Genomic DNA, 70,693 nt, shown 5'->3' on the forward strand with positions numbered 1-70,693 from the left:
CACACCCAATGGCCAGCTGTGTATAGACACAGAAGCACTTTTCCCTGACACAAGGACTAGAGCCGGACCTATTCATTTTCTCATTCTAGAGACTTTAAATGTGAATGAAGTGGAAAGGCTCTTCTGCTGTCAGCTACCAGGCCACAACCTCCGCTCCATCCAAAACTCTGCCTTTAAAAATACGCTTCAGAAGCAAGCACAGAAATCACTCCTCTGCTCCCAGCCACTCACCCCCAGTCCACTGCAGGGAGTTTTCCTAACTCCACCTAACACTGTGCTCTCCACCTACAGACGGACTCAAAACCAGAAATGGCCATCCCTGAAACCTCCACACCTCACACCAGAATGCATCCTGTCCCGAGAGACCTGGAGAAACCAGGCTCCCCCACTCCTGGGAAAAGATTAGAGGCAGCATTCCAAGCCAAACTGTATCCAGCTTTATTAAAGATACTTTTCATAAACAATCATGGTATTTCAGGCAGGACATGGGCAGACAATCGTTAACAGTATACAACAACTTTCAAACTCCCTTCTTCAATGGACTACCAAAATCAGAAAGCCACTATAAAACCCAATGAAATCTTCATTTGATGCTCTGAACAGGGAAAGTTTAGAGTGAGGGTTGACATTTCACATTTAGCATGTTGTTTAACAACTTTTCACAAGCCGACCCTGACTTTCAGGAAATGAAATGAAAATGGCAGAATTATCAATCTGAAGCTCCACAAGCTAAAAAAGGAACTCTTTTGAGGGATGCCATCTCCATGGTGACACTGTAAAGTCCAGATTGCCTGACATACTGGGAACCATTTCTTGGGGTCAGGTTCCAACAGGTCTCTGGGTTTAAGGGAGTCAAGTCTATGTTGAAGGCAGAGGGAGAAAAGGACATAAAAAATGAATTTTAGATTTTCCACCCTACAAGGCGTTTGTGCCAAGGTGGCTAATGTGTGTCAACATCAAGGAATTGCTCCTCCTGGGAACCAAGAGGAAGGTTCTCAGAACTAGAAGGGAATGGTGTTTTTCCCCTTGAATCAATCTAGCTTCGGAGATATTCTATTAGTGACATATGCCCTTCCCCCAAAACAACAATGAAGTGTTCTGTGTGCTAACAACATAGCTTAAAAAAAAAGTAAAACAAAATTCTGCATTTTTATAAAACTTGATAAAAAATAGTATTTCAAACTGTACAGTCACCAGAAGTACACAGTTATCAAAAATGCACACACTTCACTTGGCGTCTCCGGCACCTTCAGCTTTCTGTGCCTGGAAGAAAAAGATTAATACAACATTACCACCTGTAGATTGCAAAACTAGTTGCGTTCACATTCCATCCCTAGCATCACTTTGCTCCCAGGCCCAAGTTTGGGGTCTAGATCCTTGGTTACCTTGGTAGGTAACTTTCCTTCTGGACCTTACTGCAAAATTGGGAAAGGGGGCACATTAGAGGACTGGAGTTTATTCCCAGCTTGAAAACTCTACTGTGTAGCAGGAGCTTAGGACAAGGATGTCACACTACAGTGCCCTTTATTGGACCGCAAAGGTTTTAAGAATCCAGAATTTAAGTTAAGAGAAAAACCACAAGCGAACTCTGGACTGAAAAGCATACTTCAAGTGAGAGACACAGAAGAAAGGCAATAAGAGCTTTTGGGATCACTAATGGATTCAGAGCAGACTTAACAAAAAGTGAAACGGCAGTCGTACCTGGTCTGTTTTGGCATCTCCATTCTCTGCTGGGTTATTCCCATCCTTGCCAGCATCAGCTTTCCCCTTTTTCCCTTTGGGTACCTTCTCTCCCTTCTAAAAAGGGGAGGGAGAAAAAAAAAAAAAAGCAGTTTCTTCTAACTTCATATTAGCAGGGTATTGTCTGTAAAGTTCTGTTAAGAAGTAGGATTATTTATCAAAAGATAAAACACACACACACCCCCCCTATAAACCCCTCCGCACTGGGAAGGCCAAATTATCTATCACTTATTGTGGTCTTTAAGTATATGTGTCTTTATGTGGATGTAAAAGATAACTAAGCAAAAAAAAATGCTTGGGTTTCAAATGTACAATTTCCTCTATATGGAGGACATTCTCTCTGACTCTTGTTGTTTACGTATTTTTATTCTGATAAGAGTTCTTGATTAGAAAACATTACAAATGTCAGGAATAAGGCAAGCTAACCAAACGATTTAGAAGATCCATTAATGGGGTGTCACCATGATGCTGAATTAAGACACTGAAGGACAGACCTCACTTGGTGAAAATGATCAATTCCAACGTTTTTTATTAAAAAAAAATATTTTGAGAGTGGAAGAGATCACGAGAAGGGGAGAGTGGGGGGAGAGAGACAGACAGACAGAATCCCAAGCAGGCTCCACACTATCAGCGCAGAGCCTGACGCAGGGCTCCATCTCCTGACTGTGAGATAGTGACCTGAGCCGAAATCAAGAGTCAGGCGCTGAACCGACTGAGCCACCGAGACCGCCCCCCAACATAATTTTAATGCCCAGTCCAAATTAACTTTCTCACAGCTCAGGTTTGTGCCAAAGGGGACGCTGTTCTACAGCAGTACTCCTGTCAGCAACATGGGAAACTGCACAGCGTTCTGCAACACCTAGAAGCGTCTGGTGTCTCTGCTCCACTCACCTTTGCAGGGGCCTTTTTAGGTTTGGGCTCTGGCTTTGGAGGAGCAGGTTTCTTTTATTTAGGAAAAAGAAGACGACACTATTAGTATGGTGGACCAAAGAGACAACCCATCCCCAAACCACGGTACCACTGGCACAGAAGTTTCTCTTATTTCGTAAAGTTTTTCAGGCTGGCTTTCAGTTGGAATATCCGGTCTTCAGAAACCCACTTAACTAACACACGCAAGTGTCCCGCTCTGGCTACAGCCATCAGCATTTCAGAACCAGCAAATGTATCAAATGGGGGAGCGTCCACAATAGAGCGGATCATTCACAACCAGCCACTGACCCAAACCCATGGGACACAAAAGGAGATTGTTCTTAGTGCTTTTTTAGTTTCAGGGATAAACACGATAATTTAACGGCAGACACTTACAGCAGATAACCTTGCAGATCTTCTCTGTGGCTATTAAGATAACGAAAATAAAAAAAATTAGAAATAGGGCAGTTGAACCACTCAAGAAAAATTATTAAAATTAAAAAATCCGTTTGTTCTAGATGACAGAAACGGAGGGAGCTTAGGGTAATTCAGCACTACGGGTATGGTTAAGCAAAGGAGCCCAAGGCTTTGTTAAGACTCTAGAAGAGAGACGAAGAAAGACTTACCTCATCCTTCACCTTGGCTTTATCTCCTTTAGCATCCCCTTCAGCCTATAAAAAACAAACAAGACCTAAGAAAGTTGTAGCTTCTGAGGCCATTCTTAAAGGACTCACTAAGCTTAATTATCCCAAGGGAAAGAACTGAAGGGAAAGCCTTGCGCACAACTTCTCTAGGACACGCAAATCTTCCGGTTTTAGCATCCCCAGCTCCCATGACGATGCCCGAAGTGCTCGGAGAGCGGACTGCTCTTCTGTGTAAGCGTCGCGCCCGAAGTGGCCCAGAGAGCACAGGGACAGCGGGTCCCCGGGCCCCAGCCTGCCCAGAGTCTCCGTCGAGCCGCCCCGGGCGGCGAGCGCTAAACTGGAGCGAGAAGCGCGGACCAGCGCGGCCCGCGCCGCCGCGCCAGGGAGAAGCAACAGCTGCAGATGGTGCAAACAAACCCCTCCGGAGGCGGGGCCCGGGCGCCGTTACCATAGCAGCCGTCGAGGGCGGGAGACTGGAGGCGCGCGCAGCCGGGGGAACTCGTGGGCGGCAGCGGCGCGCACCGGCGCGAGTCTAGTGCGCCGGGGCCGTGGGCGGAGGCGGGGCCACACTGCGAAGCCCCGCCCCAAGGGACATGGGCCCCGCCCCCTCACGGCGGCGGTTTTTTGGCGGCAGCGCGCTCCCCCGCCCGCCAAACCCGAGCGCCGCCTTCCCGCCCTTTCGGGTTTGAATTGCCCGCCCGAGGGGAGGGGAGGGGGCATGGCGATGGGGGAGGGGGCGCGGGGCGGGCACGTCGAGCCCGAGGGGAGTGGGATAAACAGCCGCCAACATGGCTCCTCCCGCCGCGGCCGCCGCTCCTCCAATATGGCCTCTGGCGCCCGCGGGCAGCCGAGCCGCGCAGGGTTAGCCCGGGGCAGCCTGACACCGTCTCGAGCTCCTGTGTAGGGCGCCTGAGCCTGTCCCGGCCCGGTGCCGATCCTCGCGCCCCAAAGCCGGGGAAGCGGCAGCGGCGGCAGCAGCGGTGGTGGCGGCGGCAGTGGCGGCCCAGCGCCTGAGGGCCCTCGCGCCACGTACCTTTCTCTTGGGCATGGTGGCGACGGCGGCGGGACGTAGGCGCTGGACGCGGGGATGCAGCGGCGCGCGGGCTTTGGCCGGTCCGGGGGTCGTTCTCGCCTCCTCTTCTTCACACTGCTCGGGCTCCGGGGGGTTTATAAAGTTTTTATAGCGCTGGGAGCCCCGGACCGGTTAGAACCGGATTTCACCTCCCGCCGCCGCTCATTGGCCCAGCTGGGGTCACGTGGGCGGGGTTTAAACTCACCTCCTCTGGAGGGAGTGAGGAGGGGGGTACGGGGGGGGGAGGGCGCGCGAGACGGCGGCGCGCCTAGGGGGTGGGGGCGCAGTGGGGGAGGCGCGCGTCGAAGGCAATAAACGAGGAGGGGGGGAGTGTGTGCGAGTCGGCGGGTTCTGCGTTTCGGCTCCCGCCAAGAGCTGGCTCTTGCAAACTACCAAGTTCCTTCCACCTTATGCAACCAAGCTACCCACTTCTCCAAGCCATGCGACACTTAGGGCGCATCTCGGCCGCTTTCCTTCCTGTTCCCGCGGGGGGCCCCAGAAGAAGGGTTTTCGAGGCCTGGCCGCACCACCCTTCGCCGCCGGAGGCGGGAGGAAGCGCGCGGCTTGGAGGCACAGGCTGCAATTCCCAGGGCCAAGGCTGACGCTGAAGTGGGGAAAGAGCGGGGAAGCCAGCTTGGCGCAGCCGGACGTGCATCCTTCCAAGCTGCCACTCCAAGGAATCCCTTCGTGCTCCTCACCTGGAAGGCGGTCCACTCGAGGTGGGGTGGGGGTCCGAGGGGGAGACTTGACACGCCGAGGTCCCTTTCGGGCGCAGTGGGGCAGGTAGGAGCTGTCCTTTCAGCACCCGTTTCTCAGCCGCCTCCCCAAATGCCAAGGAAGCCCCCCCACCCCAAAGCCTGTCGGGTGGCTCCCTTAGGTCCCTGTGTTCGCGGACCTCAAGACCCCGCCACAGAATGACGGAAAGCAGCCGCCTAGGCCTACCAGCACTCCCCTCCCCCTATGCTCCACCCGCTCCGGAGACATCAAGCTCAGCTGCCCCCACCCGACGCGGCCACCAAGCCTGGGCGCTGCAAACGCAGCTGGCGAAATCCCTCCTTCCACACTGGCAGGCTGGCTTCCTCTCACTTGCGCGAGGACAAGGAGGGTGGAGGAGAGAGTCCGGGGATTAGGAAACAAGTAGAGGAACAGGTGTTGCGATGGCAAAGGGCTCTTCCACTGGCTCCCCCACCCCACGCGCCCCCAAAGCTGAGGATTCTGGAGGTCGCCAAGCGCACCTGCGAGAGGGCAGGCCATTGCAGCCACAAAACAAGGTGTTCCCTCTGCTGTACTATTTGTAAACAAGTTATACATCTAAGAATTTTTAAAATTCTATTTGAAACCCAGGAGAACACGAGAACACAATAAATATCCTCAAGTGGGGGATTGGCTCACAGGTGAGACATTTAAATAGGTCCCACTTAGTTTCTTGAGGCAAAGGATGAGCCGGTTTGTACAAATCCTACCGGTAGAAAACAATCACAATGAGTTCGTATCAACTGTTTGCAGCCCCTGCTCCTTGGCAGTGGTGATCCCTCCACCCCTACCCATCCCACTCTGTGTATCTTTCTCAGAATACAGGACCTAAGGCCAAAGAGATACCAGCTCCGTTAATCATCTGTACCCCATTCATATTGGGGCAAGTCAGACACAGAACGGAGACAGGACTCAATAGCCATGCTCACTGGGCAGATTCCGTTTGTTGCCTCCAGCCCCTCATTCCCGCCTTAATTGTAGGGCTCTGCATTATAGCCGCATAATTCATGCCTCCCTAATTAAGGCTGTCAACAGCCCCATTGTAAAGCTGGAAAATGTACAGCACCTGCTCTCTGGGAACCCTGTGCCAGGGATTGGTTGTGGGGAATGCCAGGTGTGTGTGGGGGGCTTGCCAAAGGGTGCATTGATTGGCTTCTCAATCGCAGTGTCTGGCATTTGTTTGATTCTGGGAGCAGGGATGATGGCCAAGGGGTCTCTTGTGCCAGGTATACTGGCACAGGAAGGGGAAGAGGAGACTGGAATACAGGGCAGTGGGGGGTTAAAGACTATGCTCTGAGCACTGCTTGCAAGACCCCGCCTCTCCCCTAGAGGGAGGTGCTGGGGAAACAGTTCGCAGAAAGTGAAATGGGAAGGCTAAACGGAGTGGTGTTTGGTCGGTGTTAAAGGCTGGTGCTTGCTGCTCCAGGCACCTGAAGCAGAGTTGCTCAGGCAGACAGCTCTTCAAAGGCACTAATCCTCTCAGCAGCTCCGAAGCAAGGCCTGGCAGGGAGAGGACACAGCCCTTGACTTGGCCTTCTCCCTGCTGGGCAGCCCTGGCCCTAACAAGCTGAGACTCTGCCACGCGGAGAATAAATCGTCTCGGGGGGACTTAAGGGGCCAGGTCCAAAACAGAGAAGCCTCAAAGGCTGAGGCGGTGGGAAGCAGAGTCTGGGATGGTGAGGACAGGCGTCAGTCAGTTGGGAGAAGTGCTTGTTCCTTTGCTCCGGGTCCTGTGAGGTGTTCCGGGGAAGGAGGCCTGTGGTGGATTAGATTCACCAGGGCCTAGAGGCCCTCCTGTTACCCTGTGGCCATGAAGGGGGCTGGTCACACAGGGGCGTGGAGCCTGGCCCCGTGCCCTGCAAGAGGAGGAGAAAAGCTTGTGTGGGCTGAGTCGACAATAGGTAATTGGATTGTAATCACCCGCCTGGCTTCTGCGCGCCATTGGGGGCGCTGAGCCTTTCAGTGAGCAATCAGCACTGTGTGGTGGGAGGGGGTAGAGATTCAATAGCAAATCCCAGGTGGAGAGCCCAGGGGGAGGAGCAGCAGATGGGCAAATTTTCTTTCTGTCTCTCCCTCCCCTCCCTTGCCCAAATAACGCTGGCTGCCTATTAGCTATTTACCAGCAGATCCAAGGTGGGGCCAAATCTTTTGTGAAAGTCGGGTGGAAGGCTAAGATGGATGGGTAAAGGGCCAGGGTTTTGGGGAGACCTCCTCCCTGAAATTCTGTTATGTTGAAGGATGTGCTGGTGGAAAAGTGAAATGCATCTAGAACACAGGTAGAGGCGGTAGAGGTGGCAGAGGCGGAAGGAGAGGGCAGCGAAGAACTGGGGCTCCCTGCTCTCCAAAGCTACAGGTGACCAGAGCTGGGTTTAGTGTGCTTGTGGGAGGCCATCCCCTCAGTCCTCCCCAGGGGCCACTGTCCCGGGCGGCCCAAAAGGGGTATCTCTGGCCAGCAGACCTGGCCTCTGGGGCTCCCTTGCAAAGTAAAGGAAACACAGTTCATCCTTAGGAAGGAGGTGCCTTTCACCAAGAAAAGAAAGGGGAGTGGGGCCCTGGAGGCAGAGGGCAGGGCAAAGTGGCAGGAGGCCAGCCCCACTCAGGCTGATGCAGTGCCCAGACGTGCCAGCCAGTCAGCCCGCTTGAGTTCCAAGGCCTGCAGGAAGCCTTGGACCCGCTCTTCCCGTCTGGCTGAGAGTTTGTGCAAGCGTGTCCGTCGGAGCTGGGCGTCCCCACTGGCCTGGAGCCCCTCTTGCAGCAGCTGCTCTGTCACTGCGGCCTGGTCCCTCTCCAGCTGCTGCCTCTTCCGCTCCTCTGCATACATGTCTCGGGCCTTCTGCTAGAGGAAAAGCAGGGATTGGGAGATCATTTTTTAGGTGTGAGTGAACTGGGATGGAGGAGGTAGGGGGTGGGGCACCAGGCGGGCCAAGCTAAGTGGAACAATGGGGAGTTTGTACCAGATTTGGAAAAGCTTGGGAGTAGGTGTGCAGAGGTGGTGCCCATGATGTATAAACACGGCAGTGGGGCTTCTGGGTCCATCTTGGTTTGTTTTGGGTGGGAGCCTCTGTGTTTCCTGAAATTCTTCTCAGGTTCACACTTGGAAGGGAACCAGGCAAATATGAGTCTGACTTCTGGTTCCCCCACAAACTAGCTTTGTGGCTTTGGGCAAATCCTCTCCTAACCTCATTTCTTCATCTATAAAGTGGGGGATGTGCCTACCTTGAAGAGTTTTAAGGATTAGCGATAATATATGCAAAACCCTCTCTAGCATATTAGCAGGCTCTCAAACAGAAACAGCAATTTCACAAGTTATTGTCTATTCTCTGCTGCTGGGAAGGCTCTATTCCTGCCTGGGGCAGGTCCGCTGGGTCATTTCCTTTGGCTTCCCAGGTCACTCTAAAGGTGCCGTCCTCCCAGCTCCCTAAGCTGTTTTTCAGAGTTTGGCTCCAAACTTGCCTCCTGTATAGAGACTGGCCTGACTCTCACAGCAAATGATCCTCCTATGAACACTGTGAGAAACGGGTTCAGCTCTCTTAAGCCACTTGCTGTTTTCTGCCTAGTAGAATAGGTTTTGGTGTCCATAGTCCATTTTTTGTTAGAAACTCAGCACTTGAAGGCTCGGCAGAGCACCCTGGACTCCTGGAACCAGCTCTCACACAGGCGATCGTGCTCCCTGGCAGCACTTCTCATATGTTTCTGTATCTTCAGACAAACTCCTAAAAGGCAGAGACTGTGTGGCTTTTCCTCTCCGGCACTTGGGTGCCCTGTACTTGTGAAATACTTAATCGGCCGACCATATGATCCGAGGACAGCAGGGGAGATGCTCCTGGAGAGGGGAAAATCTCTTTGGAGCAGAACCAAGGCCTTGCTGTGCCTCACTGATGGGCTCTGCTCCTGCTGTCCTAACCGGCCGCAGAGCCTTTGCACCAGAGCTCCTTCTGCCAGACCTATTCCATGTGTGAGAAACTAGACTTTGCTGCCAACCTGGCATTTCATACCCTGATGACCCTTACCACAGTCTACCTTGTATTACAGTATTTGTGTACCTGTCTGTGTCCTGCTCAGCCTGTAAACCTGGATTGCTCTGTCTTCCCCCTTTAAAGAATATCTTACATGTGCACAAGCACTTGACCCTCACACGGGAGCTACTTTTTATCTGCTGGAGATGGACCTGGAAGTTCAGAGTGGGGAAGTGATTTGCTAGAGTCTCTCAGCAATAAAGATTTACTGCATGAATAAAGATGACAAGTGGAAATTCTGGAAAATCCCTCCCTAGGGTCCTGCATGAACCCAGGCATCCAAGGGTACTCTTCTGTTAGGGTGATGAGCTCACATGTGGAGCTAGAAAGACTAAAATGCGTTTGAGAAGTCGCTGTGAATGCCTCCCGTCTTGCTGGAAGGGCTTCTTCCTGGCCTTGGTCAGGAGGAAACCTGGGTCCTGCATACAGGACCTTACTAGTGTGTGACGTACAAGATACGGTCTCAGCAATCCACGTGCTTGTGGGCCGATGAGGACACAGATCTATATACAAAGTCCCATAATACTAGGTAGAATGTGTAAGGGTCATCAGAGAAGCAAGAAAAAGGGCGATGTAGCTCAAAGAGAGACACTGTGGCTGATGGAGGTCAAGGAACAGTGACGCCTCATGGACAGACAGAATCTGAGCTGGACATGAACCAACGCGGAGGATTTGGATAAAGGTGGGGTGCATGGGGCCGGGGCGCGGGGGCCGGGGGAGGGGGATTGGGCATCGGTCAGTGAGAATAGTGGCAAAGACACACGGAATGGATTGAAGAGCTTGACCAGGCCAGAGTGAGTCCTCTGCACAATGGGCAATCTGAGGAAGGATGAGGAAATGAACGCCTGACCCACGGCTGGCATTGATGGTTAGCTGCTCTTCCATTATCACTGCTCGCAGCCAGAGCTAAGTAGGTAAGTTCTGGCAGGCCAGAAAGGAGGGGAGTACCCGGCCACAGAGGGAGGAAAACATGCTGTGTGCAAAGTCACTGTGTGAGGCACAGGCTTCTTCTGAACGGCAAGCTCCAGACTGAGCGCTGGGAAGGAAGAGACTGCAGTCAAGGGACAGCCTGGCCCCTAACTGCCAGGAATCAGTGATTCACTGTTAAGATGACACAGCCAGGGGAGATCCTTAAGACATTCTGTCCCACCTCCCCACTGTACAGACAAGGACACTGAGGCCAAAGTGGGGAGGGACTTGGCCTAGGTTACACAGAGGGATAAAGTTCCCTCTATTGGTTTCTCCATTACGGGAGCTTCTTGAGAGGTCTATGGGAAACGTGTGTTGTGCCTCTGGATAAGCTGCACTTTCTAGGGGTGGAGTGGAGAACCAGCGGCCTGCATATGGATGCCTGTCTGTCCAGCCTCCAAATGCTCTGGATCTACCTGCACAATTCAGAGGTGTTCTAAGTCTTCTCAGGTACTCAGTGTCAGAAAATCCAGGATCAAGAAGTCCTAATAGTCAATTTCTCTCTCCCTGACCATACTGCCCACTGTCCCTGTATAATGGCCAGTCAGGGCATTAATAATTTCCTTAGAGACTTTTTGTACAGACCTTATGCGGTCTTGGTGCAAGAGCTCCATGGAGCTTGCTTTGAGAAATGTCATCTAAATCTCTCCTGGGCATTAAGCCTCTCTGCTCTTGTTTTCTCCTCAGCAGAGTGAGGGAACAAGATGTAATAGCCCCCCAGCACATAAATCCTTCAGTCCTCCACTACATTGCCTGAGCCTGGGCTGCAGGCATTTGGTTTCAAAACATTCGTTAGCCAATGACAAGTCCTCCCATAAGTCCTCACTTGCCGCAGTCAACATGCCCAGGTCAGTAGCACGGGGGATGCATTACTGAGGGCTGCCTGAGACAGCTACCCCTGCCAGAAATACAATGTACTGAAGCACCCCCAGGGGCTCCCTGCCTAGGGAACTGTACCAGGGACAGGATGAGCAGGGTGCCCTGAGTCTATGGCTTTTCTGGAGACAGGAGAACTCTGATGAAGAGCTCGGAGACACACGTGGGGAATGACGTTGGCCACCGTTCTCTGAAAAGGAACTCCTTTCCAGCTCTGCTCTCAGTACTTTAGGTGTATTAGCTTACTGAACCCTATCACAAACCAGTGAGGCAGGTATTATTATTAACATTACTCCTCTCGTGTTACAGAGGAGGAAAATGATACTCTGAAGGGTGACAGTCAGTCACAGAACTAGTAGGCAGCGCCATGATTCAAAGACAGGAATGCCTGAGACGATAGTTCAAGCTTTTAACTTTTCCTAAGAAGAAGATAGTGACTACCTGAGTAAATAAAATAAAATAAAATAAAATAAAATAAAATAAAATAAAATAAAATAAAATAAAAATAAAATAGTTGACTGATTCAGCCTTGTGTTTAATCTCTGACAAATGCACCAAAGGAAGTTCGGTGGAAGGGATGCCTGGGTGGCTCAGTCGGTTAAGCATCCAACTTTGGCTCAGGTCATGATCTTGTGGTTCGTGGGGTTGAGCCCCATTATCGGGCTCTGTGCTGACAGCTCAGAGCCTGGAGCCTGCTTCGGATTCTGTGCTTCCTTCTCCCTCTGCCCCTCCCCCCTTTCAAAAATGAATAAACTTAAAACAAAAAAAAAGGAAGTTTAGTGGGAACATGTATCTTCTGCAACACCATTCTTACAGACTAGGTGAAACAAAGACGTCAGTGACCCCTTTATGGACCTTCCAACCATGCAGCTTGTAACTGAGGATCAGAGGCTCTGCACTGCCAGCCCCCCCTCCTCTGCTGATGTTTTCCCTGTCCTACTGCATCTGAATCAAGATTTGCTCCTTCTGCCAGCCCCCATTCTCTAGGGCCGATGGGTGATCACCTGGAGACTGCCAAGGTCCCCTCAGATACCAAGGTCTGGCCCCAAACAACTTGTAGCTGAGTCCCTGCGTCCCTTAACACGCACCAGGTACGCTCATCCCAGTGAGCTGCTCTAGGTCTGGAAGCCACTTTCCTGCCCTCTGCCCTGGCTTCCTGCAGGAAGAAAGACACACCGTGCTGGGCTTAGAGCTACGGCGGCTCAGATTTTCACAGTGGGAATTTGGGAGATGGGACGGGAGCACAGACATGGAGGCGGAAAACTGAACAAGGAACCGGGAAGAAGAATCCAGTTTGGTCATACAATACAGGGTACACAGAAGGGAGACACTGGAAAGATCAGCAACCTGGTCTAAGGCCAGAGTGGCGAGGATGTTGTTAGTTTGGAATCTACCCTCAGCTTCTGCTGAGGTGCTGAGATTTCTAGGAACAGAGCTCTGAGGACTCCTGGGTAGAGAAAATCTGGCCAGGATCCCCAAAGGGGCTGCTCAAGAGTCAGGACAGTCAGTACCTCTGCTAGAACTTTGGTTTCCTCACTTTAAAAACTTCACCAGTAACGTTAGTATCTTACCTTCTTGTACTACATAGAATCTATGTCAAGGATGCCTGACGTGGTAAGAACTCAATAAATGTCTGCGGTTATGATTCACAGGTATAGGACAGAACTCTTAATAGTCGTCCTCGAACATGTCCCCCCTCACCCCAGAAAACAGCAGAACTGTCCCCCCCAGCTGCCCGGGCCAAAGCCTAAATGTCTTGGTTCCTGGTAACATTCATATTTGTACTCATTTGTTTCATCCTCCAGGATACGTAAGAGTTTCAGACTCACATCATCAACATGATCACTAACAAAAACCTCTTAAATAATGTTTAAATTTCCTTTTGGTTTGTACTATCCTTAGAATATATCCCCCTAAAGATGTACGGTAGAGAACTATGTTTGGGTAACTTGAATTATTTTCTCTATGGGTTCTATTATTGACTTAGAGTTACTTTCATTTGTTTCTGTTTTCACATTTCTTTTTCCCCATCTCGGTCCACTCAGCCCTCCCCCTCCCTACATCACTCCCCCCCCACCCCCACCCCCCGCCTCGAAGCACATTCTCTCACCTGGACTACTGTAGGAGCTTGGTCCTTGACTCCTGCCTCCCTGAAAATCCTGAGTGATTTTTGCAAAATGTAAATCAGATCCTGTCAGTCCTTTGATCAAAATTCTTCAGATGTGGTGCCATTGCCCACAGGCTCTATATAACCAGAGGCCTGACTCCCTCCCAGCCTGCCCCACACCCTTCTCTCTCACGCATGCTGGCCTGTCTGTTCTTCCACGACCCAAACTTGATAACCTCCGTATCCTCGCACTGCTGTTCCTTTTGCAGAGAATAATTCCTTACCCCCAGGTTTTCACACGTTTGGCTACTTCTCGTCTTTTATATCATGGCATAAAAACCACCTCCTCAGAAAGGACTTCCTTGGCTGCTCCATTCAGTATCTCTTGCTTTCTTCATTACTAGCACACCACTCTACTCTCTTTGTGGCTTTATCACAATCTGAAATAATCTTACATATTTGTTTACTAGGTTATTATCTTCCTCAAGTAAGATTATAAGCTCCACGAAGGTAGGGACTCTCTAGTACCTGACTTATACTAGGCACTAGAGAAGAATGCAATGAATGAAATTGAGTCCTCTGACAGCCATGTGGGAAAGCATCTCAGAAACCCGAAATTACTATAAAAGGCTTCGGAACAGCCAAACCAGAGATAAGAATACCCATACACAAAAGCTCATGCACCAAGAATTCTCTGGGCTTCAGAGACCGTTTACTCTTACTTCATAGACATATTTCTAACAAGCTTGACTGACTGGTTTCCTTGCCTATAGCTGATTTAAATCAGTAACTAGGAAGAGAAGGTGGGATGCTGCCAAAATTAGCCTGTTGACTGGTAAAAAAAAAAGGAGATGGAAGATGTACAAAAGCATACAAGAAATCCCAAAGCCAAGTATTTGGGGACCATCTAGCTTGGGCAAACAGTCCCCCCTTCAAGGGCATCGCTGTCCAAGGAAGTGCTTCAAGACGGCAGTTGCCATTATCATTATTAGCATTACTAGAATGTGATTATTCTAATCATCATCATCGTTAGCAAGGGCCTGGTATATAGGTGTCAAGGATTATGTACAAGACACATTTCAGGAAGTTTCCCATCAAAAAAGGATAGAACAAAACAAAAAGGATAGACAAAAGTTTTGGTTCTTAAAGGAGCTTTGGTCATGTAGAAAATTCTGATACTCCTTCCCCACTGAGGGTGGATAATTGAGACTTGTTTTTCCCTTTACTTCAACAGAACTTCCTCTTTCAATTCCTCATATTCTGAGAAAACTGACAAAGCATATGACCAAAGCTTCATGATTCGATGGACTTATTCCAGGAATTCTGGACTTGGGATTCACGGACAGGTTCTAGGGGTTATGTGAACTAAGTGTTTCAGTGATAGGTAGGATCCTACGCAAAATGCCACATGTTGGGTGTGATCTGTGCAACTTTTCTAGGGAGATGGTCTACGGTTTTCATCAGATTCTCCAAGAGGATTAAGAAGCCTTAACTTAACATCATTGTTTCCTCCTGGCCATTATCTCTCTAGACTCCAGCACCAGCACCAGCTAAGGGTTCCAAAATCTGTGGCCTGGAGACAGTTACTCTGCCCCTCTCTTTCCATACTTGGAAAATGAAGACACCAAACCTGTGGGATTGCTGGAAGGGTTCAATGAGAAAACTTCCGCGAAAACAAGGAAGTGCCTCAGGAGACCCTCAAAGTTAGCTGCCATCATCACACACACTCCCATTATGATTATTAAGAACGCTCATCAGATGCCGGCGACTCTGCCTCCGAACAAAACCTGTTTCAAGATCTGGTGATCAAAGCTGAACTTCAACTCTTGGCAGAACACAATTTTGTATAATAGAAAGAGAGTGCTATCTTGTCCTTAATCCCTTCTGGAAGAGGCTTGAATCTCGCATACTCCCACTTCTACAATCTTTGATTAGCTTAACACCGTCAGGGAATAACAGACAAGCTCACCGAGAAGGCTTTCCTGGGTTTCTGTGGCAAAGAGACTAAAGATGTGTAAGTTGAACCCCAGTTCCGTCTCTTATTGGTTATGTGTCCTTAACAAAATAATTTCGATGTATTCACTTGCACGAGTGGGGCTGATAATACCTACGTCATTGGGATCTTGGGGGCATTCAACGAGATGGTACCTATAAAATGTTCACAGTGCCTGACCACAGTAAGTTGTAGCTACTATCATCACTAACAAGCTTAGTAGCAAGTGCCTTGTGTAAGTAGTAGGTGGTCAATCAATGCTAACCTTTTCTTCTCTCACATCCAGTCAGACCAGCCCTGAGCTCTTACCTGGAGCATGCTATGGTTCATCTGGTACTGCAGGAGGGCCTCACAGAGGTTCCAAAATGTGTATTCCGGCCACAGAACGGGTTGGAACACCAAGCAGGAGTGGGAGGTCTGGTAAGCGGGGGAAGGAAGACGGTATAGTTTAGTAGCAGGTTGCTGGAACACCCTCTGGGTCAGGCTTCCAAAGGAGCGGGCTGAGCATGACCCAGGAGCCCGGAGATGAGCTGACACAGGCACCTTGAGCTGCTGCTGCCTCCGCTGCCAGCCCCAATTTACCTCACTCGTGGGGAGGGGTCATCTGAGGCACCTGCCCGCAGCGAGGCAGAACTAAAGCAAGACTAGATCAACATTCCCACCAGGATTTTTCTAAGAGCCAATTTTAGGACGATGAAATAACATCTGGATTATGTTATTGGCTCTTGGCCCTTAGAGGTCATCTGGGAGACATGTTGTCTGATAAAAGTCAGCAACGAACAAATGGTAGCTGCTGTTGTTATTTTTAAGTAGCAGAGCAGGGCACAGTGGTTAAGATCACGGGCTCTGGGGCCAGACTGCCCGGCTTTGGATCCTAGCTCCACCATTTACCATCCATTTGACCTGAGGCAAGTTACTTAACCTCTCTGGGCCTCAGTCTCCTTGACTGTAAGACTGGGTAATAAGAATACCTGGTTTTTACAGTACTGTGAAACTTAAACGAGATCATGTACGTAAAACAGACTACAGAGCTGGGTGAACTTTAATAATAATCACTGATATACGAATCCCTTTTGGAACATCTTGACAGCCACTGCTTGATTCCCTCAGTAGTGAGGAATTCAGTGCCTCAAGAGGGACAACTTGAGTTGTCAGACAGCTTGTTATGCAAAACCAATGTCACCTTCCTTGGAACTTCTACCAAGGTCTCCGGTCTTTTCTCTGGAACAAGTTTGTTTCTTCTTCAAAGCGACATTCTTTCAAATATTTGAAGGCTAGATTACAGCTGCCTGTTATTTGTCCTCAAGGTTGTAATGACTTGTTCAGTTTGCCTTTGCCAACTATAAATTTGAAGACAGCAGGGACTATTTCTGACGTGGCCACTGCCATATTCCCAGCACAAAGGAGGAACTCTATTTTTTTCCGAGGGAATAAACTGTCACCATGCCTCCCTTTTTCAGACCACTATCCTTCACTCATTCCTTATATATGACATGAGTTCCAGATTCCTTGCCATCCAGGTTGACAGGCTCTGTTAAGTCCTCCAGTTTACCAATGCAGTCTTTTAAAACTCAGTGCCCAGAAGTAAACTTTCCAGACATGATCTGACCAGCAGAGTAGACCACAGAAACGTAAGCTGCACATGCTTTCTTTCAATATAGCCAAAGGCTGGAAGTATCTTCAGTAGCTAAATCATTTAAGACTATAGTCCGTTAAAATTTCTGGAACTTGCTTCTAAGTGGAGTCCCTCCAACCTCTCCTTGAACAAGGACTTCCTACAGTCATGTGCCACTTAGGGGCCAAGTTAACAGATGATGGGGATTTTCTAGCAAACGCAAACTGATTTGGCTGTGAGCTTTAGGGGGACCACTTACACTGGGGTAATGGAGCTGAGAGGCAACAGCAGGCCCCTAAGAAAGAGTCTGCATAGAGTTTATATTCCTTGTGGACTCTGCTTACATAGACGCGGACATTAGTCTGAAGGAGACAGATGAGTAACTGCTCGAACCCAACGCAAGGTTCCAGCTCAGAGGCGCTGAAGTAACTGCTAGATTGCCAGGGCAGCAGCTTATGCTCAGGGACAGGGCAGAAGTCCAGTGCTTTGAACAGAGGCACAAGTGAGGTCTGCACCACAGCTGGATAGCCTTGATTTTCCTCTAGGCTCTTTAGACAGCAAGAACCACCCAGGCTGGCAAAGCCAGGGACAGATGAGGAAGCGACAGCAAATGTTCCCAGGCACAGTCTGGATACACTTCTCCAGATTCCCCCAACCCCACAACCCCGGTTCTCTGGTATTAGCACAGCTTGGGGTGGGGATGAGCCCCACTTAATCCACCCTGTGGGCACAGTCATGGCTTTCAGGCTGACATAAACACAAAGGTGGTTGCAAACGACTTACCTGCCAGAGCAAGAAGTCGCTGAGCCTCACTTCCCCAGAAGTCCGGATCAAGATGTCAGGGTGAGGGGAGTGGTTGGTATAGAGGCACTTATCAAGCAGAGACTCAGAAATATCACTAAGGTGAGTGAGGAAGAGACAAAGATAAGCACACATCTCTTTCTGGATTACTCTCGTGGTGAACTCATACTAAAGGCTTCCCAGTTTATAGAACACCATTAGCCAATACAAGCAGAAGGACCCTAACATCCAAATGAATGCATGATTTGAATCCTCGCAACTACACAAAGTATTTCTATCTTCATTTTATAGATAGGGAAACTGAGGCTAAGAAAAAATAAATAACTTGCTCAAGGTTATTTCACTACAGGCCTAAAATCGGATGCACCTATGAGACTACGTCCTTCACTTAAAACGTCTTGTTTTTTAAAATGCACATATCTGACCCTGCAATTTGATGCAATACTAACACAACTATTTTTAATAAGTATGAATCTAAATGCACTGACTGGGAAAGATGTCTCAGATCTAACGTTGAAAAAAGCAAGCCTCAGAAAATACACAATGCAGAAAACATATGCACACACTCAAATACTCACATATATGAATCTATGTATCTACAAAGAAAAAGTTTAGAAAGACACACACCATATTAATAGTGATCACTTCTGGAAGGTTGCATAAGAAGGAAAGACTATCTTTATGTACTTTTGTTATTGTTGGAATTTATTATAAAGAACATCTTTTAAAACTTTTAAGTCATATGGGCCCTGAAACACCGCAAAAAATCCACACTACTTAGGGTTTAAAAGAATAGCAATACGCCCACCCCTCCTGTGTTTGTTAAGAGCTACTTTCTCAAGCAGACAGATATTTAGAAAGGTGACGGAATGGAGACAGAATGGGGACCGCCACTATGGAAAGAGGGTATTTGCAAGGCTGGTGTCTGCTGGGTCCAAGAACACTGTTTACTGGTCCTTGCCAAGCACCAAGAGGCAGAATTTGGAATCTCTAAGTGGTAAGACTTGTATCTTGGGCAGGGTCTAGCAAGTAAAAATTTTTAGTGGGAAGAGTCTTCCAGGAGCAGGGTGAAAAAGAGAGATCTGGGAGGAGTATGTAAAACAAAACTCTACACCTACCAGCAGTGTGCCTTTGGGTAAGTCATTTCATCTCTCAGAGAGAGTGCTGCAAATCAGAGGGAGCTTTTTTTTTTTTTTGGTAACATCATATGGGAAACGATACTCACTTATGACTTGCAAAACGAAGGGCTCTAATTCAGATTTCCCTGATAATCTGATAGTCCTGTCTTAGCAGCATGGTCTTAATCCTCTAATTAAGAAATTTGAGACGCTGTATAATCCATGTAATTTCTCGACTCCCTTATCTTTGAAATGGGCAAATCTGTCCTACCTACTTATAGGTTGTTTTAAGGGTCAAATGAAATGAAATACATTTGTTTAAAAAGTGATCTCTAGACTCAATGTGGGGCTCAAGCCCACGACCCCGAGTCACATGCTCAACTGACTGAGCTAGCCAGGTTCCCCGAGAAGTCATCTCTATTAAACAAAGTAAAATACCAACTTTCACCTATAAAATTAGAGCCGTTCACATTAAAAAAAAAAAAAAAAAAAAAAGCTTGACAAGAATAAGGCGAAATGGACACATCCAGACCCAAATCTGGAAGAAGCCATCTAAAATGCTGACAAGAGTTAAGTTTATAGATTTCGTTGGAGCCTTATTTGTAATAAGGAGAAATTAAAACCATCCTACATAACCAACAACTAGAATTATTAAGTAAATTAAAGCAAGATATATTCTGTGGCTGGGGCGCCTGGGTGGCGCAGTCGGTTAAGCTTCCGACTTCAGCTAGGTCACGATCTCGCGGTCCGTGAGTTCAAGCCCCGCGTCAGGCTCTGGGCTGATGGCTCGGAGCCTGGAGCCTGTTTCCGATTCTGTGTCTCCCTCTCTCTCTGCCCCTCCCCCATTCATGCTCTGTCTCTCTCTGTCCCAAAAAAAATAAACAAACATTGAAAAAAAAAAAAAAAAAAAAAAGATATATTCTGTGGCCATTAAAAACAACTTGAAAAATTATTGAAAACATGAGGCACGTGGGGCGCCTGGGTGGCTTAGTCAGTTAAGTGACCAGCTTAGGCTCAGGTCATGATCTCACGGCTTGTAGGTTCAAGCCCTGCGTCGAGTTCTGTGCTGACAGCTCAGGGCCTGGAGCCTCTTGGGATTCTGTGTCTCCCTCTCTCTCTGCCCCTCCCCCGCTCATGCTCTATCCCTCTCTCTCAAAAATAAACATTAAAAAAACAAACAGGCATGGAAAAGGGCTCATATTACAACATCAAGTGAACAAAGCATGATTCGGGTTGCAAAGTGTTCAGTGTGATTTCTTTGGTTATAAATACTTATGTCATTACTAGATTTGTGTTTTAAAAAGATGACTCTGGCTTAACCTCCAACCATAGCTGATCACTACTTTTGTGCATCCATTACTGTGGTACACAGCACCGTGGATTACTCATTTGTATACACGAACCACACTGTGGAGCTGCTTGAGGGCAAGCCCCTTGACACACTCATCTCTGTATTCTTGCTCTTCATGCATAGGACCCTCTTGGGACAGAGACTCCATACGTGTTTGAATAAATGAATGAATGAATCACTGAAAACAGATCTCAGAAATAAATACATGTTGGTTTTCGGAACGTGAGGAGCTTATAGGCTAAAAAAGTTTTTGAGGGGCGCCTGGGTGGCTCTGTCAGTTAAGCCTCTGACTTCAGCTCAGGTCATGATCTCACAGCTGGGGAGTTCGAGCCCCGTGTCGGGCCCTGTGCTGACAGCTCAGAGCCTGGAGCCTGCTTTGGATTCTGGGTCTTCCTCTCTCTCTGCCCCTCCTCAGCTTGTGCGCTTCCTCTCTCTCTCAATAATAAGTAAATAAACTTAAATCAAACAAATTTTTAAAAGTAAAGACTAAAAGTAACTTTTTTTTTTTTTTACGACGTACCTGCAAACACCCCAGAACCCCTCACAAGTAGTAGACATTGTCACAGTTTGATGGGAAAAATCAACTCCGTTGATTAAACTCACACACAAATACTTAAGCATACAGGAAGAGCTAGAAAGACATATTTAAAATCAAAGTATTGGGGCGCCTGGGTGGCGCAGTCGGTTAAGCGTCCAACTTCAGCCAGGTCACGATCTCGCGGTCCGTGAGTTCGAGCCACGCATCAGGCTCTGGCCTGATGGCTCGGAGCCTGGAGCCTGTTTCCGATTCTGTGTCTCCCTCTCTCTGCCCCTCCCCAGTTCATGCTCTGTCTCTCTCTGTCCCAAAAATAAATAAACGCTGAAAAAAAAAAATTTAAAAAAAATAAAATCAAATCAAAGTATTGCCAGGAACATTGGGGTGGGATCCTGGAAGATCTAAATTTTCACCTTTATATATCCAGTAGTTTGCAAATCTCTGAACATGTATGGCCTTTATAAAAGTATGTGTGTACCGGGGCTCTGATCGGCCCAGTGTGAGTAGAACACCAAGCTTTCTAAGGTTGTAGCCTCCTTACCCTGGTGACCCTGCCCAGCCCATGCCATGTCTGCTTGACTAATCCCATGTAGGTAAGCTACTACGCCATGCAGGGCAAAGAAAACAAATACGGGAAAACTTACGGAGCAAGAAGAAGAAGATAAAGGTCAGCGATTATAGCAATGTGTTCTGAGTATCAATACACTGAACTAGGAGGCAAGATCAGGCTCTAGTTCGGGGCGTGAACACATACAAATCTACTTGCTAAATAGCATTCTTTCTTGGCAGCGTAAACGTTTGTCTCTATTTATTTTTTAAGTTTATTTATTTTGAGAGAGAGAGAGAGAGAGAGAGAGAGACTATGCAAGCGAGCAGGGGAGGGGAGGAGAGAGAAAGAGAGAGAAAATCCCAAGCAGGCTCTGCGCTGTCAGCACAAAGTCCAAAGTGGGGTTTGAACTCACGAACTGCGAGATCATGACCTGAGCCAAAACCAAGAGTCGGATGCTTAACTGACTGAGTCACCCAGGTGCCCCAACATTTGTCTCTTTAAATGAAACATTCACTATAAAACACAATAATACTGTGAACAACTATGAAATCACCCCACAAGTCAAGAATTAGAAAATTACAATGCACGTGCATCTACTCACACATCCTTCTTCTCCTTACAGATCTCATCTTCCTGCCTGCCCTCTGCCAACTTAACCAGCATTTTCATTTTTCCCCCCAACAGTTCATTTTCAATCCACGACCTAATTGACCTCTCTACAGGATTCCACCCTGTTGCTCCCACCAATGCTCCCACCCTCCCAACCTGCACCAACCAATTCCCTCTTCTCTTGGCTTCTGTAATACTGACTGCCTGGTTTTCTTCCTGCCTTTCTGGCGGCCCATCTTCTTTTCTCCTCAAGGCTCATTCTCCTCTACCCAGACAGCAGAGCTTAGAGTTTCTCGAAACGGCACTCTCAGCCCTCTCTCCTTCTCACTCTAGACTCTCCTCAATGTACTCATGGCCTCTTTGCTTCGGTTCCCAACTGCTCACAGATGACCTCCACACTGATATGTCCAGTCCCCATCCCTCGTCACAACTGTCGATCTGAGAGCTATGTTCTACATCTACCATATATCCCAAGTCACACTGCTGACCTTCCTCCTCATACTGGATCTGCCCTCAGGGGTCTGTGGCACAGGAAGGGCACCACTCTGCATTGTTCCAGAAGTCAAAAACCCTGCAGTCACTCATAACACATCCTTTCCCCAGACCCGGTCCATTAAGGCCTCTCGATTTTATCTATAACACTTCATGCAGTCGATTCGACCTCTTCCTCCTCCTCCTCTTCCTCCTCCACACCCCCCCCCCCCCAGCCTTTCTGCAACTGACAAACTCCTCACATTACCTCTTCTGTCCCCAGTTACTGCTTTTCCTTCCTTCTTTCGCGACTTATTTCCTTGGCAAAGCCTTTCCTACCAGGTCTATTCCTCTTGCTATAAATTCTTTTTGTACTATACGCCAATGCTCATAGCATTTATCACATTATAATTGCATATGAATGTGCAAAATACATTATTGTCTGTTTCCTTTACCAGAGCTCCTTGAGAACAGGAAATATGTATTTTTATTCTTACCACTGTACTCCCTCTGTACAACAATGTGCTCGGCCTTTATGTGGCACTTTTAAAATGTTTGTTGAGTGAATAAATGACTGATTGAACTACGTGGCACAGAAAGACCACCCAGCTGTTGGAAAGGAAAAGGATTTATAAAATAATGTTAAAATCTGTCTCCTTATGGGGCACCTGGGTGGCTCAGTTTATTAAGTGTCTGACTTGATTTTTGCTCAAGTCATGATCTCATGGGTTCATGAGATCAAGCCCTGAGTCGGGCTCTGTGCTGACAGTGCAGATCCTGCTTGGGATTCTCTCTCTCCCTCTCTCTCTGCCCCTTTCCTGCTCTCTTGCACACATTCATTCTCTCTCTCTCTCTTGCTCAAAACAAACAAACAAACATTAAAAAAAAAAAACAAGAAACAGAAAAACACCAAAAGGCCCCCACAAAAACCCTATCTCCTTTTCTTCTAATTCTATTCTCCCTGAGCAACTTTTTGATTTTTAATTAAGTTTCCCAGGTAAATCAAATTATTCCCAAGAAGGGAATCCAGAAAATTCCTGGGTCCCAAGATCCCAGATGCTAGAGGTAAAGGACAAGAACTCTTGAATCAGACAGCATTAGAAAGGAGTCACCTCTGGCGCTGACCGGCAGACTAGCCTGGGGGAAGGTCACTCTAATGCTCGGCTCAGTTTTCTCATCTATAAAATGGAGTCAAACACTCAAAGCTCTCACACAGGGGATTAATGACTGAATGAAATACAGCACATTACACACTGCCTGGGTTCTTTCTGCTGTTATTTTATTCTTGCTCTTATCAGTTTATCAATATTATTACCAAAGGTTACACTAATAACATGAGAGGGACCAAGTGGCTAGATGACTTCCAGCTCTAGAAATTAAGATCTCACATGCTATTTATGAGGAACAATTTCCTTCGAAAAATACCTGAGTCTTGCGTGAAACTGTAATATGAAGAGACCTAAGGACTATACCCCCCAACAAGCTGTGTTCCTGAAAAATCATTCTAGGAAAAACACTGCCAAAGGGCCAGGAGGACGTCTTTTTCTTCTTCTTTTTTTTTTCTTTTTTTCTAAAGATTTTATTTTTAAGTAATATCTACACCCATGTGGGGCTTGAACTCACGACCCTGAGATCAAGAGTCTCATGCTCTACGAAGTCAGCCAGCCAGGCGCCCCATGGAGGCCTATTTTTTTTTTTTTTTTTTTTTTTTAATTCCAGTATAGTTAACACAGTGTTATATTAGCTTCAGGTGTAAGAACATCATTTTTTAGTGAATGCCTCGGACGTGCTATCCGTTATACCATTTTTCTGGGGCTTCTTAGTGTTTGGTGAACACAGGAATTCTGAAGTGGGCTATAACAAGCCAATCCTAAACTCTATGGGGGGGGGGGGCGGGGGGGCAGGGGAATCATGCCCCAAATCTGTCCACATGTATCCCCGATTTGACTCCTGGCCCAAGTACATGGCGCGGGAAGTACACGCCTGGTTTCCCTACCAGTTACCACGCTAAACAACTAAGGGTACCTGGGTTCCAGCAGGCCTTGCTCCACTCCCCAGGCCATCTCTCTCACAGCATTACTGATCTCATGACGGGACGTGTATGCAAAGCAGACATTGAGGAAACACCTGAGAAAGGAAGACGAGAATAATTTAGCAGAGGACAGGGACTAAGGACTGGAGTCACTGCTTGCAGGGCACCGCTTCCCCACAAGAGCAAAAAATACCAAATGGCAATCATGGCTATCACTGAAAGGTGAGATGATGAATTGTGTTTTCCAAGTTTTCTTAGAATGACCATGTCATTAGTTTTGTAACAAGGTGAACACTAAATGACACATACGAGCCTCCCTCCGACTGCCAACCAGCTTTCAGAGGATGTAATCTACTGTGATATTAGCACAAGCAAAGTAGAATACGAGGCAAATCTCATGCAAACTAATCCACTGCCAAACACATATTATAATCCAAAGGCACACATAATGAAGTCTGGATTATTGAACTCTCTTCGCCTCTGCACCTGCGTGAGCTCCCAATATCAACCTATTCACGGGTTAAAGGAGTGGAACAGGAAAAAAATTTCTTCAAGGATCTGTCTTCAGAGACAGAGATACAGTGTAGACAAAGGTGGGGTATCAGGTCCTGGCAAGTCCGGGCCGGTCCTCAAGAACCCTGATCCAGAGCTCAAGGCCATATCCACAGCTCATCCACCCTATAGCCCTCATTTCCGCCCTGTCCTCTGACAAGTAAAATAGTAATTATTATTATGTACATGTGCATATGTAAACATACACGTATATGTGTATCTTGCGGGGGGATAGACACATGAAGGAAGAGAATGAAAAACTGTAAGTATGTGCACATTTAACATGGTATTAAGGACCATCTCTGGGCTGTGCAGCAGATGCAGGAAGTCTCTAAGCATCTCAAACCCCTCTTTGCCTCTTGTACCAAATGCACACCCAGAAAGACCCAGCACGTCTCCTTAAAGCTAGCAGGGAGTCCAAGATTGATACAGGTCCCTCAGGGGAAATCTGAACACTTACTTGTTGTAGTTCTTGGTGGCCTGTACTGCCTGTGCAATCAGCTCCTGGAGATCCAAGGGCAACAAATGCAGATCGCCCAGGACCCGGATGCATACCCCATGCTTCTGCAGTTTCTCCCTGGTCAGGAAAAGGAGGCGGGGTTGGAACAGAGAGCCTGTGGAGCTGGAAAACTGACGACACTCACCTCCCGGTTTCTAAGTGCTTTCCTGTGTGTGTCAAGCACTGTTCTATGCAGTATTCTGTGCAGTATTTTACTGCATCCCCTCCATGACTCTGACAGGAGTTCAGCACATTCCCCATTCTCCAGCAGGAAACTGAGGCTCAGGCACGATAGTCAGAGACTGCCCAAGGTCAAACGGCCATCAAGCGCGGTATCAGAAAGAACTGAGTCCGTCTGGGGTGCCCAGGTGGCTCAGTTGGTTAAGCGTCTGACTCCATTTCGGCTCAGGTCATAATCTCCCACTTTGCGAATCTGAGCCCCGCGTCGGGCTCTGCGCTGACAGTGCGGAGCCTGCTTGGGAGTCTCTCTCTCCCCCCAGCCCCTCTCTCTCAAAACAAATATAAATAAACTTAAAAAAATAATTGGAAAAGAAACCCAGGTCTGTCTGATTTGGGAACCCGAACCCAAATTCTTTACCACACATTACACTGCTTCATGTGTCCTTGTGGGCAAGTTGCATTTTATGTACTTAGTCCCATTTTGACAGGAGAATAAACTCAAGGGGAGGAGCTATATTATTCATTACTTCTGTACCTTCTGGTGAAATACGTTAATAATAGCAACATCTAACATTAAGTTTATGTTTACTAAGTGCCAGATGTTGGTCTAAGTGCTTCACCCGCATCAACACATCCCACCCTTACACCAACCTTTGAGGCAGAGACCACTATCATTCCCCTTTTATTGACGAGGAAACTGAGGCACAGGGAGGTTAGGTTATTTGCTCAACCCCAGACAGCTGGTGGGTGGAAAGCCGAATTTGAACCTAGGGAGTCTGGTTCCAGGGCCTGTCCTCTTCATCATGGCATTTCACTGCCTCCATACCGTAATTCCCAACCTCTGCACAGTGAGCATGAATTCAGTTACCCAACCAGCTTCCCTCACCTGGGGATGCTATGGAGAAACTCAATGACTAGCGTTTGGAAAATGGGAACTTAACAGCAAGAAGTTTACTATAAGGTGGGGTATCAGGCATGTCCTGGAGAACCCTGATCCAGAGTGCAAGGCCACACCTTAACAGCTTATCCACTCTATAACCCTCATCACTTTTCTTTGAGGGTGAAGCAAGACCTAACCACCTATTTTTGAGAATCCACTGAAGCGGCCACAGTAGACAAATGTATACTCAGATCAAAGCAAAACCAGAATGAAAACAGATAGATTCAGGCCTAGAGCCAGCACTTACAAGCGGACCTTGTATAACCAATTAGCCTCTCTGAACCTCAGTTTCCCCTACCCCTTGAACTGGGGGGGCGGTGATAACCATCCCTGCCATACTCTCCACACTGGCTTGTGTTGAGTAAGATAAAGTATGTGAAAATGCTCGTTCTCAGACACAGACAGGTGACTTGAGTGACATCTATAGGGAAGGAGAGGCAAAAGCCCTGGCAAGGAGCCAGGAGATCTGGGTTCCCAACCGGGTTCTGCCATGAGCTTGCTGTGTGGCCATGGGCAAGTCTTTCACTTCTGTTCATTCTAGGGTTGTTTCCCAACTGATGAAACTGAATTAGGTCAGTGGTTTTCCCAACCTTCTTTTCACTAAGAGCTCTTTCTTCATAATAAGAATTACTCAGAAGCCCGATATATACGACAAGTAAAATGCCAACCGGCACCCTGTGCCCTATTCCCTCTGGCTTCTTTGTATACCCACTGCTCAGAACTCTGAGGTTCTGGGGCACATTGTTGGAAAGCCACTGTTAAAATTTCTTCTTGTTCTGTCCAGGACTTTAGAACCTAAGACTGTTTCCTCTACTGCTGAATGAAGACAGCGATCTCAGTAACTCCTCTACCTCCGTGTATTTTGATCTTTCAGGAACTGTAAGATTACTTCCTGTGTTTCGGACGTCAGTGTAGTAGACCACAGCTCAGCTCTGGAGTTGGAAAGATCTTGTCTGTCTTGGCTCCGCCTATCCAATAGCTGTGTGACCCAGCAGGCAAACCTGAGCTTCTCTGGGTTTTACTTTCCTCCTCGCTACAGTTGGGATGATAATATTTGTCTCATAGGATAATGTGAATATGAAATGAGAATACATGTTAGGCTCAGGACCTGGCACGTAGTATAAGCACTTTAAAAAGGTGAAATTAGGGACACCTAATTCCGTGTGGCTCAGTAGGTTACGCGTCCAACTTCGGCTCAGGTCATGATCTCACGATCCATGAGATCGAGCCCTACACCAGGCTCTGTACTGACAGCTCAGAGCCTGGAGTCTGCTTTGGATTCTGTGTCTCCCTCTCTCTCTGCCCCTCCCCTGCTCGCGCTCTGTTCTCTCCCCCCTCAAAAATGAATAAACTTAAAAAAAAATTTTTTAAAGGTGAAATTAGTGTGAATAACAGAAGAATCTGAACCACCCCCAGCCCCTTGGGTGGGAACTCTGAGCCACACGGGCTCTGCTGGGGACCAGGAAGCAATGTCTCTGGCTGAGTCTCATTATCCAATATGGACAGAGAAGCCTGGCCACCCTCCCACCACCAGACCCAGACAAGGACAGAGATGACAAAACTGTTCTAGGCCCAGCTCCACTGGTCCTCTAGGCTCTCTATTCTCTCTATTCTCTCCCTGGTCTTGGTATGGGAGGAGCTGGGCAGAAAAGGGCTGTTATGAAGACTCTGAGACAGTCCTGGCTGGAAAGGCTTCCACGCTTTCAAGCAGATAATCTCCATCAAACTTCTTCTCTGCCCCTGTCTGGCGTTGCTCCCTACGTAAGCTTAAACTTCATGACAGCTAAGAATCGTACTGACTCTTCCCCGTAAAGGCCTCTTAGACATCATCTGTCCCTTCCAAGAGAACATGCAGAGCAATATAGTAACTTTTCAGGGATGACTACGTGGCAGAAAAGGACTTTTTCAATGTTTCTCTCATGCTACTCCCTGATCACGGTTTATCGGTCATGGGGTAGAAATCTGATGCAAGTGGGCTATTAATTAAGGGCTTTAGTTCATTCTGGGCTGCTGTCTTGAAGCAGAGAAAGGTGGAATGCAGAGAGAAGGAAGAGGCGCTATCTAATGGATTTCAATTCCTGGTTTCAGTTTTGCCTGAGGCTGGCTATACTCATCCTTGCATTCTGTGAAACACCTCTATATCCTCAGATAATTAAATGCCCCCTTTAAAAAAGGGGGTGGTGGTGGTGGTGGAGAAAAACTAGCTTGCCGTCAAAGAGACCTGACTGGGGTGCCTGGGTGGCTCAGTCAGTTAAGCGTCTGACTCTTTGTTTCAGCTTAGGTCTTGATCTTGTAGTTTGTGAGATCGAGCCCCACCCACATCAGGCTCTGCACTGACAGCATGAAGATGTTTGAGATTCTCTCTCCCTCTCTCTCTCTCTCTGCCTCTCCTCTACACACTCTTTCTCTCTCAAAATAAAATAAATGAACATAAAAAAAAAAAAAAGAGAGAGAGAGAGACCTGACTAACATTAAAAGGGTTTAGAGGTCCCTAAATAAGCCTCAGGTAAGAGCGTTGAGGGTCAGTGTGGGGCTGGAGGTGGTGTAGGAACACACTCCCCCATCCCATGGCATCTTACTGTTCTTCCATCAAGCGGCTGAACTTCTGCCGGGCCAGATCCATTAGCCCGTCTACCTCACTCTTGGAGCGTTTGAAGTTCTCAATGCTGAACGCGTAGACCGTCACCTCTAGGATGCCCAGGTTCAAACACCAGCGCAGAGTCTGAGAGGGAGAAGGCAAGGAGCTAGGATACAAGGAAGGGAAATAAGAGATGCCTCCGCCCCGACTCAGTGTTGGAGGTTGAGAGGCAGACTCTTCTCCTCCCCAAACCAGGTAAAGCTAGGACAACACCAGTGTTTCTGTCAGAATAGCAAACCAAGTAAGCAGAAAGCCACCACTTGAGAATATGAAAAATGTGAACTTAGTGAGGGAGTGCTATGCTGGTATTGTTGGTTTACTGGAAAGAACTCTTCACTGAGAGAGTTCTAGGTTCTAGTCTCGGACTCCACCATGCGCTTGCTACGTGACTGTAGGCAAATCATTTAACCTCTGTGGGCCTCAGTCTCCTTATCTGTAAAACAGGAGCACAGTCCATCCCTTGCAAGGTGGCTGAAGACCGATATAAAACACAAGGTTTTATTATTCTCAGCACAACTTCATTATTCCATTAGACTGAGAGTTTGATGAGTTCTAAGAATATAGGCATCAAGTGCACAGCCGTGTAGCAGTGAAGCCTCTGCAAAGGGTTTTCGCATTCATTATTTCATTCGATTCTCCCAACAGCCCCTTGAGAATGTCATTACTGTTTTCATGCTTACTTTATAGATGAGAAAACCTGAGGCTCAGACAGTAGATGAAATGTGTCAGAAGGCCACAGCTCTACTATACGAGTCCGTTCTGTGAAGTTCTAGAACAGCAAGACCTCAACTCTAGTGACAGAAATCAGAACAGTGGTTGCCTGAAGAGGGGAAAAGGAAGTGGGACAGGGTTTGACTGGGAAGGGAGGGGCACAAGGGAACTTTCTGGAGAGGTGGAAATGTTCTGTCTTGACAGGGGTACAGATTAGACAGGTAAATGCAACTGTCAACCACACCCCCCGCCCCCCCATTCTGTGCATTTCACCGGATGAAATTATACTTCAGTGAAAAGAGAAGTGAAACTCCTATGTAAAGCCGGGCCCCTGGGGCTGCTCTAATCCAGAGCCACTAAGGGCAGAGAGCGGACTAGACAGTCCCCATGGCGGACTAGAGCCATGTTCTTGTGCTGGGAAGCTGAGGTCTGTCCAGACCATATTTCCATTCTTCTTAAAGTCAGCTTCACAACAACAGACAATATTCCATTCTTCTTGTTAAATTTAACGTTTTCCAATTTACAACAGGTATTAAAACTGTAAAACGGGGCACGTGCGTGGCTCAGTCAGTTGAGCGACCGACTTCCGTCCAGGTCATGATCTCACAGTTCATGAGTTCAAGCTCCACATCGGGCTCGCTGCTGTCAGCACAGAGCCCACTTAGGATCCTCTCTCCCTCTCTCTCTCCCCTTCCCCTGCTGTGCTTGCTCAAAAACAAAAAACAAAAAACAAACATAACTGTAAAATGCCCGTGACCTTTGCCTAGAGTGATGACTCGGGCTGTCTGGCACTTTTCCCAGTGTAAGCACTAAAAGGCCTCAGGCAAATCAGGATAGGTATAGTCACTCTACCTGTGTTCCAGAAATGTCACTTCAAAAAATTTATTCTAGGGGCGCCTGGGTGGCGCAGTTGGTTGAGTGTCCGACTTCAGCCAGGTCACGATCTCGCGGTCCGGGAGTTCGAGCCCCGCGTCGGGCTCTGGGCTGATGGCTCGGAGCCTGGAGCCTGTTTCCGATTCTGTGTCTCCCTCTCTCTCTGCCCCTCCCCCGCTCATGCTCTGTCTCTCTCTGTCCCAAAAATAAATAAAAACGTTGAAAAAAAAATTAAAAAAAAAAAAATTTATTCTAAAATTGAACTGTTTAAGGGGCTCCTGGGTGGCTCTGTCAGTTAAGCATCTGACTCTTGGTTTCGGCTCAGGTCATGATCTCACGGTTTGTGAGTTCGGGCCCCGCATCGGGCTCTGTGCTGACAGCGTGGAGCCTGTTTGGGATTCATTCTCTCTCCTTCTCTCTCTGTCAAAACAAGTAAGCTTAAAAAAAAATCATTAAAAAAAATGAACTGTTATAATGTCTGGTAATAGTGGAGCAGCTAAACAAGTTATGTCAGATCCTTATGATAAAATATTCCACAGGCATTAAAACATATAGGTAGAAAACCTATGTATATATACACCTAGAAAAGGACTTGCCAAAATCTCGTGTAAAACAAGGTTACTGAAGATACTGATGTCATTTTTATAAATGTTAAGTCATGTTTGAACATATTACAAGGACTGGGATGAGGCCCAGAAAACTATAAACTGTTGATACACTAAGGTGTAAGGCAAGTCAATTTTGTTCTTGTTTCTAATATTTTGTGATGATTCACTCTGTAATTTGATTTCTGTTAATGTTGATATGAGACCCATAACAAGCAAGCAAGTGATAAAGAGCTATAAAAAAAAAAAATACTCTCAAACCACAGCAAACTCAGCACCTGATTTTCTAGCTACAGTCCAGTTCTCCATAGACCGTTCCCTGCCACCCACACTCACCTCAGCCAGCTTGTTGAAGCCCTGTGAGTGGCCTTCCTGCCGCTCTACTTGGCACTTCTTGGCGTAGCGACGGTTTCCATCCATTATAAAGGCAACGTGTTTGGGCACTGGGCCTGCCTGGGAAGTGAGAAGACAAATGATCGGCACAGAGAGCCACGAAACCCCAAGCTGATAGGCTTGAGTTCTATGATAAAAGTCCCCTGAGGAAGGGAACTGGGTATTCTGTGCTTTGGTTCAATAAATGGGTATTAAGCACTTTTACTTATGTAGGTATTTATTTATATGGAGCACTTACTATACGCCAAGTACTATGCTAGGCTTTTTATACTTCATCTAAGTTTTTTTTTTTTTTTTCATATAAACCTATAAAGAAAATAGCAGTGTCTTCATTTCACAGGTGGGAAAAAAAAGTCTCAGAGAGGTCAAGTGACTTCCACAAGTCACACAGCTAAGAAAAGGCAAAGTGGGAATTCACCCTGAGGTCCGTATGCTTTTAGAACTCATTTTTAACCACATGCTCCTGACCACCACTTTGGTTTCGTGTCTCCACCTGGCAGGCACAGGAACGATATTGATGGCTGTGGTCCAGTGCAAGGGTATCCTCCACAGAAAAGAGGAATCCACTGGATCCAATCGCTGCCACACAGGAATGGGGGCCCGACGTCACTGATCTTCCAATTACATAAGAGAAGCCAAGCATCAGGACTTGTATCAAAATGTAAATGTCAAGAGCCATTTTAAAGCAAACAAAAAAGACATTTTGGGGGCCAACAAAACTTCTTATCTGGCGTATAGCAGCCTTTAGTTGTCTATCACAGCAAAAATTCACTCCTTAGCCTAATTTCACTGGCCTTAGGGCCTCTTCACTGACTGCTTCGTTTGCACCTCTCCAACAGTTTCGGCTTTTGTCCTCAAGTTGTAGAATTAAAAAAAAAAAAAAAAATTTCCAGTCAAATCATGTAGTTTGTTCTTCCCAACACGTGACTGCAGCAGTTCCCCAAAAAGATACTTTCTACTTGCTTGCCTGCTTGAGATCATTTGGCATATGTGTGTGAGTGTGTATGTGGGGGGGAGGGGAGCGGGGGGGGGGGGGGGGGGCGGGGAGGTTAGTATAAGGCTTTGCTGACTCCTAAATTCACTGCTACCCACTGCTTGACAGTCTGTGGTTGAAGGACAAAAATCAGGCTGGCTGGCTTAAATCTCAAACCTGTTATGTGGACAAAATATAACATTGTTGCGATTCCTAGAGAAGAAGCAGAGGCAAGATTTGGGGAAGTAAGGGGGTGTAGAAACTGGAATGATCATAGTCCTCAAATGGCTGAAAACAGCCTCAGTAATAGCAGTAATTAAGAACTGCTAGACAGGGGCGCCTGGGTGGCGCAGTCGGTTAAGCGTCCGACTTCAGCCAGGTCATGATCTCCCGGTCCGGTCCGTGGGTTCGAGCCCTGCATCAGGCTCTGGGCTGATGGCTCGGAGCCTGGAGCCTGTTTCCGATTCTGTGTCTCCCTCTCTCTCTGCCCCTCCCCCGTTCATGCTCTGTCTCTCTCTGTCCCAAAAATAAATAAACATTGAAAAAAAAAATTAAAAAAAAAAAAAAAAAGAACTACTAGACAGAGTGCTATTTTTGGTGTTATGTTTCCTCTCATCCAAAAACAACTATATAAAGTCACAGGGTTAATACATGATACACTGGGACTTTTGGTCTGTTTGTCTGTCTCTAGAGCCCAAACTCTTAACCATCATTCTCTACTGCCACATCAAGGAAAGATTATTCTATCTAAATCCAGAGAACAGTACAAGGAAAAATAGATCAAAGTTCCAAGTAACAAACTTCGAACTGTAAGGAAGACCTAACAGTCTATGATATTGGGAGGTCCCAGGGTTCTTGAAAGCATGAAAATTAGGACAATTACCTGCCAGAAACACAGACCTGGGAGTTACCTTGCAATTCAGACTCTTCGGTTCCATTGCTAAATTCCACTTAACATCATGGATTACTACTCCATGTTAATAACAGGTTTTGACACAAGATTACCCAACTAACCAGCAGGCCAACTGGTGCTCACCTTTATGATGTTGGCACAGAACCGCTCCCAAAGTGACAACTCTCCTTCCTTGATCCATGACATAGCTCCTGCCCTGGCAGAGGATGAGCCCAGAACAAGAAGACACCAGCCCGGTAACCTTGGATAAGCAAGAAAGAGAACAGATCACCAAAGCTTGCAAACAGCTTCAGATGACTGTGCAGAGTAGCCAGCATTAGGATCCAAAGACACTGGTCTAAGCCTATAACTCTTCACCACCCAGAGTTTATAGCGAATGAGACCTTTGGAGTAGAGGCCTTTCCCTAGTTCTGGCTTGGTAGACGTTGCTGCTATCCTCTTTTCCTTGGAAACTGCACCGACTTTTCTCGGACATCCAGGTCGCCTTCCTGCCACACCACAGTGCCTGCATCCTGATCCTTCCCCGCTTCTTCCTTCTCCATCCTCCCAGAGACCCTTTCTCATTCTGCGTTCCAACACACCAACCCCTTCAGGGGTTGCACCCGACACCTCCAACCTCAGAGGTCTCCCCATTATCATTCCCTCAATCATCTCCTCCACTAGTCCCTTTGTTTCTCCCACAGCCGCCCCCCCCCCCCCCCCATCCCGCCCAGTCACCTCTCTCCTCTCTCGCTCACCGCTTAAACCCAGCACCTGCTCCACTCCACCCGGAACCTTCCGACTGCTCCAGTGGCTCGACACTTCCTCACGACGTGGCGCTGGAAGAATATGTCATCGCCGGGCGCTGGAACACGCCCCCTCCCGCCACCCAATGGGCGGTGTCGGGCCCTGCGCCTGCGGGCTTGGAGGAGGGGCGGTGCTAACGTTCCGGCCAAAAGTCGCACTCCCGGAGGCGGGGCAGGGAAGAGCTGCGCTCACGTGACCGAGTGGGGCGGGCGGGTTCCGGGCCACGTGCTTGGGGACCCGGCCGGGAAAGGCGGGGCCGAAATCGCCTCGGAGAGCGGAGAGGTCTGTATCTCTCCGCAGATCGGGAGGCCTCGGGCGGGCTCTCTTAAAGAGCGAGAATTCGGGGATCCCCATGCCGAAGCGCAAGGGCGTTACAGCCGCTGGTGGCAGTTTAGGACTGCTGAGAAATGAGTTTGGGCGGTGTCCCGCACGCTGGAAGGCCTAGAGACCTGGCCCAAGTCTTTCAAATCCTGTATTTACTGTTTGCAGTTTTGTTTAGTGGATTTTAATCATTTGGTAAATTCCTAGCTCTAGTCAGTCTCACAGACCCACTTACTATCAATCCATTTTTGTGCTGATTTGTGCACTCATATTTTAAGATTTTCAGATTCTCAGGACCTACCCAGAGGAACTCAAAATGGGGTTGAGGCCAGAAAGCTCTGCTCTAAGAATGACTAATAAAATAACTGAGAGGCCATCGATTAACCTTGATAGAAAAATCATAGGCATTAAGCTCTGTACCAAACCTTTAAGGAAAACTGTTGCAGGAATTTGAGCACTCACAAAAGGAACTGAGTTCAATTTTCTGAAAATTAGAAAAGCAGGGGAAAAAAAACCCCAACTTTACAATTTACAAAGAACCTTGTAGTTTCTCACTTTGTAATCTCATCCGAGGAACAAGGTAAGGAAGAGTTGCTGCACTGGTAACTCCCAGTTCATCATGTGTCTGATGAAAGGGTTACTTTTAACACACATGATCAAAGAAAGAGATGAGTAACCCACCCATGAATAGTCTTAAGCTTTTCCATCCTTCCTGCTTTGCATCCTGGGAGCTAAGTTTCAGCCTAGCTGATTACTTCAGTTTTGCAGAAGACCGTTTACTGAAGCCCTGTAATAGTTTGCTACTTTTAGCAGCTTCCATGGTCAGCTTTGACTTTTGGGTGTGAAATCTCTGGAGTGGATATGTAATTTCTTGGCCTCGTTCTGCTGTTTCTGTGCACTTTGTGTAATAAATGGTATGCCTCCAAGCAAGTTTTTTTCTTCTTAAATCCTTCCCTTGGGGGTGGGGGAACTAGATGTTTTAAAATACAATGTTCATTAGAAGGCTAGCACACTTGCACTCCAATAAAATGTTAACGTTTTTGTGTAGCTAATCAGTGTTACTTCCTCTGGCCTCAATTTCCCTAGTTCCACATATTCCCCTCCCTGGGGTGCTACAGGGGGTTAATTAATTAAGATTTGTAAAAGGCTTTGAGGAGCAGGGGAGAAAGTATTAGGGTCTCATGCCCCAAGCCATGGCCCCATCCTTTCATCCCAGCCAGTGGCACAGGCAACCCCATTCTTATGCATGCCAAGCTCCTAATCCCCTCTTGAATGTGGCAGCTTCCAAGGAAAAGGACAAGAGGCCTTAACTAGAAACAAAAATCCACTGTAATGAGGTGCTAAGAGGACTGAATTTTCAGGATTCATTTCTAACAAAATGGCTGAACAGGAAACTTAATGGTTCTTCTGTGACTTCTGAGTCCCAATCCAAGAAGGTAGGAATTATGGAAGAAAAAACACCCTAAATATCCAACAAGAGGACAGTTTCAGTACCAATAACTTTTTATTTATTCATTGGATTTTCCCAGGGTAAAAAAAGAAGGGAAAAGGGTCAGCATGTGTATTACAAAACAATAGCAGGTGGGGAAAGGAAGTACCCGGCGCAGCAAAATCAACCACATAGACACCCCCCAGAGATGGAGTCACTAAAGCCCAAGGGGGCTCAGTCTCCTGCAGTTCAAGAAATGAGGGGAAGGGATCAGGGAAAGAACAGATAGGTACAAGCTTTCCTACCCCAACCCACCCCCATAAGTTCAAGATTTCACACAAAGCTTTGGTTTCTAGCAGTAAACATGGAGTTACATTCGTTCGTCTCCTATTAAACAATCTTGTGGCCACTTTGACATAAGTTTCTTGCACCTGCATAAAAATTCCTGAGTGACTTGGATTATACATTCATCTTCCCTTTCTTGGTCTCCAGACCCTATTTCTACATGGAAGGCCCCCCCCTCATTGCTTTTGCTTCTCCCTACCCTAAGATTAGAGATTAAAGTTGGGTTGATCCATTCAAATACAAGTGTATTGGTATGAATCACATCAAGGAATGGTCTTGACACAAGATACTAGGAACAAGGGATGGAGTGTTTATAGCTTTTTCAGGGTTTAAAGGTATATGTGGGAGGGGGGCTGTTTTGGGGAGGGGGATAGGGTAGGAGTCAAGTTTTAAGAATAGAAGATCTGGTCCAAAATAGGAAATAGGGGAAGGAAACACCAAAGAAAGGATGGTTCAAGACCACCACACTTTAAGAGGGGTCACCAAGCTATGTTCCAGATTCTCTTCCTGGTGCAGAACCTTTTGTCAAAGATGCTTTGGCTATTTTTCTCAATACAAAAAGAAGTTTGTAAACAATAAAACCCCAAAAGAACATGGAGAAGACCAACACTTTATATTTACACGAACCAGACCACCTAGCAATCACCCAATCAGCTATTCGTGAAGTCCTACAAAACCCAGACAAATATGATATAACTAGCGGGGGGGGGGGGGGGGGGGGAGGGGGGAGCAGCGATTGGAGGAGACAAGAACCCAGGATCAGACACACATCACCCAATGCGTTCTATTGCATTTGCCCCGTTTCAACACAGTGAGGTAGGTTTGTGGTGATCTCACAGCATGTAAACGAAACCTTTTCTCCTTTAGCTACCACGACATTAATCACTGCTACAGCAGGGCAGGACACTGGCTCTGGGCACCACAACGCCATGGCTTATGGTCTCTCTGGAAGCCAATAAGAAAAGCCCAGAATTTATAAAAGTTGAGAAATTTAGCCTTTGCTTCATACACCCATCCCTGGGCAGCTCAAGATGGGTACAGAGGTATTGTTCTTAAAGCTATTCTTACCAACTCTTTTTTTTTTTTTTTAACACACACACACACACACACACACACTCTCTCTCTCTCTCTCTCTCTCTCACACACACACACACACACACACACACCCTGTTGTGCATGGTAGGCCTAGCCCAATCCAGTGAAGGATGGATCTGGTATGTAAAGTGAGTCCCGTGCCCTGGGATTAGAAGTCTGGAACAGAAATCCTTTACGCTATACTTATAGACAGCCCTCTCCTAACCTTGGCTTTGGCTCTGCACCTTTTGGCTCGGAGCAGCCTCTTCAAACCTTCCTGTACCACCTTTTCCTGTTCGGACCAATTTCCAGTCTTCTGGTAGAAAGAGATCAAGTCATGGGGGCAACTGAGCCAAAACCTAGTCTCCCATGGAACATGGAAGGCGGAGGGGTTTTTAAGAGGACACTATGGCAGAAAAGCCAGTTCTATTTGGCAAAAATGAGGTAGTTCAATAGGCTATGCACTCCAAATAGTTGTTCTCCCTGATGATAAAACAAAACAGTATTCCTGCCGTGCAGACCTGAAGCTGCTGCCGACTTATCCCTGAGATCGCTCATGTACCTGAGAACACAGTGCAGGAACGAGGGCCTTAAGATTAAAATACACAAAGTACAAAACCAGAACATTTATATTACGAAAAAAAAAAAAAAGTTAAAATGCACAAGATACGTCATTCGCACACAGCTAGTGCAGTTGGCATCCTGGAGAAAGTGGGGCCCAAGGTGCGGTCATCCAAGGGAGCAAATAAATAAAATTCTATCGGCCCAGAATGGGGTGGGAGTAAGCTTAGGAACAGCAGGTCTGCAGCTGTTCCCCCAACAATCCCTTTGCCTGCGGTCACAACCCATTGCTCGGGAGAGTTCTCAGCATCTTATCCCAAGAGCGGGGTAGGGGACAAGTTGTGGAAAAAACCCTGCCTTACCCTTGAGAGATTCCCTCCCACAGAAAGTAGTGCTCCGTGGGTTGGGCCCATCAATCTGGTCTCATGCTTGATCTTTACATTCTGGCATGGGAAAAATTATTACTACGTATCCTTCTTTGAAAGGAAAACAACTTCCCTATCCAGACCACTTTCAGAAGCTGGAGATCTGGGGGGCGGAGACTCAGCTAAAGCACTCGGGGAGAGATTTTCCCCAGAACATGCTCACAAGCATTTGGATAGAGCATAGTTGGAGTTCATTTGCCTCACCCCTTCCCCCTACCCTGCCAAGAAGGAAGAGGGGGTGATGCTGTGGACCCCGGCCTGAGACACATGGCAGCGCCAGCTGCCCCCTACCCACCCTGTCCCCACTTTCTCCACTCTGCCGATTGATGCCTGCTCCTCAAAACTTCCTGATCACAAAAGCATAGCCCCCACCCACTGTAGCTCAATTCTGGGCCTCTGGGAGCAGGGCAGGGCTATGGATCTCTTCTTCTTCTTCCTCCCGAAAGTAGGCTGGCTTTCCCTGTGAGCTGGGGGCCTGCTGGGCTTTCAGTGGACACGAGGCCACCATGTGGCTGATGCTCTGGCAGAAGTGGCACTTCTTAGGCTGGGGTGGCAGCTTGCATTCCTTGGCATGGTGGTCTAGACCTCCACAGTTGTAGCACCTAGCACAAAGCAGGATGGTAAAGTTGAGAAAGGAGCGAGAGCAGAAGCCTTCCTCTGAGTGAGGACACCTGGGCTCTGATCAGTTACTATACTCACTCTCCTCCCTGGAAACCAATTTCCTCACTTACAAAAGGAAGACTTAGGACTAGGACTAGATACCTCTAAGTTCTTCCCAAATCTGTCATTGTCTAGATGGGATCTTCAGATTTATGTCCACTTGAAAATTCTGAAATAATCAAGGACGGGAAGTCATGGACCCCAACTGGGAACCGCAGTTCACGAGATAGGGAAGACACTACCATACACTTAAGCAACTGTACCGGTCATTCACTAAAAAGAGAGAAAATTAAAGGAGTCAGGCAACTATATGACCTGCTCCAGCACAGAGCAAAGACAAAAGAAACTAGCCACTTGGAGACCTAGTGAAGAAGCAACAGGTGTATCCACCATCTTGTCCCCATCACTTAGACTTTCCCATTTGTGATCTTCTTTGCTTCTGAAATAATTAAGTGCCCTTTTCTCACCTACAGCCCTTTCCTCATCTCCCATACCCTAAGGCAGAAACGCCAAACACCCACACGTTGCCAGGGACTGCAGGCTTCATTGTGTCTTTGGCATCCTGGCCCAAGAAAGGGGCTAGATTGGGAGAACTCTCCCTAGTCCAGCCACCTTCTCGTCCATACCTGTCTCCCTTTGATCTGCGCTTCTGCATGTTCTTCCCTTTGGGCCGCCTCTCGCTCCCAATACAGAACACCCCACCGGGGCCCGTGACCCGGATAGATTCCAGGCCCTTAGCAGACTTCTTAAAGGTGAACTCCACGGCCTCACCCTCCTTCAGGCTCCGGAAGCCCTCCATGTGCAGCTTGCTCTGGGGAAGGGAAACATGGTAGATTTTAATGTTAGTCTCCATTCTTCCACCAAAAAACTGCATACACGCGTTCTTTAAGGTACAAGTGTGATACTATTTCCATGTTATCAGTAAGAAATTATCCACTCAAAGAGCTACCACAATTAAGAACAAGCGATCCATGTTACATTAACAAAGAATAATCATTACATAAACAGATGCCATAACTTTTTTGTAGCTCTTCTCATTTAGACAAAAGTAGAACAGATGGAAAATTCTTAAACGTAACATTTATGAGAAATCAACAAATAGTGGCGCCTGGCTGGCTGGGTCAGCAAAGGATGAAACTCTTATCTCAGAGTTGTGAGTTCAAGCCCCATGCTGGGTGTAGAGTTTAAAAAAAAAAAAAAAAAAAAGATAGGTGGCTCAGAAGGCTGAGTGGCTGACTTTGGCTCAGGTCATGATCTCGCAGTTCGTGGATTCGAGCCCCGCGTCGGGGTCTGTGCTGACAGCGCAGAGCCTGGAGCCTGCTTCGTATTCTGTGTCTCCTTCTCTCTCTGTTCCTCCCCTGCTCACGCCCTGTCTCCCTCTCTCTCTCTCTCTTTTTTTAATTTTTGTTTTTGTTTTGAGAGAGAGAGAGAGAAAGAGAGCTCGCATGAGTGGGGAGGGGCAGAGAGAGAGGGAAACAGAATCCAAAGCAGGCTCCAGGCTCTGAGCTGTCAGCACAGAGCCAGCGCGGGGCTGGAATGCACGAACCGTGAGATCATGACGTGAGCCGAAGCCGGACGCTCAACCGACTGAGCCACCCAGGTGCCCCCCCAGATTTTGATCTTTGCACTGAGATTGTGAAAGACAATGACCTGAGTTTTAAAAACACACACTGAAATATTTAGTGATAATGGTGCTTGATACCTGTAACCTATGATTAAGACATGACGTTACTGGCAAGTTAAAGGGAAAAGACAGTATGACCAAAGCTGATGAATCAGTAAGTTTATAAGGGAAAGCCCACTAGGAGGTTCAAGTATATATAGAGAAATCAACAGGGAAGGGCAACAGTTCAATACCGTCAAGAAAATTACCTATCTGTTTTAGCTACCAAGCCAGAATTCTACACTTTTATAGCACTTGTATGCAAACTACATTCCAGAGAAATTAAATATCAAAATGTTAAAGTATGGAACAACCTGTACAAGTCAAGACAGATAGACTGATAAAACTATAAAAAGCTACTATAAATCAGCAAGAAAAAAAGAATCACAGAATATAATGCCTAATACATTTTTGGATGAATTAATGAACCAAGAGGTAAATCTGAATTGCCTGACTTGGAAAGACGACCGGGTCATACCGATGAAGGAAAAAAGATCTAGCATGTTTGGAACAACCCCATTAATAGACTACATGTTTGTATCAAAATTTAAAAATATCGACACTTGCAGAGAGCCTGGCAGCCTTCCCCAAAATAGGGAGTTATCACATAGCTAGTTGAGAGGCAATAAACGGGTCAGAAGAACCCAGGGTCCCGATTCAAAGCTCACAGTCCATTCTACCTTGCCACTTAATGCATCAACAGCAACACATTAGTGGAAGTGATAGCCTCTCCCCAGAACAGACTTCATTATAGCTTACTCCATTAGAGTAAAATATCCAAAGAGTGTGTCAAATGTCAACAAGGTGTAGTCGTAGAAAATAGGGATCAGAGAAGCAAAAGGGATCACTGTGCACCTAGTCTTGACGTGAGGGAACATGAATAAATAGCACTCTTATATTACGCAGGTGGTGGCTGGTAGGAGGAATATTTCAAACTGGGACTTAGGTGAGACATGCTCTTTAGCCAGCCTGGATCCCCACTTTCTCAATCGTGGACATTGTTGTTTTAATTTAGATGGCATTGCTTAAGACAAAGATTCCATGGAGGTAATTGGATAAAAGAGCATAGGGCTGAGTGCCAGACACACCGTAGAGTTCACGAAACGCTGGTTGTACCAATTTTTGGCTGCATGACCTTAGTCAATCATGCAGGTCCGGACCTCAGATCCTTCAGAGAATTGGGGTAACAGTAAGTTACCCATCTAGGCCTCTAATGAAGATTATGTGGGCATGGAAACATCGGGAATGTGCTCAGCAAATATTTCATGTATTATCTGTAGCTTTTGTCCACCAGTTCCACCATAGGAATATCCTTTCCCTTCCTTTTTATTCCCCCAGGAACAGCCAGGGGACGTGATGACCTCTCCCCTCCCCCAACGCTGATGTGAGGCAAGGGGCAGAGCATTGAGGCAGGAACTAAAAACACGGCAGAAAGGTGAAGGGCCCTTTCTCCTTTCCTGTTGCACAGAATCGACCTTGATTTGAAGGCAGATATGGCTGGTCTCTTATTCAGCTGGGATAAACCAGTTGTCAGGAGGTACAATCCCAGGTCCTCCCATTTGCCTAGTGGACTCGGAGGCCGGGACACTCCTAGTTCCAGCTGTGATTCAGCAGATAAGTGATTAAGAACAAGGGTTTGGAGTCTGAGGCCTGTTTCCTCCTTTCTGTGCTAACCTATAAAATGGAGCAAGTATTAATTTTATGGTGGCCCTATGAGGTTTTATGCATGAAGAGCAGTTAACACATAGCCTATCACACATAAATCCTCAGTGAGTGGCAATTATCATCAACCTCTTCAGACTGGATCAGGGCAGGGTAACAGTGAGAACGGAGTGTCAAGAGGCTCAAAATTTTAACTCGGGTTTTTAGTGCTAACTGTGGAAACTCAGATGGGTTTTTATACCCATCTACACCTCCTAGGCTCACTGTGAGAACAAGAGAATACCAGTGGGGGCAATACGAAACTGACTGGTCCTCTCAGGTCACCCACTCCATCACTGGAGGATTTGAGGTTTATTTAAGACTGTCAAATTTAAAAATGTAACCCTGCAGGGACCTTACCGCAGCCAGTCTGAGATTTAGACTGGTGGTCTGCAGGGGTGGCTCCCTGCCCCCCCCCCCCCCCCCCCCGCCCCTTTCTACAACACATAGTTTGAATTCCTCTCTTATCAGATAGGTAATCGCCGTGCAGCCCCACTGAGCTGGCCTCACAGGGCCAGCATCAGAAAGGAGCCTGAAATTCTTGCTACCACCCCCACCCCACCCCCAGCCACACACAAAGCAGGGCCCCGCCCCTCTCCCCATCCCCTCCAAAAAAGAAAAGGCCTGGGGGGGGGAGGGGCAAAGCTTGAGCTCCCCCAATAGAGCCCAGCCCCAGGAAACAAAGAGTTGACACTGGTTGGTTCTGGTGGTCAGATTCCTGGAGTTCCAGAGGCTGTAGCTTCCCCGGCTCCCCCGGCTCCCCCGACTCCCCCGACTCCCCCGACTCCCCCGACTCCCCCCTACCCCACATTCATCAGTTCCTTCCTCTCCATAATGGGGTTATGGTCACTGAGAGAAATGGATAGAGACACCTTTCTTCCAGTCAAGCCTGCTGGGTCGGCCAAAGTCACCGCCAGCAGGCATCCTCACTTCTCCCTGCCCTGCCTTCCCAGGCTTCCAGGGATAGAAGGACACAGGAACCCCTCTATGTTACCCTTCGGTCAAATCCTCTATGCGGGAACCCGAATGAGGGCCATTTATTCAGGTAAATTATTTTCAAGGTTGGTGGGGGAAGCAGGCTTCCTTCCTATCTTCCTCACCCAATTTGTTCAAGGCAGGAGGGCAGGCAGCCCACAAGGAGCCCACTCCGCAGGGGAGGATGGCATTTAATCAGACAGAAAACAGTTGCAAGGAGACCTTTCTTTTTTTGGATGGCAGGGAAGGACTTAGGCCGGTTAAATACTTCGACCTTCTGCTTCCTTAATACCTCACCACGGCCTCCAGCACCCTTTCCCGTATCAGATACTCCATCCAGCATCGACCGCTGGCTTCAGCAGCAGTTGATACGAAGGAGCTTAGGGAACATGGTGTTGTGAAAAGCACACAGGAACCCGAGTTTCCCACAACTTGCTCTGTGGAAGTCAGACACATGCTGGTTCTTTAATCATTTGCAAAAGCAGGGGATCAGACTTCATGATAACCAGCCCCAACATTGCCCGGTTTTAGTCACATCGCTCGTTTCTACAGAAGTGGCAGGCAGAATTTGGGGGAAACTTGCTTTGGTCCCAGCGATCAAAGGTTGCATTCCCGGTTTTTCTGCATCACTCAGGCCCATTCCAGCTCCAGACTGTCGAGTGAGTGTCTATCCACTCAGTTCCAAGTGCCTAGCCATACACAAATATTTGTGGAATAAACCAAGTTGTCCACCGCCCCAGACTGCTGATATTCATCTAAGCTTACTATAGGCTAAGGAGAGCTCTAAGCACATCACATGTTGTAATGCATTGAACCTTCATATCAAGTCTGTCAGATAGGCCTCATTATGACCCCATATTACAGCTGAAGTCATGGAAGCAGAGAAGTAAAGCGTTCTCCAAATTCAGTGCACTGATCGCCATCAGCCTGACCCTACAGCCAGGGCTATGCAGTATAATGCAAGTCATATTTGTAAATAAACATGTTAGATGTAGATATTAAAACTTTCTGATAGCCACATAGAAGTAAAGGAAGCAGATGGAAGAAATGACTCAGTCCCGAATTGTCCCCATAGTCCTACCTGGGCTTCATTCCTGAAGGTAGGGTTTGGTAGGGGCTAGGAAACCAACCGGTTCTACCAGAAGCAGTTTATTTGATGATATGTCAGGGAGGGTTGAGGAAAGAGATCTGTCTGGAACCAAAGGCTGCCAGCAGAGACAACCCCCACCAGTCACCTCTGCTCAGACACAGCCAGGACTACCAGTTACTGCCTGGAGTTCTCCACCAGATGGTGCTGCTCATCAGCTGTCAGCATAAAGGCAGCCAGAGGGAGACTGGAGAGGAGAGTTGCTTGGTTTTGAACTGTGAACCAGAGATTTATCTCCCCAGCTTCTTAGGGCAGGCATCCTCGGTCCTCAGGAAGTAGTTAAGGGGACTGAACTTTCAAGGATAGGGCGCTGACTTCTCACCAGGTCCCCACCCACTCAAAGGGTGCAGAAGAAAGCGTCCTGGAGTTTTAAAGCCAGAAACCCAATTGTTCTTATGTTCTCTGCCATTTACAAAAGCCACTAACTCTTCTTGGACTTTGATTTCCTGTCTGAATTAATTTAACTCCAAGCTGAGATAATTTAAAGTGAATCTGTACAAATTTCATACTGTTCCTGAAAATTCTCTCTTCCTCTCCCATACCTCCTGACCCCAGACTTAATATAGATAGTAATTGTTACTCCAGCTTGCAGGAAGAAGGGAGGGGTGGTGGTTTTGCCTAGAGCAGTTTCCCCCAAATATAACAGGGAATTCTAGTAGGGTGAGGACCTGGTGATAGTTTGGTTAGGAATGTTCAAGAAACAACCCTGCCCTGGGGAAAGTCACTAAAAAACCACTTCCGGGGCAAGGCAGTGTCACCAGCTAAAAAGGTTCCAAGTTTCTTCTATTGAAAACTTGCTCAGGATGGTGGCACAGGCTTTACTTGGGCCACGGTCAAGAAAGCATGGCTTTTCAGAAAGACAAGGACCCAAGAAGATTCCATAATGCTCAAACTCTACCAACTTTCTGAAAATCAAAATGAGTCACTTACTTTAGTCTGATTTCTTTCCTATGAAGGTGAAAATGAAAAACTAACAAATCACCACCAAACCTGTGGCTTCACGTCCATAAGCAAAAATTAGAGAGTCCTATCTGGGTCTCAACACTTTTGACGTTCACTCCAGTTCATGCTGCGTGAAGAGCCCAGCCCTATTCTAGACATCAGTTCACAGAAAGAACAGTAACATTCTCTCCCTTATTATGTCCAGTCTTTCTCTCTGGAGGAAGACCTCTACTGACCAGGACCCCAAACTTGTCCTCCCAATTCAGGAACTCCTTACTTCTTCATATTAGTTCCTTCTGCCCACCAAGTCCATACTAGGAAACTAGACAGCCAGTCCCTTTCTTCAAAGAGCTTATAGGTCAGAGGAGGAGATAAGGCCAGCACATCACTGACTAGATATGAGGTGAGTAATCAGAGGCACCAACAAGGTTATAAACCAGGTGGGAAGAAAGCTCCCTCTACATTCTCCCCTCCCCACCCCATCCAGAAGATTCCTAATCCAGATCCTGCCTGAGGTCGCTCTCTCCCACTCATCCTTTTCAGAAAAAGCAAGCCACGTGGCTTCAGCTGTTTCCAGATTCTCTGTATTGAAATTTTTTCTCCTGACCCAAACTCGGTCCCTCGGTCAGATCTGGGATCTTCTTTTGCCTCCAGGCCTTCCAATACAGTATTAGCTGGAAAGCCATTTTAAACATATTTGGGTTCTGAGCAGCTGTAGAGCAGGGAGGACTTTTCTTGTTTTCAAATTTCTACAAGTCTTGGGGGTTTGGGAGTTGAGCCACAGGAAACATGAGTTAAACCAAAACTCTTAAAATGGCTATTAAGATTTCAAAATTCTTAGTGAATCTTAGGAAAATAGTTTAGTGCTTTCTTGCACCTCCGTTCCCTGTAGAACTGCGTTTCTCAATTGAGGGGGGGGTTTGCCTCCCAGGGGGCATTTGGCAATGTCTGGAGACATTTTGGGTTGTCACAACCGAGGGATGCTCTGAACAAAGAGTTAGCCTTCTCAGAATATGTCAACAGTGTTGAGGTTGAGAAACCTCGGTTTCAGGGCTGGCCATCTGCCAATATTAGGATTCATAAACTCACCTAACCCTGGGGACAAGCAGAGAGCTCTAGATCTGAAAATCTGTGTCTGAATAAAAGGATTGTTTAGAGAAATCTCTTCACCTTTTTCTTTTTTTCCCCTTTAAGGCGAAGGGCAAGTTTTCTTTCCTACTTATCCACTGCTGGGGGTGCATAATGCATTTGAGAAAGAAGAGCGTGTCGGGAACCAAATAAGCCCAGCCTTGGAAAGGAAAATGTTAAATTGCTTTCTCCCCTTCTTCCTCTTTTCTTAGAAAGGGGCTTCCCGATCCTCCCTCCTGGCAGATGTTTATCTTAGGACAATTATCCTTCTCACCACATCAGGCTCCAGGTACCCACCACCAGCAGCCAAAGGAGGGGAGGTTTTCTTGCTGAAGAGAGTGCCTTACCCCCCATGCACACACTGGGAACATTTTCCTTCCCTAGAAAAATTTTTAGGGATCATCCTTCATCTACTTAATTCTTCTCCAGTAGAGCCCCCAAGAGATATTTCACATTCCTCAAGTGCAGGGATTGTAATCACCAGTCTAACCGCTACCATAGAGTTTTGAGATCACCCCAAGCTCCGGCCGCTGGCTCCATAGGCTCAGGGAACTTCCAGTCGTTGTCCTTCTAGGACTGTTTCGTGGAGGGTGTTAGGGGACTAAATTCTCGAGTCCTTATCCCAGCCCCACTCCCTCTTGATAACTTATTCCACTGTGGAATGTCCTTGGGCATTCCAAGATCCCCAAGTCCAGGTTATCTCCCAGCTAACCCATCTGAAGGAGCATGGCGCAGGCTCCCCTCCCCAAAACCTGAAGGTCCCTGCTTTCCTCTATGCCACCCAATATTTTCCACTTGCTTTTGATCCTAAGGTTAAGTGGACTGAGGCACAGATTCATTTGTTCGGGAACACCTTCCTTGGGATTTGGATATCACCAAGGAAACCCAGATGATGAAGGGCTACATTCCTCCCAGATCCTATTCAGCAGCCTTTGGAAGGGAGGCAACAAAATTTGGGGTCTCCTTTACTCCAAGCCTCCCAAAGTTGGGGAAGCTGTCCAGTCCGTCTCCAGACCAAGAGATTTTAATCTCTTTGTGATCAGATAAATGGAAGAGTGGGAGAGCTGGCTACCCCGCTGAGGAGGGCCATTCAAAGCTGGTTCCTGTAATAAAGTGATTTAATAGATCTAAAGAGGCCAATTCCCTGCATTCTCCCACAATTACTTCCTGAGGGTTATCATTCACATATGTAAATGAGACAGGGAGGGGGGCAAAGCCACTAGCCAGAACTAGTTGTATGATGGGGGGGGCGTTAAGGCTGTGGGGGAGGTCGAGGACACAGCAAGGAGGTGGCTAAACATCCTGCTGTATGCCCTCCCAGCAGATGTTCGAGTAGTCCAGTGACTCCAAGGTACCCAACATTAAGTGCCTCCCTGCATCCCATATCTCCCTTGTTTCCCCCCACTCTGTGTCCTCATTGAAGGCCATGCTCGGGAGACTTCCCTGCTGCCTCGGACCAGTCCACCCAGGATCTCCCTTCTTCACCCCTCCCCCTCCAGAATACCATCCCTCAGGCTCCAACCCTTAATCCCCACATCCTCCTTTCCCCTCCCCCTCAGCTCCTAAAGCCAACCTCCCCGAAGTAACCCCTCCCTGCCCGGCCTGGGTGTCAACCTACTGGACCTGAGATCATCAATTTCTCCTTCCCAGGTCCAACATGAAACCTCCAAAGGTGGAAGGGACACCAGCAGCAACTTCCTTTATGTGGTTGTTATGGGTGGCTGGTGTCCCAGGACCTCTGGGACACTTCTAAGATATTTAGGAGAGGGTGAGAGGAAGAGGCAGCCAGGGAGGAGGGAAACCTGAAGTCTCTGGCTCCTTGTTCGAGGCCGGAATGTTAGGACAGCAATCAATGGCTGTCTGGGGCCATAAATGCCAAGCAGAGAATAGGTCCAGAGGCTAGCCTCCCTCCACCCCCTGCCCTGCGACACTGAATTTCACCCCCACTGGGCTGCCTTGCTTTAACTGAGAACTTGGGGTTGTGACCTAACTCCCTCCCAGCCTGGACCAGGAGTCTAAGGCCTGGGCTCCTTAGGTTTTCCTTCCTGGAAGAAGTGGACGGCAAAAGCCCAGTAGGTGAACTGTGTGCCAGAGGCGGGTACTCTGAAGAGGTTTCAGGCCCCCAAACAGATTCTTCAAGGATCTGCCAAACTCACTCAGGCCTCAGGGCTTTAGTTTTGGGTGACCACCTGGGTGCTGGAACCTAGCTGACTTTTCAGCTTTACCCCTGTTTGATCCTAGAGTGGTTTGCCTGCCTCTCTCCCGCCAGGGAGCTCCATTCACATGTTAGTGAAAGACGCTGGGCGCTCAGGGCCCTGCTCAGAACCGGCATGTGCTTCCCTGGCCGGCCTGCTGGCCCTCCCCCCACCGGCAAGCACAATACAACCTTAGTTTCTGCCACATGGGGTCACCTCCCTGCCCCCTGCCCCCTTCCCAGGGGAAAGAGGTAACAGACACGTGGTAAGCCAGAGGGGTTCCGGGAAGGGGGTGGGCGTGCTGATAATCGGCTCTGCCCGCCCCCCATCCCGTTGGAATTAATGGGGGCTCAGAACTGGGGTGCCAGCGCACAATGAGATCCCACGGTTTCCCTCAATCCAACAGCCGAGTCCGTCCGCCCCAACCTTGAATATGCGCGCCAACATCCCCTTCCCCCGGCAAAGTTGCCAGAATCGGTCTCACCTGGTGCACAAAGACATCCACTGGGGGGTCAAGCGCGACCCCGGCGCGGGCGGTCATGGACAGGAAGCCGAACCCCATGCGCACGTTGAACCACTTACAGATGCCGGCACCGTGCAGCAGCTGCGGCTCCTCGGCCGCCCGGGCGGCGTCCTCCGGCGCCTCCTCCGGCGCCTTGGCGCAGCCACCTGGAGGTTGGGAGGGCGCTCAACTGGGGGGGCCACGGAATCGGGAGGGCCCTCTCGAGACCCAGCAGGGAGACCCGAGTGTCCAGCCCATGGGTGTGCACCCAGGTGGCTGTAGCTACCAAGAAGCTGGCGAGGAAAGACCTGTCCTGGCCGCCTCCCGCGCTCCCCAAGCTTCCACTGAAGCCAGTGTTGCCCCAAAAGTTTTGCTCCTCTTCCCACAACATGTTGCCCGGGGATAGCTGGCCGGACAGGCCCCTCCTCTTCTGTCCGCCCGCCCCCGTAGCCTCGGCGTGCACGCCGCTGGGACACCAGGGTTCCTTGCTCCAGAAATGGCCCCTGAAGCAGGAGGCCGCACAGACTTAGGGTCCTTCGGCCAGGCTGGGGGACATTTCCCAACCTCCCTTTTATGTGGATCCTGGGCGCCCCTGAAGCCTAAGGTGTCCCCAGTAAGTCCCGAGCTCGAACCTGCGAACTGCTGGTTTGACACAGAGCCCATGGTAGTCGGCTGAGCCCGCGGCCCCGGGCCCCTGGTCGGGTGGCTGCTGGCCCCAGAGAAGTCCGGAGGCAAAGGGGTGGCTCGGAGAAGAGGCTGCTACATCTTCCCCAGCACAATAGCGGTGGGAGGGCCCACGGCTTTTCAAAGGCTCCCAAATTCTAAAAGACAATGACCCAACCCCCCGCGGGCAGCCCCCTCCCCTCCCCTCCCCTCCCTCTTCTTTCCCCTCCCTTTCCTTCTGGCTCCAGCTCCGGCCCTCCCCCATCGCTGTGGTCTCTGACACCTCTGGGGTGTCCCTTCTCAGAACCTTGAGGTTTGACACCCCCTCCCCACACACACATCTGGAGATGAGGGCCGTCAGCCCTAGAAGTCTTGAGGACCCTGGAATTTGGGATCCTGTACTTTAAGGACTTAGTGGGGGTCCCCAAAGCAGCATACAGGTGGGGGGCTTGTGGGGGGGGTAGTTTTAAAACCATGTGACTGCTCCCACACACACTCACACACCACCCCCGCCCCCCGCGCAGATAATTATACATTCCAGAGAGTTGGGGGAGGGAGGTGTGAGCCTGGCAGCGCTGGCCAATCAGAGACTCAAACCACCTGTCAAGGGAGAAATGGATGAGCCCTCCCCCTCCCCCAGCTCTTGAGCGCCCCTCCCCCTCCCTTCCCCTTCAGGCCTCCGAGCTGACCCGGCTGCTTGGAGCTGACCCGCTCTCACCCCCCACCCCCGTGTGCTTAGATAGACCTGGAGTTCAGGACACTAGGAAGCCTGGGATGGGGAAGTAGGGGGGGGGGGGGGGGGTGGCTGGAGACCCAGCCCGGCTGATCTCCAGTCCTGACCAAGGCGCTGCCTCTCAAGACGCTGTCTCTGACTGAATGTCTCTCCCTCCCTGAGTTTCCGACTGTTTTTTAGATCTCTCAAAGTGCTCCTAATTGATTCTGTGTAAAAAATCCTTCCTTTTTTCCTTCCAAATCTGTGTCTAAAATTGACTCCACGTGGTGCTTCCTGGGAGAGCAGAAGGAAACCTAAGAGGCTTGAAGTGTGTTCCTCTCTCCTCCAGCTGCCCTCATCCTGTTCCTATCCCAATCCCATCCCTATCCGTTGGTGGGAGAGGGACGAAGTGGGTAGGTGGGTGGAGGCATTTCTTCCAGTCCTCCGGACACTCTTGGGTAGCCAGACCTTCCTTCTTTCAGAGTCCCATCCTAAAGTGCGCTTCCCTCCCCATGGTGGGGTTGGTGGGGGAACTGGAGTAGACGATCTCCTTACTTGAAGAGGTAGCTCCCCTTCTGGGAGATAAAGAGGGTTGGTCAGGGGGGGTGGCTAGTGCCCTGGTCGGAGATGGACAATGGCCGGGGGCTCAGTGCACGGCCCTGGCCCTGCCCCTTCACTTCCGGTGCTCAGTTCAAACTGGACAATGCCAGCTCCGGCCAGTTCCCCTCCCCCACTGCTACAACCCATTTAAAGAGACAGAGCCTGCTTTCGGGGGCATCCGCTTGCTCTGAATTCAGTCTTCTCCACCAAGTGTGTAGAACCTCTCGCGCTTCTCACCCTGAGCGTGTGTGTGTGTCTGTGTGTGCGTGCGCGCGCGCGCCCGCCCGCCCACGTGTATATTTAAGAGAGAAAGAGAATGAGTGGGGGTAGGGAAGGGAAAGAGGGGAGAGCAAGGGGTGGTGGGGAGATTTTTTTTCTCTCTTTCCTACATGGAGAGTGCTCTCCAAAAGACGAAAACTTGAGTGTACGGGATAGGGGGTAGGACTTTGGGTGATAAAGAGGACAAATGTGGCCCTTCACTACTCAGCCTAAAAAATACATATCATTAAACAAATATCATTAGTAATGTCCCACTCCCAGTTGAGAACCTTAATTTCGTTCTTCCAAGAGTTCTTCCAAGTACATCAGCCAAAGCCATTTTTGTTTATATAATCCTCCCCACCTAGGTCTTATCTCCCCTCGGTATTAGGGCCTTTAAAATATATTCACTCCCTGTATCTCTATTCTTAAGATTCAGGAGCAGGTGACTGAGGTCTGGCTGAAGAGAGGGAAAAAGGAATTTAGTGGTTTGGTCTCTCTTGGTCCGCTCTCAAATAAGGGTTGTTCCCTCCGCAGGCGTGACCAGCCTCTCTGTCCAGGGTCCTGAGAACTCCAGGAGCCCTGTCCACGGTGCTGAATAAAGCCACGCTCTCCTGGCTCCCCGCTCCCAGCTTTGAGAATGCCTTATTGATTTCCCACCTCCAAGTCCTTCCCAGAAAACCTCTCTTCTCAAACCGTCAATGACCCTGACACACTTGAGACAAGTGAAGGGATTCTCTTGAATGCCAGAAAAAAAAAGAGGGAATATTCAGCAGTACATGATTCTGTGAGAGCAGTGCAAGTATCTCAAGCTCCCCTTCAGAAAATTGTATGTAAGAATCCATTTGGCCACAAAGGGTGAGGAAAGAGGACATAATATTTTCTGATTCAAAGGAAAGCAGGGTAGGGGCACCTGGCTAGCTCAGTTGATAGAACATATGACTCTTGATCTTGGGTTGTGTGTTCCAACCCTACATTGAGTGTAGAGATTACTTAAAAAGAAAATCTTAGGGGCCCCCGAGTGGATAAGTTAATTCACCGTCCGATTTCAGCTCAGTTCATGATCTCACAGTTCGTGAGTTCGAGCCCCACATCAGGCTCTCTGCTGTCAACATAGAGCCTGCTTCAGATCTTCTGTCCCCCTCTCTGCCCCTCCCTCACTTGTTCTCTCTCTCTCTCCCCCCCCCACAAAAATAAACAAATACTTTAAAATATATCAAAAAATACAAATAAAAATAGAATCTTAAAAAACGTGGGGGCGCCTGGGTGGCTCAGTCAGTTGAGCTTCTAACTCTTAATTTCGGCTCAAGTAATGATCTCACAGCTGGTGGGATCGATCCTCATGTAGGGCTCTGCATTGATGGCAGAGTCTGCTTGGTACATTTTCCCTCTGCCTCTCCCCCTCCTCAAAATAAATAAATAAACTTTATAAATAAATAAATAAATAAATAAATAAACCAGAGTAGAAGAAACAAAACAAAACAAAGCAAAACAACAACAACCCAAACCAACCAACCACCACCAACAACAACAATAACAACAACAAAAACAAAAACCACAAAGGAAACCAGAGTAGAAGAGAGACTAATCTTTGTTTTCAAATTATTTTCCTAATTAATGGGAAAATGGGAGCATAGGTGTTGGAGCCAGCTTGCCCATATTTGAATATTGGGACTACTTACACAGCGATCTGGGGCACATTCTTTTTTTGCAGGGAGGGGCAAATTCTTTAACCTCTCTATGTCTCAGTTTCCTCCTCTGTCCAATGGGGATAATGAGAATATTTAACTCTCAGAGTTTTATTATGAACAAAGTTAGATCACACACTTAAAACCTTTGAAATAGTGCCTGTAATAGTTTTTAATAATGTAAACTATAACTATTATTATAGCTATTGTGAATATGATTGTCTCTATGAACCAGAACCTGCTGGATCATTTGCTTCTTAGGACTAGGACCATTCATGTATTGTTTCTTTCTGCATCTTTTCCCACATCCTTACCAGTACCTAGCACAGTGCCTGGCCCATAGAAGGCACTCAAGAAGAGTCTCCAGAATAACCTTTAACTGAAATAATAAAAATGTTATAATAGTCTTAATATTTATTCTCCTGACTGCCTCTCTCAGGTCTAAACAATACAAACCCAGGAGGGTTTCAGGACCTCATAAATTTGCATATGTAGAGACAGAGGCTGCTTTAGGAAAGGGCATATGGCTCCCAATATAACTGACTCTGCATCCCCAGTGGGTTGATTCTATGTGGGAGGTGGGGACTCCTGACCAAACCTTCTCCTGGGTCCTTGTCTCAGTGAAAACTTGTTAGTTTCCTACTGCAAACCAGTCAATGTGTTAGCTCACAAGTTTGGTGGAAGAACCAGGTAAGTATTATGCACTAGGTAGTATGATGACTGAAAATGTACCCCCAAAAAGTAAAGAAGAAACATGTCCAGGTGCACGCCTTGGCTGACTCAGTCAGTAGAGCATGTGGCTCTTGATGTTGGGTTCATGAGTTGGAGCCCCATGCTGGGGGTAGAATTTACTTAAAAAAAAAAGAGAGAGAGAAAGAAAGAAAGAAAGAAAGAAAGAAAGAAAGAAAGAAAGATTCCCTGCCTTCTCAAAAGTTACAGTCTGGTTAGGGAGACAAGGCCTGATATAGCTAAGTATTACAATTTTTTGTGTATTTCTGGGAATAATAATATCTAGGTGGGAAGAAAAAGGGGTCTTTAGACAAAGGTCTAGTATTAACACAAAACATCTGTTGTTGTTGTTGTTTGAATATCTCTTTAAAATATTTTACCAAGTTCCTCTTGTGTAGGTACATATCTTCATAAATGGAAGAGCCGAAATAGGTCTTAGTAATAACTCATTCAACATTTTAAATATATTTATTGAGCACTCCCATGTGGCAGGCATTGTTCTAAGTGTTGGAAATACATCAGTAAACAATACAAACAAAAATGCTGCCTTTATGGAGCTTATATCCTGACACCTTATCATAACAAGAGCTATTATTTGTCAAGAATACAGGCACATTTCTTTACTATATTGTACATCTGAAACTCATATAACAGTGTATGTTAACTAACTGGAATTAAAATAAAAACTTGGAAATCCAAAAATATTTTTTAAAAAGAATAAAGCACATTTCTTATCTCATTAAAGCCTGTCAATTACTCTGAGTAATAGGTATTAATATTCCCACTTTGTAGGAGAGGAAACTGAAGCTCAATGAATCAATATAACCTGCCTAATGTAGCTCAGCTAATACATGGCAGAAGCAGATTTAACTCACATACGTGACTCCAAAACTCACATTCTTTCCACAGTCCTAGAAAGTTGTGACTGGTACTGTCCCCATTTTACCAATAAGGAACAAGATATGTACAAGCAAAAAGGCTGTGAAACAAAACTATATATTCAATATGATTAGTAAATAGGACCCAAGCTTGTCCCTGAGCCACAGCTCATCTGTCATTTGTAGTTATCACCCTCCCCCAAACTCCTTGGCTTTATAAATCAAAGAGCTGACCAGAGCGGGGCAATCATCTACATCCAACTCCCACTTCGGAGGTGTTTTGAGAATTCTCTGGTAAGGTCCAGGATGGTTGTGTGTGTGTGCGTGTGTGTGTGTTTAAGATTTTAAGTAATCTCTATAAGTAATCTCTATACCCAAAGTGGGGCTCGAAGTTACAACCCTGAGATCAAAAGTTTCATGCTCTGTCAACTGAGACAACCAGACACCGCCAGGATGGTTGGAGTTAAAGCCCTTACCGTCTAACATGAATGGTAGTGTGCATTTGAGAAAAGTATTTCCCACAATGTGTCCTTCAGTATACTAGTTCCATGGAATGATTAATATATCTTACTAAACTGAAAAGTTTCTAGGGGCACCTGGGTGGCTCAGTCAGTCGAGCGTCTGACTTCGGCCCAGGTCATGATCTCGTGGTCTGTGGGTTCGAGCCCCGTGTCCAGCTCTGTGCTGACAGCTCGGAGCCTGGAGCCTGCTTCGGATTCTGTGTCTCCTCTCTCTGCCCATCCCCCACTTGTGCTCTGTCTCTCTCTGTCTCTCAAAAATAAATAAATAAATGTAAAAAAAAATTTTTTTTTAAAGTTTCTATAGTGAAATATTTGGAAAATTGTATATTAGCTAGATTTCCTATGCAGGACTTTTCAAAGCCTCTAGTATGGTGATGCACTCTGTGATTCATCAGGGAGGGAATCATATTGATGTGTGCAGGGTTTCCATTCATTCATCTGTTCACTCACTCAGTCACCTAACAAATCTTTATTGAGCATCTATTGTGGGTCAGGTGGCACTGTTTGAAGCACTGATGATATGTCAGTGAACAAAACAGATTAAATTCCTACCCTTGTAGAGCTTACATTCTAGAGGAGAGGGACAGATAATAAAGAAGTAATTAAGTAAAACGTATAGTATATATAGTTCAAGCTTGTTAATTTGCTCTGTTATCTCGGGAAAGGAACCCAGTTTTACCCTTTAAGGGTAAAATGAGGGAATTGGATTCATTGTTAGACAAATGTTTCTTCCAGTTCTGGCATTCTAGTGTGGGGGGGGGGGGTGCAAGAGAGACAGACAGACAGAGACAGAGAAACAGAGACAGAGACTGGGAGAGAGACCCCGTTCCTAACTACGCTGAGAAGCAATCTGTTTTCACCCATGCTGTCATGTTCATCCCGCTCTAGGGACTAGGGCTTCCTACATCAAGTGGGATTGTGTACCTCTCACCTCTTAGGCCTGTTGAATTGGCAGAAGGAGGATGAGCCAAGGGAGTCCCTTTCCTTCTTTCAGTCCTGCTCTGCATGCGGGCCTTGCTTCACAGAGCAGGACGCCAGGCACTTGCTTTCACCAATAATGGCTTCATTACATTGAAAGGAGACCAGAGTGACCTCAGTGAAATAGACTTCCTGACCCCAGCTGACCTCTGACCCTCACCCTGACAGCCTCTAAATCTTTTCCTTCTGACACATCCCCCACAAGGTACAAGCAAGAAGAGGAAATGATGAGCCCACCATAGCCCACTGTCCAGTGACTGTACCTCACCCGATGTCCTGTTGCATGGAACTTGCCATGCCCGTAATTTACTTCGCGACCGCTGATCTTTTCAGTGATCTTCGCTGTGACTCTAGCCTGGCCCATGGGTCACAACTCATGAAACTGTCATTCACCTGGTGTCCATTTGTGTGTGTCCAATGATTGTCATGTACCACGGAGGCAGGGTGTCTAACCAAATGCTGTCATTTCCCCAATACCACTTCAGCCTCGACCTTTAACCTACCCTTCCCTGACTCGGTAGTTACTGCTTATTGAGAGCTGATTATGCCAGGTGTGTACCAAGTGTTTGTGTGTATTGTCTCTTTCTGTCCCCAACCATCCTAATCTGACCCCCATTTTACTCGAGGGGAAACTGAGACTTAGTGAGTAGAGTTAAGTGATTTGGCCTGACTCACAAATCACAAAGGGTGCAACCCAAATCTAGCTCAATCCAATATTTTTCTTCTTCACTTTTTTTTTAACAGTTAAAGTAATTAATGCATGTGGTTTAAAAAATCAATTAGTATTGAAGAATTATAATGAAAGACGATAATCCTCTGACTACCCTACCCCCTCTGCTCCCGTGAGGCAACGACTCTTTGGGTCATTTTTTTCTGTAGGATATTTCCATATCTCTAAATTATATGCATGTACCTCTGTTCCTTGATTTATCAATTTTGGATATCATCTATTGATTTCCTGTTACAGTGGATGAGGACTTATCTCTCTTACAGGACCTACCTCCCCCCTTTCCTTCCTAGTACAGTTAAATCACCATTTTCAACCAAATTGATAACCAATGTTTATACTGTTATGATTATGGAAATGTTCATCTTATTGCCAAGTTGTATACTAAGTAGGACAAAATTTCTTTTCTTTATCATGTTTTATTTTTCCTCTCTCTCTTTCTTTCCTCCTTTCTTTCTTCCTCTTTCTTTCTTTCTTTCTTTCTTTCTTTCTTTCTCTCATTTAAGTTTTATTTATTTAAGTAACCTCTACACCCAGCATAGGGCTTGAACTCATGACCCTGAGATCAAAAGTCAAATGTTCTTCTTCCTGAGCCATCCGGGCACCCCTACCTTTCTGTCTTTCCTACAATATTTGCCATTGAAATATCTTCAATTATGTTCAAGGGATCTATCACATTATCTTTGCCACTTAGCCCTTGTTTTTCCCAGAGCCTCTTTCCTGAGGCTTTCCTTCCTGGTTGTTCTCTGAGCATGCTTCATAGTTGTCACCTTGTCACCTTCACTACGGTGGCTAGACCCACTGATTCCTGGAAGTCCATGTCAATCTCTTCCTTGGTTCACACTTAAGGAGCACATCCTCAAGTAACTGCCTAAGAAAGGGTGCATGGGAGGGAAATATTCTGGACCTTACAAGTCTAAGTGTGTTGTTTTCTTTACCCTTGCTTTTTGATGATTACAAACCCATACCTTTTACCATTCTGCTATGCTGACCCCTAGCAAAATGAAGAAAGACACGTGGCTGACTCTGAGGTCACTGAAGTTGGAGATGTCTTTTCTAGATTCTGAGGTTGTGAACCCAGCGTTATCAGTGGAATAAAAATTACTATAGCTAATGCTTTTTGAAGGTTCACCATGTGCTAGACATTGTGCTGAATGCTTTACATAAATTATCTCATTTAATCCTCACACCAAATTTATAAAAATAAGCATGGTTATTGTTCCCATTTAAAGATGAAGCTGAGGAGCTCCTGGGTGGCTCAGTCAATTAAGTGTCCAATTCTTGATTTCAGCTCAGGACATGATGTCACCGTTCGTGAGTTTGAGCCCCATGTCAGGCTCTACGCTGACAGTGCAGAGCCTATTTGAGATTGTCTCTCCCTTCCTCTCTGGCCCTCCCTGCTCACTCTCTCTCGCTCTCTCAAAATAAAGAAATAATTTTTAAAAAGTTTTAAGGTGAAGCTGAGCACTGAAGGGTTACTTTAAGTGACCTGGTAAAGCTCACGGAGTAAGTGATAGAGTCAGGATTCAAACCCTGGTAGGTAGGTTGACTCCGGAATCCAAGTTCAGATTCAGTAACGTACATTGGAGGAGACTTAGAGATTAGTATATTCAGACTTTGTCTTCCTCCCATCCATTTTGTAAATGTGGAAACAAGACCTAAAATCTAAGTGACTTGCTCAAGGTCCCTTAACTAGTTAATAACAAGAACTAGAAACCCAGGTTTCCTAGTATCACCCTTTCAATCAAGGAAAGAGTGTTCAAATTCAGGATTCATTTCTGAAAGTTGGTTTCCCTGGTTGTTTAGCGGGGAGAAAACTATTAGAAAGGACAGATATCAAAGATTTATGTCCCATCAGATTGTAGCTGGGATGTGTATTAGAAGCATGTATGATGCACTATGGAAACGACGAAAGCTAACTCATGTGATAGGTTATGGAAAGCTTCACAGGGAAGGTGCCACTGCATTGGACCTCGTCTAAGGAGTTGAAAGCCAAGGAGGGCAGTGCGTTCCAGAGGAAAGGCACAGCAAAAATGAAAGCCAGGACGATTGGTGAACAGCTTGTTTGGGGAACAACTACAAAGCTTGGTTACCACATTGCAAGTCCTCTATGTCCCTGTGAAGACAGACAGAGAGACCTGCCCTCCTTCCATTCGATCTTCAATCACACATTCATTCAAGATTTTGTCAGTAAGAGAGATGGAATGGTATGGTAAGAAAGTTCTGGGTTCTATCACTAATTCACTGACCGGCCTTGAGCAAATCTCCTCTGGGCCTGTTTCCTCATATATCAAATAGGAGAGTAGATTTATGATCTCTAAGGTCTCTTCCTGCATTTGTGATAATTACAGAATGAGAATAGGGCAAAAGGTGTCTAAGTGTCTTTGACTTTCCTCCCTTTGGAGTAAGGAAGAAAATAACATTTGTTAACTTCTGCTAAGTTCTGGGCATAGCCCCCTCCAGCCACCCTGTGAGGAAGTGTCATCCCCCCATTTAACAGAAGAGAAGACTGGAGCTCAAACTATTTGAATAACTTCCTCAAATTGTCCCAGCAAGTAACCACAAAAAATAATAGCTAATATGTATGAACGTTTACCATGTTCCAGACACTCTGTCAAGATCCTACATTAGCTCATATAATCCCTCAACAACTCCATGATGTGGGAATTATCATCTCCATTTTCAAGATTCGGAAACAGAGATTCAGAAATTGAACAATTTGTCCAGGGTAACTCTAACAGTAAGTACCCACCCAGGTCTGCCTGATGCCACAACCTCTGATGACATCTGAGTCTGCACCATACTTCATAGACACCAATCCAGAATCAAGGCTTCCAGATGACAAGGGACAGTCCCTACCCTCTGTCCAAACCACCACTGGGCCCCTGTGGTTTGACCATGGTGGAGGAAAGGTGACAGAAGGCACCTGGCTGGCTCAGTTGGTGGAGCATACAACTCTTGATATTGGAGTCATAAGTTGAAACCCCACGATAGGTATAGAGATTACTTAAAATCTTTTAAAAAAGAAAAAAAAAGAAAGAAAAAGAAGAAGCTATCCTTTCCCCCACTCTGGACTCTCCTGAATGCAAGCCACCCTTTGAGGTTCTGATGCCCCCACTGCTGTTCTATTAAAGGACAGAGTATGGAGCACAGAGAATGGGTCCTTGATTCCAAGATTCTCAAGCCAAAAGGGACCTTGCAGATCAGCCATTGCCCTCCCAGACCCCAGATTTCTAGACTCAAATTGCAAACCTCCAGCAACATGGATCTTACAGCGTCTGGAAACCTTGCCCATCCCCTGGTAGTTTGGACTGTTAGAAAGTTCTTTCTTCCATTGAATTGAAGCTGATCTTTATAGCCTTTAGCCACTTGTCTTTAGGACAAGTCCCCATCCTCTTCTGCAGACTCTACAGTCAAGCTTTCTGTTCAAACTACGGGATCACCCCTTCCCAGTTGTGTGACCTTGGGCAAATTTGTTAGAGGCTCAACGCCTGAATTTTGGTTGGTTTCCCACTATTCCTCTGGAAGCTAATGCCAGATTTACCCAGCGTGTTCCTCACTGATCCACAATCTTTTCCCACTTTCTGTGCATCACTTTATACAATGCTTTTGCAACGGCAAAGTGTTTTCCCATGCCTTGTCTTACTAGACCCTGGAGAACAAGGTTGCTACAAAAGGAAGGGGGCAAGATAGTCATGTAGTTATCTCAATTTTGCAGGCGAGGCTGGTCTCTACCCTCAATACCAGACTTACCTCCAAACGTATACTCCTCACTCCTATCAGTTAGCTTTCCAGGGCCTCCATACCCTTGCTCTCCCTTTCTTCCTGGTGTTTTTCAATGCTTACCCCTCCGTCCAAACCACCATTTCCCTTACTTCACTTTTCCCTTACTTACTCATTCTTTAGGCTCCAACATAGGTGTCACTTCCTTCAAGGATTTCTTTGCCTCCACCTACTCACCCCCCTACCACCTCTTCACTTGTTCTTATGGTACCCTATATTTCGACAACAGAGTATTTCCCTCACTTTATTATATTTGGTTATTTGTCTTTCCCGTTCGCTGCTAGAATGTAACATCATGAAGTCAGAGACTATGTCTGTCTTGTTCATTGTGTGCCCAGCACACAACACAAAGCTTGGAAAAGAGTAATAGTTTGTTAAATTAAATGTTCATTGAATTGGGGGGCGTGCCTGGGTGGCTCAGTCAGTTAAGCAACTGACTTCAGTTCAGGTCATGATCTGATGGAGTCCCCCATCGGGTTCTGTGCTGACAGCTCGGAGCCTGGAGCCCGCTTCAGATTCTCTCTCTCTCTCTCTCTCTCTCTCTCTGCTCCTCCCCCACTCATGCTCTGCCTCTCTCTACCTCTCAAAAACAAACATAAAAAAAATGAAATAAGGGGCGCCTGGGTGGCGCAGTCGGTTGGGCGTCCGACTTCAGCCAGGTCACGATCTCCCGGTCCGTGAGTTCGAGCCCCGCGTCAGGCTCTGGGCTGATGGCTCAGAGCCTGGAGCCTGTTTCCGATTCTGTGTCTCCCTCTCTCTCTGCCCCTCCCCCGTTCATGCTCTGTCTCTCTCTGTCCCAAAAATAAATAAACGTTGAAAAAAAAAATTTTTTTAAATGAATTAAAACGACTGTTTGTTGAATGAACAAATGAATGACTTGCTCAGGGTTGCATGAATAATAATGGCCAAAAGTAGAATCCAGGTTTTATTTCTAAGTCCAAGAATTCTTTTTACCATCTTCTGAACCAAACCTAATTCTTACCCTTAACCCTTGCTGTTAGCCCCTGTCCCCACTTAATTCCTTAGAATCTTAGATTGTTTATCTGGAAGAAAGTTCAGAGCTCATCTGATTCAACTCCTTCATTTTGTATATAAGAAAATCATGAAGAAGAAGAAGAAGAAAAGAAAACCATAGAGGTTAAGAGGCTTGCCTAAGGCCACACAGTAAATTGCGCTGTCCTTCCTGACCACCAGGCTGGTGCTTTCTCAGAGCTCATCAGTGAGTTCATGGACTCACAGGGCTTTGTCTTCAGGGTGAGAGTAGTAGCAAATAATTCTACCCAAGTCCCTGCTTTTATGCTCTCTAGCTGCTCAAAAGTCCAGACACCAAGAGTTTATTCTGAGATGTCTCACAAGCAGAAGTTTCAGACCAGACAGGATGGAGGGGGAATGTATGTGTTGTGGGGAGGAGCAGGTCATGGGGAGCCAAGGATACAGATGTGAAAACCAGGCTGTGCAGCACAGCCCCACGTTGTGGGGTCCCTCGAGGCCCCACTGTGGCAACACCACTCCCTCTGCCCCTGATGCTGACCTTTGGGGCCAGAGATCAATAACCTGGGACATTGGCTTCAGCCCCCTTTAGCCCTCCAGTGACCACAGGCTGTTCAGAAGAGCTAGCAGGACTCAGGGTCATTAAGTAACTGTCACTCTTCCCCAGCCCCACTCAGGGCACTGCTGGGGGAGGGGCCAGGAATGGGAAACATCACAGGGAGACATAGGTATGGCCAGCTCTCCTCCCCACCAGGGAGTTACTTCTATCTCTTCTTGACACCCACCCTTTCCCCCAAGATTAACTCCTGCTCTCTCTGTCCCCCCCCCCCAACATATCCCTAGCACTGAGCTCTGACCCTCCTCCCCGAACCCAATCTCTTGGTTGGGCCTCCATCCTGTTTGTTGAGCTCTATCCCTCCCTCACAGAAACCCTACATCTCTCTTAGCTGAATCTCCTGTGGTTGCCCCCCCACCCCCAGATTGTGCTGTATAATCTGGAGATGTTTTAACGCTTTTTCAGCCAAAGCAGTAGACAGGAATTCTTTATTCACCATTTTCTAAATATCTCATACCAAGTTTTTTCTCATCCCCTTCTTCTCCCCAAGAGCGAATCCGCTTTCCTGTCTCTAACATTAACAGGATCCTGTTTCAGAAACACACTCACCCACCCCAGCCTCAGCCCCTCCCAACTTTCCATGATCCTTGCCCACCATTTCTTCCCCACATCCAGCTCAATTCTCCAGCCAATCACTTCTGATTGATTGATTAAGGAGGAGGAAAGAGGATCGATGGAAGAATCTGGGCCTATTCTTATTCAAAGCTAAAGGTCCGGAGGGGGGGAACGGATATTAATTGTGGGGAGGATCAGAGATCCGCTATGGAGCTGGGAGGAGGGTGAGGTGTTCTGCAGTGTGGGGGAGGATGGGTGCAAGGCTTAGACTGTTCTCTAAAGGCTGGAAGGAGAGTTGGGGTGGAACTTATAGGAGTGAGAAGGCATAAATTGGTAGGAGTCATAAATGAGGTTGGGATCCCCAAGACTACTGCGGTGAGAAATTTACCACCTCATCATTCTTCCCAACTAAGAGGAAGTCCTCCTTCCCTCGTGCTCTGGTGTCCAGCAGGGGGCGCTCTGTCTCCATATTTCCCCTTTATTCACCCAACAGAACCAAGTTCTTTGCTCCTTCATTCATTCCAAAGTATTGAGCCCCCTGTGTGCCAGGCACTGTGCACCGGACACAACGCCACTGGACTGCAAAAATGCAAGTACAAACCAGACAGACAAAGACCCATTCTTTGCGGTGCTAGCAGGATAGAATTACAGTGAATAAATAATTACAGAGATTTAATTTAAGGGAAAGGGGATCAGGACAGACTTCCTGCAAAACTGACTTTTAAACTGAGACTTAGCAGATTCCTAAATCTTGGCCAGCTGACGATGTGGAAAAGAGGTTTAGATGGGTGTGTTGGGGGTAGAGAACAATGTGCAAAGACCCTGAAGCAGGAGAGATCAGGACCCCTTCAGAGGGAAGGAAAGAGGCCTTCATGGTGGCTGCATTCAGCTTTGGTCAGAGCTTTAACCCTTTGTATTGTGGAACATGCACAGCGGGAGCCCTGGGCTTTCCTAGGCTCAGTTCTCTTGATAATTGCTTTTTTTTTTTTTTTTTTTTTTTTAAGAAAGGGAGGAGCGAAAGTCAGCAGGTCGCTAGGGCCTTTCTAGAGCGACCAAGCTTGGAAGGGAGAATTCCCGTTATCCCCTTCCTAAGCTCAAAACTTTTTTTTGTCCAGGAGTGCAACAGTAGATTTAGTTTCAGTAGATTTAGTAGATTTAGAAGTAGGTTTAAGCTCAGGGTCCCTCCCGCGGCTGTGGGGCAGTGAAGTCATGTGCTCACATATTTTCATGAAACGTGCCCAAATGAGATATTTTAATCACAGCTGGGAATTTGAAAGGGGGCATACCAGCAGTGACTCTGTTGAAAAGTAGTATAGAGGTGTGCCAGGCAGTTAATTAATACAAATATGTTTAATGAGATTTGTGGTATTTTTCAGCTTTCGAAAGATGTGATTTATCATGCCTTCTTTTCTCGTTCTAAATAAACATTCTCTAGGGGTATACATTTTATGGTTATAATCTAGTTTTCCTTTGGTTAAAGAGGACCTCCTAAATTATAAAAGCTCCAGGTCCAGTACCCCTGGATCTGCCTGAGTGGGACTCCAGAGCCCCATCTTCTGGCGCCAGATCTTAACTGGCCCCTGGCCCCTCCCTCTCCCTTTGCTCTGTGGTCCATACTCCCTGGGCAGACAGCTCATGGGTAAGGAGAATGCTAAGGGGATAGAACCGCCCCTTGGCTCCTGGGGGGAAGCATGTTGAGGGGTACAGAGTGCCAGACTGCCGCTGGCCAGCCCCTCCTGAAGAGGAGACATCTCGAACTATCCAAGGTCTTTAGGCTACAATGAGAGTCTGTGGGAGTGCTGCCATCTGCTCATTCATTAGTTCATTCCTGCACCGTGTTGTTGACCCACCCAGCAGCTCTAAGGGGCCTTGTTGGCTTTGATGTCTGTTTCACTGGTGTGTGTTAGGCTTGCGTCAGGGGCATCTCTGTAGACCCACTACCCCAGCGGTGCTGCGGACAAATAGGGCCCATTCCACTGGAGATGCTTAGGTATTTTGAAATGGGGTAGGGGGAGGGAGGTGAGAATGTTTTGAATGGTGTGATTTCTTAGGACAGATAGAGACTCTGAGCAAGGGATGCATCCCCATTAGGCACTGGATGATACTGACCCTTCAGACCCACACGGAAGATTCCTGGATCTGAGGCTTGGAGATCTGGGTTCAAATCCTTTTTTAAATTTTGGTTTACTTATTTATTTTGAGAGAGAGAGAAAGAGAGAGAGAGAGAGAGAGAGAGAGAGAGAGAGAAAGCATGCAAGCAGGAGAGAGGCAGAGAGAGAGAGGAGAGAGAGAATCCCAAGCTGGTTCTGTGCTGTCAGTGAAGAGCCCGACTCGGGGCTTAATCTCACAAACTTGAGATCATGACCTGAGGTGAGATCAAGAGTCAGATGCCAACTGAGTCACCCCAGCGCCCCATCTGGGTTCAAATCCTGCTTCACCCATTAATTTAACAGCTTGAACAAGTACTCTCAGTTCTCTAAACCCTGTACCCACATTTGCAAAATAAGGATGTCATGGGACTTTTTCAAGTTGTACATGAATTGCCGATGAGATAATTGATGGCCAGATGTGATAACTTTCTAATTTGAGATCATCTCAGGCTTATAGAAAAGTTGCAAGAAGAATAAATGAATTCCTGTATCCCCTTACCCAGATTATCCAAATGTTAGAAATCTACCTCATTTATTATTATTCTCTCCTCTCCTATTTCCTCTATCACACTTAACTATTTCAGAGCAAATTGCTAATCTTTTCCCTTTATCCCTAAAAACATCAGACCGTGTTTCTTAAAAATGCAAAGATATTCTCAAACATAATCATAATACAGTTATCAAAGTCAGCATGATATAATACAATCTACTTGACCTTGAGTTTTTGCAATTGTTCTACCAAAGTTCTAATAATGTCTTTTCTTGTCTAGAATCAATCCAGGATTACTCATTCCATTAAATTCTCACATCCCTATCTCTTTAATCTGGAATAAGTCTTTTATTGTTTCTCCGCATTTTCTTTCTTTCTTTTAGAGAGAGAGAGAGAGAGTGCATGAGTGAGAGAGGGGCAGAGAGGGAGAGGGAAAGAATCCCAAGCAGGCTCCATTCTCGGCACCGTCAGCACAGAGCCAGACATGGGACTCAGACCCATGAACCGTGAGATCACGACCTGAGCCGAAATCGAGTCTGACGCTCAACTGACAGAGCCACCCAGGGGCCCCATGACCTGACATTTAAAAAAATAATAGGCCAGTTATTTTGTTAAGTATCCTTCCATATGGGTTGGTCTACTGTCTCTCGATGATTAGATTCAAGTTTTGCATTCTGGGCAGGCACATCACAGAAAAGATACTCCTCTCTCAGTACATGAGGCCAAGAAGGAAATGATATTTATTTGAACCATTATGTGTTGAGGTTGAATTGGTTGGTTGAAGTGTCAGGTTTCTCCACTGCAAAGTGACTATATTTTCCCTACAGGGATTTTTTAGGGACATATGCTGAGATGACATAAATATCCTGTTTCTCCAACCTTTCACCCCATAGTTTTAGCATCCGTTGGTTGGATGCTAAATCAGTTTTTATCAAATGGTGATGGTTATCAAATGGTGATTTTCTAATTACATTATCTCTGCATTTATTAGAAGAGGTTTGCCTTCGCCATTTGCTTACTCATTTATTGATATCAGAATGGACCCATGGATTCCCACTTTTCAACGGGCTAGAATCCATTCTATCATTTATTTTGATGTTTAAATTGTCCTCGGTTGGGCCAGCGGGAACCCCTTCAAACTCTTTCCTGGGTCCTGCCTGGGTCCTCATCTTTCTTGGAGCACTCTCTTGCTTTCTGGCACTTTCATCCGTTCCAGGCTGACCTGTGCTTTCCCAGCCCAGCACTGAGATCAGCCGTCTCTTCAAGGAGCCAAGTGTTTTTACAAACTGAGAATGATAAGCGGGAGCTGTACTCTTATTTGTCTAGGGCATTGTGTTTGTAGAACCCAACATCCCGAATTTCTTAAAGAGCCTTGACCTTAAAAAAGAGCTGAGCATTGGGGCGCCTGTGTGGCTCAGTCGGTTAAGCATCCGACTTCGGCTCAGGTCACGATCTCACAGTTCGTGAGTTCGAGCCCCGCGTCGGGCTCTGTGCTGACAGCTCAGAGCCTGGAGCTTGCTTCACATTCTGTGTCTCCCTCTCTCTCTGCCCCTTCCCTGCTCATTCTGTGTCTCTCTCTGTCCCCAAAATAAATAAACATTAAAAAAAAAAAAAGAGCTGAGCATGAACATCAATCTTGCTTAGTGGTTTTGTGATCTTAGGTAATATGAAACGGAAACAATAATGCCTAGCCCCCAGAGTTGTGGTGAGGATGTCAACTCTAAGAAGGCAAGGATCAGGGGCACCTGGGTGGCTCAGTCGGTTGAGTGTCCGACTTCGGCTCAGGTCATGATCTCACGGTTCGTGGGTTTGAGCCCCGCATCGGGCTCTGTGCTGATGGCTCAGAGCCTAGAGCCTGCTTCAGATTCTGTGTCTCCCTCTCTCTCTGTTCCTCCTCTGCTCTCACTCTGTCTCTCTCTCTCAAAAATAAAGATTAAAAAAAAATTTTTAAGAAGGCAAGGATCATTGTATGCTTTTGACTGTGGTGCCTCTGGCACCTAGCAAACCGAGCAAGGGCCAGTGCACACAAGGAGCTTGAAGGAATGAGCTGTAGTGTGAGCATCGTGCCTGGTACACAGCAGGCAGTGGGGACCACTGTTCGTGTTTACTGCATGTGGTCTGTTTTGTGGACTGTTTGTATATGCACAGAGTTAGAGCTATGGCCAGGAGTCACTGGTTGGCTGGAGGCCTCTGCCCCTTTCAGAGGCAGGAAGGCTTCTGGCCGAACAAGCAGAACTGAACTAGGCTAAGTGTGCGAGGAAGAAGGGCTAAGATGGGTAGTAAAGTCCAGAGAAAGCTACAGGTGGCAGCCAGAAGGAGCGTGGCAAGGCTGGACCTGTAGCACAGGACAGGGTGGAGGGCACTGATGGAGGCAGACTTCTGGGAGATGGGAAGAAGCTTTGCACGAGACTTGGGGAGATGAGTGGACAAGGCTGCGTTTCGGAGGCTCCGCATGAAACTCCTGACTCAATACAAGATACATCTCAAGGGGAGACCAGGACATGACTACCTAGGAACCCCTAGTTAGATGGGGGAGACACAGACTCTGCTCCTGGGGATCTTACACCCTGACCTTCTCACCACTAACCTTGTCCCCCTCCTCCTCATTCTGCTCCCAGATCCCCCTCCAAATCTGATTGGGCCTTCAGACCCTCGGCTTGTGCCCCATCTGTCCAGAAGGCCTTGTGATCTTGCACCAGGCTACATTTCTTAAAAACCCCCTCCTTGGAAAACAGTTTAAACATGCTAAGATTTAGGAATTTTTGTACCCATGGGTCCTTCTTGAGTCTCCAAAGAATAATCGTTACAACAAAAGATGACTGGGGAGGGGCGCCCGGGTAGCTCAGTTGGTTAGGTATCTGACTCTTGGTTTCCGCTCAGGTCATGATCACCTGGTTTGTGAGATTGCTTCCCTAATTTGTGGCAGAAAAAAAAATGACGCATGGGAAAAGGATGGGCTTTTTGAAGAATCATTCTGGGTCAATTTGTATAATGTATGAAGAAAAAATAAATTTTGATCCCCATCTCCACCTAAAAGAAATAAATTTTTAAAAATCAAAAAAAAAAAAAACAACCCCACAACAACAACAACAACAACAACAACAACAAAGGCCCTCCTTCACTCAGCCTCTGGGGGTTTCCTGGAAACGGGGTGGCGCTGAGTCTGCTTCAAAGTAGCCAAGGGTTATTTTGGAAGGTGACACCTTACCCCTGTCTACCACAGCCCCCTTTCCAAAGCCACGTCACCTTCTAGCACCCACAAGTGCTCTGACAGCTGACAGGGGGGAAGCAGAAGCACAGAAGTGGAGTCAGTCTGCTCAGGAAGGCCACAGGCAGAGGATGGGGGGGGGGGGCGAGGTCCCTGCTTGGCACGCCCAAGGTGGAAAGTGCAGAACCAGTAGGCCCTGGTGCCACAAAAGCAGTTACATTGCCATGAAGTCCTCTGCCTGGGAGTTTGTCTCTAAGGGGCCCTGAACAGCAGGTCCCCAGAGACAGGTATGAGCTTCTCTTGTTTGAACCCATTTTAAGGTGTAGAAACCAATGACTTGAAGAAGCTCCCGGAACAAGCCAGTGACAATATTATGCTAGAACGCAGATTTCCCACTCTGTCCTGTACCTTCTGTCCACAATCCCAGTTGTCCCTTGGCTAGGAACCCATGGAATTCAGAACGTTCCAAAATGTTTTTTGAGACTTCATGTCGTTTTCTATTTTTTTAAAAAATGTTTATTTGTTTTCAAGAGCGAGCATGAGGCGGGGAGAGGCAGAGAGAGAAGGGCAGAGGATCCAAAGTGGGCTCCGGGCTGACAGCAGAGAGCCCGACACGGCACTTGAACTGTGAGATCATAACTGGAGCCAAAGCTGGATGCTCAAGCGACTGAACCACCCAGGTGCCCCTTCATGGAGTATTTGAAAGCACAATCAAGGCTAGTGATGTTTTTTCTTTTAAAATTTATTGGAAAAGAATATGCCTCATAAAAGCTAAACACATTTCTATGATTGGCCTTGCTGTGACATAATCATTGCCTTTAATAAATGGTACGTTATGCCCAAGCATTGTGCATGCCCCAACTGTTAATGGCATAAATCCCTCACCACATTCTCTCCGAGGCCATGCTTCCCATGGCTTGCCCCCAGGCAGTGACTAGGCAGGCAAGGACTGAAAGGCAGGGCCATCTTGGGAGATGAGGGAGTCCTCTGATGGGCAATTTTGAGTTGAAAACTCCCCCTTGGCTCTGCTGAAACTTTCTTAGAATTGTATCACGGTCTAAGACTTTTCCTGCCCAACCTTCATTCCTTCCTCTGTCCTCCCTGCCCAGTCTTCTGCCCAGGCCTCCCAGCTTCATCTGGTTCCTTGCCCACTTTCCCTCACTAGTGTTTTCCCCAATAAATCTATCCCACATCTAACCGTCTCTTGACATCTGCTTCCAGAGGGGCCTGAACTAACACCTTCCTACAAGCTCCACAAGCTATTCCCCAAGGAGGAAATGCATTGTTTCAGTCCAACAGATATTTCCCCACTTTTGTATTTAATGCATCCACCAACCACACACTGAACCGCGTTTAAGATATTTCATAATTCAGGGCGCCTGGGTGGCTTAGTCGGTTGGGCATCTGACTTTGGCTCAGGTCATGATCTCACCATTTCGTGAGTTCGAGCCCCACGACAGGCTCAGAGCCTGGAGCCTGTTTCGGATTCTGTGTCTCCCTCTCTCTTTGCTCCTCCCCTGCCCTCGGACTCTCTCTCTTTCCAAAATAAACATTAAAAGAGAAAGATATTTCATAATTTCACTGTGTCCTGCAACTTTTCTTACAGTTTCAGTGGCTGGGATACTCAATGCTTGTTGTCTACTCTAAATAGGAATCAATTTTTGATCATTTCTTGTAGCAGTTAATTTGTGACGCCTCTGTTGCTTTGTGAGAGGCTGGGATATCTCCTTTAATCTGGAGATCATGACCTCCTGGCAGTATTCTAATATATTCTCACTTTATGAGTGTTCTGTGGGAAATGAGTTTGTGAAGAGCTGGCCCAAACCCACCTGGAACATATGTACCCTCTCAGTTC

General features: G+C 47.2%; 2 protein-coding genes across 4 annotated transcripts; both read right to left on the reverse strand.

Annotated features, from left to right (window-relative positions):
• Positions 1-414: 414 nt before the first annotated feature.
• DHDDS (dehydrodolichyl diphosphate synthase subunit) lies at positions 415-34,301 on the reverse strand. 3 transcript variants are annotated; one of them, XM_047870982.1, is made up of 14 exons: positions 34,176-34,301; positions 33,562-33,679; positions 31,496-31,612; positions 28,912-29,054; positions 25,174-25,290; positions 24,155-24,256; positions 17,478-17,592; positions 15,389-15,496; positions 4,327-7,951; positions 3,276-3,320; positions 3,046-3,075; positions 2,632-2,682; positions 1,702-1,797; positions 415-1,263 (listed from the first exon to the last, which is right to left on the reverse strand). In XM_047870982.1, the coding sequence occupies exons 2-9, from the start codon at positions 33,622-33,624 to the stop codon at positions 7,715-7,717; spliced, it is 1,002 nt and encodes a 333-aa protein (XP_047726938.1). In that variant the 5' UTR covers positions 33,625-33,679; positions 34,176-34,301; the 3' UTR covers positions 415-1,263; positions 1,702-1,797; positions 2,632-2,682; positions 3,046-3,075; positions 3,276-3,320; positions 4,327-7,714. The 3 variants fall into 3 exon arrangements, with proteins under 3 accessions (XP_047726938.1, XP_047726936.1, XP_047726937.1); XM_047870980.1 differs by having other exon boundaries at positions 4,327-7,954; XM_047870981.1 differs by having other exon boundaries at positions 4,327-7,954; positions 34,156-34,217.
• A 4,460-nt stretch (positions 34,302-38,761) lies between these two features.
• LIN28A (lin-28 homolog A) lies at positions 38,762-49,955 on the reverse strand. Its single transcript, XM_047872969.1, has 4 exons — positions 49,925-49,955; positions 49,275-49,459; positions 39,666-39,850; positions 38,762-38,981 (listed from the first exon to the last, which is right to left on the reverse strand). The coding sequence occupies exons 1-4, from the start codon at positions 49,953-49,955 to the stop codon at positions 38,762-38,764; spliced, it is 621 nt and encodes a 206-aa protein (XP_047728925.1).
• Positions 49,956-70,693: the final 20,738 nt, after the last annotated feature.

This window comes from Prionailurus viverrinus, chromosome C1 (genome assembly GCF_022837055.1).
Source record: "Prionailurus viverrinus isolate Anna chromosome C1, UM_Priviv_1.0, whole genome shotgun sequence".
NCBI lineage: Eukaryota > Metazoa > Chordata > Mammalia > Carnivora > Felidae > Prionailurus > Prionailurus viverrinus.

What these genes read in the sequence shown, in the direction of transcription:
- DHDDS (XM_047870980.1), bottom strand. Translation starts at nt 33,624, where the DNA reads ATGTCATGGATCAAGGAAGGAGAGTTGTCACTTTGGGAGCGGTTCTGT. An exon ending in TCTGTGCCAACATCATAAAG is followed by an intron (nt 31,613 to 33,561) that starts GTGAGCACCAGT and finishes CTCACTTCCCAG; the next exon opens with GCAGGCCCAGTGCCCAAACA. An exon ending in AGCCGCTTGATGGAAGAACA is followed by an intron (nt 25,291 to 28,911) that starts GTAAGATGCCAT and finishes TTTCCTGACCAG; the next exon opens with GGAGAAACTGCAGAAGCATG.
- LIN28A (XM_047872969.1), bottom strand. Translation starts at nt 49,955, where the DNA reads ATGGGCTCTGTGTCAAACCAGCAGTTCGCAG. An exon ending in GTCAAACCAGCAGTTCGCAG is followed by an intron (nt 49,460 to 49,924) that starts GTTCGAGCTCGG and finishes CCCAACCTCCAG; the next exon opens with GTGGCTGCGCCAAGGCGCCG. An exon ending in CGCAGATCAAAGGGAGACAG is followed by an intron (nt 38,982 to 39,665) that starts GTATGGACGAGA and finishes GCTTTGTGCTAG; the next exon opens with GTGCTACAACTGTGGAGGTC.